The sequence below is a fragment of the Athene cunicularia genome (genome assembly GCF_003259725.1).
Source record: "Athene cunicularia isolate RWA chromosome 8 unlocalized genomic scaffold, athCun1 chr8_part1, whole genome shotgun sequence".
Classification (NCBI taxonomy): domain Eukaryota; kingdom Metazoa; phylum Chordata; class Aves; order Strigiformes; family Strigidae; genus Athene; species Athene cunicularia.
In genome coordinates, this window is record NW_020799109.1 from 10,941,201 (window position 1) to 11,002,762 (window position 61,562).

The 61,562-nt window shown below is 50.4% G+C and overlaps 1 protein-coding gene across 1 annotated transcript; it reads left to right on the forward strand.

Moving 5' to 3' along the window:
• Nucleotides 1-31,643: 31,643 nt before the first annotated feature.
• ZSWIM5 (zinc finger SWIM-type containing 5) lies at nucleotides 31,644-60,679 on the forward strand. Its single transcript, XM_026854056.1, has 13 exons — nucleotides 31,644-31,995; nucleotides 40,328-40,476; nucleotides 41,095-41,245; nucleotides 46,606-46,785; nucleotides 49,051-49,227; nucleotides 51,575-51,721; nucleotides 52,693-52,830; nucleotides 53,345-53,605; nucleotides 54,058-54,193; nucleotides 55,903-56,060; nucleotides 58,325-58,488; nucleotides 58,792-58,873; nucleotides 59,196-60,679. Exons 1-13 carry the CDS (start codon nucleotides 31,692-31,694, stop codon nucleotides 60,056-60,058), a joined length of 2,910 nt encoding a protein of 969 aa, XP_026709857.1. The 5' UTR covers nucleotides 31,644-31,691; the 3' UTR covers nucleotides 60,059-60,679.
• The last annotated feature ends 883 nt before the right edge of the window (nucleotides 60,680-61,562 follow it).

Consider the following 61,562-nt stretch of genomic DNA (forward strand, 5'->3'; position numbering starts at 1 on the left):
ACACTCTCTCTGCCCTGATTCAGCACAGCCTTGTCTACAAGTAAGTAATCCTTCAAGGCTTTGCTGTGGGAGGCAGCGTGTGCTTTTCGGGGTTGTCAGGCCATGTGGTTTCTGGCTTAGCACTCTTGCTGGGGGACCCTGTCCCATTGGGTGTTCAGAGGCATCCTCAGCTTCCTGCAGGCCTGATGTAGAGCAGTTCATTTGTTTTTTATTCAGGGTTTTCCTGTTCTGGCAACATTTTGCCTTTGAAACACAGCCCAAACCCCCATGGGGAGCCTCCCAATTGAACTGCGAGGTACTGGGGGTTGTGCTCAGGGAGGTGGTTAGGATTGGAGACTCAGCGTTGAGGGCAAAGAGGAAGAGTGGCTCGTAGCTTTAAGACATGGGATGAAATGTTTTCCTGTTTATTGTTGTCCTTGTTGCTTGGACTGGTGCCTGTGTGCTGGCCAGACCCTGCAGACCCTAAAGCCCAGATGAACTGGAGCCAGTGCTCTCTCCTGTGTGATGGGGTCCCCAGGTCCTGTGCGTCGGTGTGAAGCTGAGGTTCTTGTAAGCGGGAAGAACATAAAGTCCAATCCCATAGGCAGCCAGGCAGCAGCAGCATTTCTGCTTTTAGATCTTGTTCTCTTTGGTTTGTGTGTTGCCTGGCTCCTCTTGGACTTTTCCACCACAAGTAATTTTGCCAGCCAAACTGGGTCTCATTTGCAGCCATGGACCCTAAAACTTCTGAAGTGTGTTTGAGCTTCTAGAGACTACAAGGAACCTTTTCTGGCTGCTGGGATGTATCAGTGAGGAAACTTCAGCCTAGAGCTGTAGGATCTAGGTTGCTTTAGGGTCATCTGAGTTGGAGACGTACAAAGACATATTGAGTTGGGGTAGAGGAGAAGAGGCTGTTCATTAGGTCTGTGCTGGGAAGTCTTTTTCCATCTCCACATAGGGAAACAGAAGTGTTAGTTCCGCGCTCAGCACTTGTTTGTCATCGTCCTAGTTTTTGAGCAAAGCTAAGAAGAAAAGTTCTCAAATGGTTCAATATTTTGTTATGATACAGGAATGAGGAGTCTTTCCAACAGAAAAGATTATCCCTTGTCTCATTAAGTTTATGACTTTATAACTCCTTCTGGCCATTTTCTGTGGGGACCATTTTCCAAGGCAGTTGCTTGGGTTTTGAATGGTTTCATTCCTCAGCGCTTCTTTTGAGTGGAAAGTTTAAAGATGCGTCATCTTGCTTGAGCAGGGCGATAAACTGTAAAGCAAATCTGAAGAGCCTTAGAAAAGGGCTGTACAAAATGCAGATGCAGGGGATTAGAAAACAGAACTGCACTACATCCAGTGATAAGTAAGGTCGAACTCAGCAATTTCTGAGCAGTTGCACCAGGGAGGAGCAGGGAATGATTGCTTTCTGTCTCCCAGCGGCAGGAGCAGAGATGGAGAATTATCTGGCATTGGTTTGTGCCTTGGGTGCTGCACGCTGCAGTGGTGGTCAGCAGCAGAACCTGTAAGGACTGGAAGCGGAAGGCAGGTGAAGTACATGGCAGTGTGCTGTTGGGGGCTGTAATCTCATCACTTGTTAACCAGACAGGGCAGAGTGATAAAAACATCCCACAGGTTTTCATGTTTATCAAGTGTTGCACGCTCCAAAATGGTGGGCATTTCTATGGATGAAATATGGTTGCTGGCAGCTGTCTGTTGCTGCTGTTCGGGTGATACAAAGGGACAGGAGGGACTTCCAATCAGTAATGATGCTTTCAGGTGAGGAAAAACCAACACATGACTATTAGGGAGCATACCCAAGCTGTCAGTCCTGGAGGTCAGAGAGCCCCAAACCAAAACTCAGAATTACAGCTTTGGCGGCTAAGAGAAAATCAACTCCTGCCTGGACACATGACCTCCGGGAGCAGGGGCGGCAGGGAGAGAAGCCCTGAACCATGAGTATCAGTGCTCTGATTTACTCTCTCGCATCTCTCTTGGCCCAATCAAGGCTCAGAGTTTTGCAGTTTCCCCAGGGCTTAAATTGCTCTCTCATGGCTGGGGACATCACACACCTGTTTGTTCCTGGAGGGCCTGCCATGCTTTTGCAGTGCTGCTTATCACCTGTCTGAGCAGCTTTGCAAGGTTTTTGTTTTGCTTAGAAAGCAAGCACGCAAAAGCTGCTGTTGAATATTCAGCCCCTGCCTCTAGCTTCAGGTTTCTTGCACATCCCTCTCCCAGCGAGATGACTTTTGTGCCTTCTCCTTTGGCTTGCTCGTCTTACTGGAGAATGCAAAGCTGTTAGTCCCTTGTGTGTTGGGGTAAGATCTGTTGACGTATCCTGAGGCTAGAGTTACTTTCTGTTTCTGAGTAGTTCCCAGGGCACAGATTACAAGTGCTATGATAAAAACGTTGAGTTGGATATCTTTATTTTTTTCTCCTGTGATCAGGTCTTTCATCCCTTGCCTCTCACTAACCAGGGAGTTCTGAGTTGGGAGGATTTCAGAATTTCCCTCTACCCCAAAAGCTGCGCAAACTTGGTCCAGTGCAGTGTTTGCCAGTCTCGTGAGGCTAAAAGTTTTTGACCTGGGGAGTAGCTGTGCAGGCTCACTGTCTTGCTGGAGCTTGTTGGTGGATCAGAGCAGCTTCCAGATCTGCTTTGTTTGTGATCAGCCTGTAGATACATTGATTTCAGGCAAGATGAGAGTTGAAGCACTCTGGTTCACTTGATGCTTTTCGCCTCCTAGCACTTCTCACCACTCATTGCTGCCATAACACATGATAAGAACATGTCTTGAGTGTACAAAAGAATGTGAACAAGCCCCAGGGGCAACACAGCATTGTGAAATACTCCTTGTAGGTGTAAAGCTGAGGAAAGGGAATGATCTGCTCTCTCTTAAGAAGCTGCTGTATCTTCTTTATTAATGAAGGTGTCTTCCAGGAGGTCTGGGGGAGTGGAGACTAGTCTCTTGAGTGGTACATGGTATATCCTCTTGCTTGGGATGCCTAGGGTACAAAGACCCCTGTATGCCCCATCCTATTCCAGCCAGGTGCACCCCGCCAAGATGGGAAGCCATGGATATGTGTCTCCTTTCCATTTCCAGCTTCTTTTGGTAAGACATGTAAGACTGTTCTGCTGGATCTCTTTTGCTATTTCTTTCTCCTGGTTTCCTTTCTGAAGACTACTCAAAGACATGAACATTTTTGTGATGGACTGTGAAGGACTTGTGCATTTTACAGCTTTCAATCTCATCAACCACTCCATAAATGTCGGAGATGCTGTGCAGAAGCATGGCTACTTGAGTTTAGCCAGCTCTGTATATCAAGTGATCCCTGCAGATTTATTAGATGTTTCAAAATGGATTTGAAATAACTGGATTTAGTGTTTCTGGCGATTCCTTGAACCATCTTGTTTTTCAGCCAACTTGCATAAATGTGCCAGTCATGGGCTGCGGTGTATCAGCCAACTTAGCAAATGGTTTTATTTATAGCTGAAAGAGTGAAGCCAAGGAGTATAAATCCTGGAAAAAGTATAAACTGTATCGTGGAAATAATAAACTTCAAATTCATGGAAATTCTAATGTTCCACTGATGGCTAAAAAATCTGTTTAATGGCCGCTGAGTGATATTTGGCTGCAAAGCAGAAACCCCAAAGTTGTCTTAACTCAACAGTGATATTTTTTAGTGTTTCTTTATGTGCTGGCGCTGAATCTCTTTGCTGGATGATGGAAAGTTGACCTTCTCCGCCGCATTTCTGCAGCGACCAGATAAGATTTCAGATCACAGCTTTGCTTTTTCTGTTGATGATCTATGGCTGTAGCCCAAGACTCGTTGTTAGATGTCGGGCTGTTTATCGAGAGGATCTGTTGTGGGCCTGGCTAACTTTGGGAGTGTGAAAGATGTTCAGTACTGAAAGCAAGTGCAGGGGAAGGAACTGACGTTTGGAGCGTGAATCCTGTGCTTTCAGGGCACGGCTGGCCAGCCAAAGGAGGTCCAGCCACATCTTCAGAGATACCAGTATATGTTGGACCTTGAGAGGTAAGGAGATCTGGACTGTTGAAGAAGCATCCATGTGCTTCATCTCTCCTATCCACTGAAATTGCTAATAATAGTGTATTTTAAAACTGTTGACGGATTTTTATTTTTTTTTTTGAGGTGATACATTAAAGTTTGCCTGCACATCCTTTCCTCCTAGGTCACTGTCAGGGTAAATGTGTTGCAGGGGCCTCCTTGCTACATGGATTATTTATGTAGGAATGTGTAGGACCTATGTGTGCATTTAACAGCTGCTGGCTGGCAAATTTGTGTGTAGGTGCATTGTCTTGGGCAACGTTGGTCAGGGATTGTTTGCAACTGCCTGAGCTTGGGATACCCTTCATGGGTGGGATGTATGGAGGGAATGGTGACAGCAGAAACTATTGAGGCTTCATGGTCCCCAAGGCAGGGGGTTGCAGTGGGATGTTTTGAGCATGTGAGTGCTGCTTTGTGAGTGCCGTGAGCTTGGGGTGATTGTGTGGCCATTCCTCCAGCCTGGCTGACCAGTACTGACATACTCCATGGCAACTATGGTGTGTTTGTGCCTGTTGTATCTGCAGATGGTGAGCAAATCGCCTGCCTGATCATGGGGTCCCTCATGGTTGGGTGCCTCTGGCCCCAGACCAGAGATCTCCCAATGTGCCAGGTCGTTAATCGTGGTCACTCGTCTATTCTTGTGTTTGCCAGCCTGGACCAGCCTGGCATTTCATGCACGTGGCTGCTACTTCCCATTCAAAAGATGGTCTCTAAAAACCTAGTTCTGTTTTATTTATTTAATTTTATTTAATTTATTTTAGGCCTGAGTTCAGCTAAGCAAGTTTGCAGTTTCTCTGGATTCTGGTGATTGACACTGTGTTTGAACACCACATTCAAAGCTAATACTTCTTGCAGATGCTGAGATAAGTATCTGTAAATCTTTGCATTTACCATTATCCCCAATTTTCTTGTGCAGTGCCTGCTGTCACCGTATAAGGGTATTTATCCTTCACATAATCTGATTGGAAAATAAGGCTTTGAAACAGAAAGGAAAAATACATATTTCAGGTGGTGTTAGAAATGTCAGTTGTGGATGCTTAAACAGTCCTGATTGCCTCCAGGCTTTGGGGCATTTGGGTTTTCAGCCCCCTATTGTTAGATCTAAAGCTGCTTATTGCAGTCCGAACAGGTTAGAAAGACATCTTGTTCTTCAGATCCTCAGAAGTCTGCCTCTCCCCCACCAAGGGGGATGGCCTTCTTACATCCCAGCCAGTCAAGTTTTAACCCTTGGCTTAGACAGCGCAGGGCTGAACAAAGAACTGCTGCTTTCAGATGGAGCAGAATAAAAAGCTATTATTTCATAATAATACTCTGCTCTTCCATTCCAAGGATTTCCTAAGGACTTTACAAATATTAAGGCCTGGGCAGTCACCCCCATGACTGAGAGCTGGAGAAGTGGCTGTGTGTGGGCATCTGCAGGGTTGAACATGAGGCGTAACCTCTCCGCTGGGGTGGTTTCAAGCCTAGAGGTCCCCTGTGCAGTTCATACCTATAAGAGGCCAAATTGTGGCAGGACAATAAGGATATTCGGGGCCAGGAGAGCCTCCTGATTTGCATTGCTTTGTACCCATTTCTTAGCCTTGTTCCACCTCCTTGGCCCTTGCCTCTCCTTGGTGGGTTTTATGTTGGGCTGGTGGCTGTGGGATCAAGGATGCTCTCTGCACAGTCCAGGTGAACTCCTTCATGCCATCCCTCAAGCAGGGAAGAGGGAAAGATTTCACTGTTCACTTAGACACCACTATGGGGGTGATGGAAATCCAGCTGATGTTTCCTGGGCTGGTTATACCCAACCTGCTGCCTCTGCTACCATCACAGCATCAAGTGGGTGAGGGGGTGGGATTGAGCTGTCTTTGTACAGAGGCAGGTGCTTGCAGCCCCATGTCCCAGTGGTGAGAGGGGAGATGGGGGAGAGGTCTTCCCTGTAATATCTGGTCCTGTCACTGAGCAGGTTAGACCCCACCTCAAGTTAATGATGGGAACTCCTCTTGCCAGTGAGATCAAGAGTCCTTGTTCTTTCATCCATCCTTTCCTGCCTTTGTGCTCCTCTAGGGCACAAACAGGAGCTGGTTTAGGTTGTGGGTTTTTTGTTCCCCTACCTCCTCTTCAATTGCTCCTTAAAATTGGCACTTCCAGGGATGTTGTGGACTCTCAGTGCAGTGTCGTGCTTTGTGCCTGGCCTGGGGCTGGCTGTTGCTGGCAGTGAGCAGCATCAGGTGAGTGATGCTGAGGATCTGCTGTTCCCATGGGTGTGGGTACCACTGCAGAAGGAGCACGTGGCACTGCCCTCTTTGCCCACACATTGTCCCTCTGAAAGAGCTGCCCCTGGCCAGCATCACAAACGGGTGGATGGATCAGATGCGATTTTCTCCCTCAAACAGTGACAGTGACAATAAGTCTCTTTCCTTTGTGGGGACAATTAGTTTCTTTCCTTTGCGAGAAGTTTGGTTGGAATGGGCTGACCTCTCTTCATGGAAGGAGGGCTCTTGTCCCTTGTGTCCCTGGGAGAAGCCACAGCATGGACCGTTTATGGTTTTTCCTTTTAACACAGTGACGGCGGCTTTGTTTTCTACATTTAGTTTGCATCTAAGACTGGGACATGGCTCATGCTGTGTCCCTGATCCAGTGTTTAAAGCTTTGCTGTGATTTAAGTTTGGCCTGGGCCCTGCAGGGTTTAGCTTAATTTTTAAAGCTCTCAATGTGAATAATTCCTCACTGAATGCAGATCGCAAGAGGGGATATTGATTTAAAGCTTTAAAGCTGGTGGTTATGGATTAAAAAAAAAAAAAAAAAGGAAAGAAGGAGATTTACTGTAGTCAGAGCTGGTTGCCTAAATGTTAGTCTCTTACAGACAGTCTTTTACTGAGCTAGGTGTGGGAGTGGAAAGACAGCCCTATGAATTTTAGCTTTAAATTGTTGGCTGCTGAGAATCAGCCCTGGGATACGCTTGGCTTCAGTTCCTTGTGCCAGAGGAGCATTTGCCATAACAATTTGTTCCAGACTTTGTGCAGGTACAGATGTTGCTGTGGGTTTGCAGCAGCTGACCCAAACCCTTCCCCAGGTGTGGAGGATGCGCTGGGTCGGGGTGATGCTGCTGTACATCTGCACACAGGGGTGTAGCTGGGGTGGCAGGTGGGGAGCAGTCAGCAGAACAGTGGTGTAGGGACTCGAAAAGAAAATAATGGGAAAGGAAGCTTTGGTGGAGAAGATGCTACAGAAGACAGAATTAAAGGCAGGGAGTATGTTCAGTTAGCAGGCAGGGTTCTGAGGCCACTAATGCTGGTTATTTGGATTTCAAAGAGGATCCTATTAGCTAGTGTGACAGAGAACCATTAGTCAGTGTGGTGGGAGTCAGGAGCTCAGGCTGGTCGGAGAAATCAGTTTCCAATGTCCTTGATGTCCTGCTGGCCTGGCGCTGCAGAGCATCCTGCACAATGGTGGGTTTGTCTCAGACGCTTCCAGCCAGAGACACTGGGCTGGATGGGGAACACTGAGCCCCTCTGCCTGTGATCAGTGGAGGGATACAAAGACGCTGTGTCCATGCAGACCCCTTTGCAAAATCCCGTCTTGCTGCTGCTATCCCAGGAGGTTTTGCTGAGCTGCTCTTCTGAACAAGTACAAAAACTAAGTCACTTATGTTTGGCAAGTGCCCCATTAAAAGTTTCTTGTCACTATCCCACAAGCACTAAATAGGTTTTGGAAGAGTATTTGGGGAAATAAAACAATGTTTCCAGGTGTGACTGTTTGTGATCCCTTGGAAATATAATCTCTGGCCTGCCTTTTTGTTCTGATCAGCAGTTTCCACATGTGCCCAGGAGCCATTTCCAAAGGAGCTTTAAGCACAGGACCTGAAATCACACTGAAAGTTTGTGAGCTGGACTTGTACAGCAGCCTTGTTCTCCAAGCCTGGTGCTAGAAGCTAGAAACCTCTGAAAGAAGCCTCTGATTGTTTGGAAGAGCCATTTGCTGAAGAAATATGCCATAAATACCGCAGGAATAGACTTGTGATTTGTCAGAGAGGCGGTCAAAGAAGAGTGGCTTAGGTAAAATTAAGATGTGGACATGGTAGCTGAATCTGGAACAAAGTTGGTTTGGCAGTTTTTCACCAAGAAAAGTGGCCAAAACCTCCTTGCTCACAATATTTAAATTTTCACCAAAAACTGTTTATCTGGTATTTGATCTAACACTTCCTTTTCATTAAATCTTCCAAATGCCATTAGGAGGAAGATATAACCAGCAATTGTTATATCCAAACTCCAGAAATCACAGTACTTTCTTCTTTTACATGCAGATTTAATCCCCTTGTCTGACCCATTCAGGCTGCATAGGGACTGATAAGGAGGGCTTTAAAAAAAGGGCAATAAAAATGGTCTTGTGTACAAATAGTGGCCATTGCTCCAAGAAACTTGATTAAGATCAGCAAGATCACGTCTCTGGCTGGACTGAGTATGCTCAAAATCCCTAATTGTCTGGTTTTTTTGTCTGCAGCGTGAATTTATAAGAAAAAGGAGAACCCAAGCCTACTATTTCAACATCCCTGGAATTCATGAGTAGAGCTTGGTTTCAGAAACTCCCCTGCCTTGTTTTGGCTAAGTCCTTAAAATGGAAAGCTGGAGATTAACACGGTAGGCCTGGGGTCATCTTGTTGCAGAATATATAGTCTCAGAAACACAAGATCTTTTTCTTCAGACATCCCTTCTGGTTGTGATGTTTCAGTCTTTGCTTTGCTTCCTGGCTAAGAGCAACGTTAATCATAGGACTGGAATTTGTGACCTAACTGAAGAGGCGTTTTAATGCTTTTCCTGTAATCGATCAGTAGGCTGGAAGCCACTGTCTTGGTAGTGTTGTCACATTGACCTCTGTGATGGTGCTTGATGGGTTCCCATCCTCCTGGGTGCCTCCCAGTCCAGGAATGCCTTCCAGTGTGCCTGTCTTTCTCCTTTCAGAAGGGGTGCTCTGAACTTGAACCCCCCCCAAAGATAGAAAAGGCTTTTTGTTCAGGCCCTGCAAAGGGCTCTTCTGTCTGCATCAGGGCACAGTGAAGAGACCTTCCTTCTGAATCTGTACTGCTAGAACAAAAAAAACCCCTTGCATCAGAACTTGCTATTTATATTTCTAGCTTCGAGACTCCTCAGCTGCATTATTAATGAAGCATTTACCAATTAAGATAGATGAGTCTGCTCTTGAGGGTGTTTGTTAAGGTAAGGTACCTTATTAGCATATCTGATAGATACAGTGCCAGGTGCTGATTAAAACCTCTTTGACTCCCCAGGGACAGAAATCTTGAGGAAATAAGGTAGAGAAAGTTGTCCTGTTTCCTGGCTTTGGCCATGCAGGGAGCAGGAAGAGGAGCTCAGCATCCCTCCCCAAAGGCACATCCCAGACCTTGTGAGCAGCTTGAAATGGGCACGAGAGGAAATTAATCAGCCCAGATCAGAAATTCCAATAGCTGGGGCGATGCAAGTGTGATTAATGCCTTCTGAACGCAAGAGGTGGAAAGAGGCTGGTTCTGCTGCTCTTGCAAGACTAGCAGTCTGTCAGGCGAGGAATTCGTTTCCGACGTTGACCCTACGGATTTCAAAGGTCTGGAATTGATGCTTGCCTATGCTACAGTGTTTCAGCAGCTCACTAAATTAGGTTTGCAGGCAAAATGATGCTTTGAGGTGCAGTCAGCCCACATATGAAACCAATTTCCCTTTGAAACAGCACTAAGGAGGACGACCAGAAGAGAAACGAGATCATCTTTAGGTCTCTTGTGACCTACAAGAGTTGAGAAGTGTGTATTCGCTTTCCATATTTATTATAATATGGCAAAGGAACTATATTGTAGGCTTTAATGATCCGCATGTGAAGAGCATCTTAAAATAGACTTCAGATCTTGGAACATACATATGTGTTTATAATTTTATGGCTATAAAAATATATATTTACTGAATACATGTACTTTGTTTCTCCATCTGCTAAATATAGTCACGTATGAAAGTTATATAGAAAATGTAATTTTCTCCTAAATTATCCTGCTGTCAGTCTGCTTCAGTTTCAGCGTCAGCAGAGGCAAGGAGCAAGTTGAGATGGGCACTGTTGTGCTGCTGAGCGGGTGTCTGGAAGCAGTTTGCCTGAGGATGGGGATTACTGGAGGCGGGGTTGGTGGCACCAGCTATTATTAAGATTTGCCCAAGAGTTCATGAGATAAGACCCTGTTTTCAGTTTTGCTTGTAATTTTGTCAGAGTTTTATAACCATCCATGCTTTCAATTTCCATGCTGGATGTTGGCCTCAAACCGTTTCATTTTAGGGAGGGGAAAAAAAGGGAGTGTAAAATGGTCCTGCCATTTTGGAGTGGAAACTTGGAGAAAAATGTTGGTTTTGCCCTGATGAAGAAGTCTGAAGAGCTTTTCTTGGAGCTTGCTGTGAAGCTCAGTCAAGAGAAAGGGGAAGGAGGTACCCGTTTTGTGAGATGTCTGCCATCCTTCTGCAAATGTGGCCAAACCGACAAAAAGTTGGAATTTGCATGTGCTCAGCAGAAACTTCTTTGATTCCAGTGGCTGGTAATTACCCGAGTCCCTTCACAATGGACAAGGCTCCTTCCCACATGGCTCCCCAGGGAGGCAGGGTTGGATGCCAGCCATGCCCAGCCAGTGACTCCCTGCATGCTAGCCTGGGGCAAGCTGCACCAGGGTAGGCTTTTCCTCTAAAAGCTGCTTTGGGGACCAGACACATAGCAGGGAGCTTGTCCCTAATCACGGTTGGGCAGGCAGGTGGGGACTGGGTCTGGCAGGGAACATGGGAAAATAGAGATGCTCTGGACAAAGGGAGCAACTGGAGGAGGGAGACCTTCCAGGACTGGGGAAAAGCATGGGATGGTGTTGTGCAACAGGAAGACACCAGGTCAGTTTGTCTCACTCTGATATTTCCTAATTGTGCAGCTTGAGTAATGGCCCTTCACTGGGCGCTGTGTCTCCAGCCCGTGGTCCTTGCAGAGGTCTGCAGAGATGCTTGCACCACATTTGCAAGATCAGCAGATGGTTTCCTTAAAGAGAACCTGAAATGTAACTCTTGCTAAAATCAGTTTTTATAATAACCACAAGCACTTTAAAAAAAGGATCATTCTCTTGCAAACTCCAGCTCAAATAGTCACTTTAAAATAAATACACTTCCGTAGCGCCTGCAGTTGGGCCTGGCTGGAGAGCCTGGAGTCTGCCTCATGAAAAGTTTCATGACGCTGGAGTTTGTTTTTGTTCGTTTTTGGATTATTTTGCTGAGAAGGAAGGAGCCAGGCAGCCAGCAGAGCCGTACTTGAGTAGGATCTGGGCTGGAGGACTCTACCGTTCCTGTTTTCACTCTGCTGGGCTTGGAGCAGGAATTTGGAGAGCCCTGAGAAACCAGTCACCAGCAACGTATCTCCGGACAAGAGGCTGTTGAAGAACATGCTGTCTCTTTGTTGTTTATTCCTGTCTGCTCATCCAGGACCCTGTCAGTGATGGATGTGAGTGCTCCTGGTTTGCTTCTGCAGCAGAGTGAGTGGATCAGTTGAGCTCTCTTTGGACCTTCTGCTTCCCAGCTCGCTGGTGTCCTACAGCAGCAGCGTGGCAGGACATGCCGCTGTCTGCGACGATGTGGGAGGACACCAGTGCAGATGTGCTGAAGGTTCAGAAATGACCATGATCAGTCCAGCACACAAAGGGAAGTTTCATGTTTGCACCCCTAAATGCCAAGGAGGAATCCATTTCTTGGATTTGAACTGATGCTGCATCCAGCTGCCAGGGCAGAAATTTATAGCCCTGGGGAGTGCAAAGGTAGCAATGTGTCAAGTTTAAACAGTGTCAGTGGGTTTTCCTTTCAGAACCATGGTTTGCTATCAAAGGAGCATCCTGACACAGCGCTGCTTGTACACCCTTTCGTCCATCTTCCCCTGCCACATGTGTGCCTTGGTGGGGTTGGATGCCTCAGGGAGCAGGTGGGTCCTGTGTTTGAGACAAGTTTCTTTCCTCAAGGATGTGATTTACTGAGAGGCTGCAGGAAGGAGACTTTGTGGGGGAAAACCCACATGAAATGGGACCGCATTGTGGTCTCCCAGCTTTCCCTGTAGGGAGTTGCATGGCTGGTGTGCTGCTGATGTTTTCAAGAGGGATTCCTTGTAAGCGTTTGAGGAACATTTGCTCTAAATTCACAATCAAATTCTTTCTTCTGTCGTACAAAAATGCTACCAATGAAAATAGACAAGCTCTCTGGGTCATTTCCAGATGCCCTCAGTGAGGCAGAAGTGTTTATTTTTTATGGGCCAATTTTTGTAGTCTACCAGAACGTCTTGTACTGTCTAATGCTGCATGGAGCAATAGCTCTGCAGAGTGTGTTTAATAAGAGCAATGTGCTCTCAGGGATATTCAAATCAGAGTTAGTTTCCTTGCATGTACACGCTTGATAGAATGTGTTGTAAAACATCTGGGTCCAAAATTGCATTAAAGTAATCAAACGGCCAAGTCAACCTGAAAGTTGTACCAGGGCTCTGCCTGGAGAATCACTGTGTGCAGCCCTCTCCTCTGCTGCAGGGACCTTGAGCAGATGGCCTGACTGTTTTTTATGCCTTTTCTTCCTCCTCCTCCTCAGGATCTGCAAGTCAGGAGTAAAAATCAGCTTTGAATTTTCTGTCAGCATGAGGAACCGCAAGTCAAAAAGGGGCTCTCTGGCCGTGGTTCCATGGCTGTGTGGGAGGTGAAGAGCCCTTGGCTCTCCTGTCTCTGCATCCGCTCTTCTTCTGCTGCGGTTCTTGGCTTTACCTCCCGGGCCTGGACTGCCTGTTGCGGTGGTGCTGGAGCAGTGGGTGGCTGGTGTAGGAGGACGGTGGTGGCAGCAGCTCCACCACAGCATCCTGGCTGTTTTGCGTGCCTCCTGTGTCTTGGAGGTGTGTGGTGTGATTCTGCCGACTCTGCCCTGCTTTGGGGCTTCTTGTGCCATCCACCTGGTCTGTGACCTGCTGGGCAGGGAGCTGAGTGTTGTGCTTCCAGGCAAGTGATGGTAGGTGTCTAGGGGAGAGCATACATGCAAGGAGAGCTTGCATAGATGCTTCCCCAGCACCCTTGCTGTGAGGTCTCTTGCCTTTGGACATACTCCTGACAGGGCTTTTCCATCAGCCCCACGAGGTATGGAGTTGTTCCTCCTCAGAAGGACCCCTGTCTGCCCTCTGCTTTTTCTGGGTTCTCTGTGCATTTACTGGGGGAAAGGAGAGCAATGGGATAGGCAGTGGCTGGAGGACTGTGCTGCTCCAGTGGGTTTGGCAGTCATGGCATCGCAGGCTGGGACACCATCGTTTGGGTGAATTTGCTTCTTTTGTTTCACCTTAAAACCAACCTTTCCCTTTGGGATGAGCGTGTAGGGGAATGATCCTCAAGATTTAACCTTTCCAAATAGGAAATCTGTTCAACAGTGACTTTTATCAATGGCTGCTGTCCTTCAGAAATGTCCCTGGCATCTTCATGTGCCTGTCTGGTGTGACTTGGTTAGACTTTGCTGCAGAGATGGAAGAGGGCTGTAAGCAGCTCTATCTCACTGAAGGAGCTGGCAGTAAAAGCAGTTGTCAGGGAGCCATGGTGCTTTCTCTGTCTTTGCTATGTCAAGGAAAGCAAGACCAAGAGCTTGACTTTAACAGTTTCTGAAGTTACTCTTTGCAGACTGGGAGAATGTCTCCCCCTTGGCTTGGAAAGGCAGTGGGTTGTGTTTTAGATGAAGCCTGTTCAGTGCGGCTGGCGTTGCACCATGTACAACAGAGAAACCAGCTATCTCCTGTTTTAAATAAGGATGGGAGATGCAGTGGGAATCGGCCCTGGAGCAGGCTGCTTGTTCTCAGCGTGGGCAGTTTGCCTGTGAAGCATGTCAGCGTGGGTGAGGGAGCCAGGAGGGACTGAGAGGCTCGTGTCCAACACTCACATGGGGTCGTTCCTTTGGTGCTGCACCAGTAATTTGAATGACATCTAAATTACTTGCTGTAACCTGCTTGCAGATGCTGTAAAGCAGTGCTAAGCCCTTCCCGATGTGGCTTTCTGAAGAGATCAAGTCCCAAAGATCTGGGGCCCTTCTCCTGTTCGTGTTTGCTCTGCATGCTCTCAAGCTATGTCTGCACATGGGATGGGCTGTGTCTGCAAAGAGATGGGGCTTAAGCCTGAGCTACTCCAGTCAGTGCTGGTAGGTTGGGGACCCCTGAAGGGTTGTCTCCTGCTCTTGTACATGCTGTACTTCATGGGGGTGCTGAGAGGAGCAAACTGAAAGTGGTGGGCTGACCACAAAAAGCATTTCCCCAGGATGCAGCACTTGGGTTTGCCCACCCCACGGCTCATGCACTAGAAGCCACGAGCCCTTCTCTGTGCTTTTACATCCCAACTGTGCTCTCCCCATTCAGCAGGAGGAGATAAATTGGGGTCCTTATGGGGAAATCAGAGGAACTTGCTGCTGAAACAGGTTTCTGTTACCAGCACAGTACAACTCCAGACTGCACTGCTTTGGTCTAATTACCTGTGTACAGGTGGCATGATGGACCGTACACAGCACCACTCAACCATGCAGCTGGGTGTGCAGTGGTGGAGATAGGTCTTTTCTTGCCCATGCAGCTGACAGGGAGGAGTCCTGCTAACTCCTGTGAAGATCCAGTCTCAGTGTGACTGCCCTGCTTGAGTGGTGAGCCCATCCCTCAGTCTGATCCACTTGCCCTCAGGTCTCTGTGCACTGTCTGCAGGAGCAGAGGTGGTGCAGAGTGTGGGGTGGGGCTGGTGTGCCAACAAGTTTTCCAGAAGACTTTGTGCCCTGTCCAGAGGGACTTCATGCTCACTGTAGCAAGAAACTGGGCAACACATCCCCTGTTTGACCTCAGATCATTTTCTGTACAGCTCGGATGCTGTGTGCTGAAGCTAAACTTATCAGTGTGGACAGAAATCACAGAAATCATATGGGTCATGGTGAGTCCATGCTTTACCTTGCAACGTAGGTACAGTCAAGGGCTTTCTTCAGGAGCTGGATGGTTGAATAACACTTGAAGGAGAAAATGTTTGTGCTGAGCCCTGGTGCTGGATCCCCTGTTCTGAACAAGCCTTACAATTGTCTTTATTTTTTGTATGTCTGTCTGCAGAGCAAGAGCGATAATTAATGCAGAATTGCTCTCCTGGGCTCTGGCAAAGCCAATACTAATTTTCCGAAGTCAGCTCAGAAGTACTGAAAGAACAGTTTTAGGAAGGCCTGTGGGTCGAACGTTTCTCCATTTGGCTCCTGCCACTTTGATTGTCAAACATCACTTGAAGCTTTTCAGTCAGCATTAATGTGAGAGCATCAATTTAAACCGGGGAAGTCCTGGGCATCAGATGATTACATAGTCCAAAAAATTACCTTAGCTTGACCTTGGAAGAGGGGGATGGTCAGCATCAGATTTACATATTTTTGAGGCAGCTTTTCATTTTTAACTTCCTTCAAACGGGCTGTTTTCCTTTATTGAACTTTCTATCCACAGCATTTTGCAAATGCAACAGCCATTTTCTAACAAGCCAAACAACTTCAGTCTGCTCCTTAAAATACCCCAGTGAGGCCCAGAAGGGACATTATCCCAGCTTTGCAATCAGAGAAACCAAAGCCCAAGGAGGGTCAGAGCTTCATTTCAGAGGTGCCAGGCAGTCGCAGTCATGATCCTCATTACAAGCAATGGAAACCGGGGTTGTTTTCAGCAGCACTGAGTCTCTGGCCCCTGTGAGCTGGGTGGAAGACCACAGGCGTTTGGAGAGCTGGAGCTCCCGTCTCACCCAAGTGCTGTTCGCCAGAAAAATGCTCATCTTGGAGAAGGACTGGGAGGGTTTGGTGGAAAGGTCTGTGTATGGGATGATGCGGGCTGGGTGGGTTGCTGCCACATCACCTTCCCAGTGGTGTGGAGCGAAGGCGAGAGGGATGCTTGGAGGCTGCCAGCTGTCGGGACCAGGGGGAGGTGGGTGTTTTAGGAGGGGACGTGGGTTGTTTGACGGAGCTGAGACCACACAATGGCTGGTGGTTTTCGCGTGTGTCTCTGGAGCAGAGGGGGGTGATGAGATACATACCGTTTGCATGCCTGTGCTCTGGCTTGATGTGGTCTCGCCGAGCGAATCAAAGCTTTTGCTTTGAAGGCAGCAGAGGGGGAAGGGACCGTCTTTGTTCTGCTCTTTGGAGAGCGCTGAAAATCCTTCAGCCCAGAAGACTACACCCTTCATTACCCTCTGGGTTATTGGCCCCAGATTGGAAGTATGGCTCTGTCATGTGAAGTATTTGATTATTTATACAGTTAATGTTTAACAGAGTTGGAGTATTAGAATTAAACAGGGGACGGGCTTCCAACTTTGCATGGTTAAGGGCTAATAAAACTTCTCTGATCCAGTGTTGTCCTTTCACCAGAGGGGATTTTTTTCATTACCTTTGGAGTGTTAAAAAGAGATCTCGTGTATTTGAGGCAGATTGATCTGTTGGCGTCAGACAAAGCGAATGTGCAAAAGTGTCAGCTTAAATATCCAGTCAGTGCAGATGCAGTTGGCCAGAAATTTCAAGGAGAGTTTAATTGGCATTTTCAATGGCAGTAGCTGGATTCAGTAGCATCTGCTTCGGTGACTGGGTGATGTCTGCAGCCCACTCTGGGTCTGAGGGAGGAGAACGCAGGCTGGGCAAACAATAGACTTGGAAGGTGGAGGGCAGTAAGAGGGCTGGACCACCAGCTGCTGCTTATGCCAGCTTCCACCACACTGTGTTTGCTGTTGATTCACTGGAGGAGAGCCTGGAAATGTCAACTGGTGACCCTTTTGGTCATCGCGTCTTCCAGGGGTGTTGAGCTGGGATAGTGTTTCCCAAGTGTTTGGCATGGGGATTGCAAAGGTGAGCCTAGGGCAGGCCTTGGGACTGGCGTGGGACAGGAGAAGGGTACAATGGTTGAGGCTGGCTGAGCTTAACAGAGCCTGCGGTGGGATTGGTGTAGCAATGGGTTTGGTTTTCATTTCTTTTTAGTTTAGTTTAGTCAGACTTAACAGGTCTCATGGTGTCTCCCGCAGCACACTTCACACACGTTGTCTAAATCCAGCAACATTTCTTGGTGACACAGACCTCTCAAATCTGCACTTCTTAACAGTTAGTGATCGAGATGGTGAAGATGCTAATGAGGGTTTTCATGCCTTTGTGAAAAGGAAAGCTGAGGAATAATGGCTTTGTGTCATTCTACAGATCAGGCAGGATGGATGGTTGCAGTTGCCCCAGGGGTTTACTCAGTGCCGTTGCTTAGTGTTGCTCACTTAAAAATCAGGTTGATTTTTAGTAAACCACCAGGACTGGACAGCCATGACTGCAAACTCGCTGCTTGTATTTTAGGTGTCCTGATTATCTGCTGTGCGTTTTGTTTCCCTCTTATCTCCCACGCACTCCTGCCTGCACAAATGCTGAGTATACTGTGAATGTAATTTGCTTCTACTTTGGCCCAGTGTACCGATGCAATTGATAACTCACATTGTGCTGGTAACAACCATTTTTAATCTTTTCCTTATGACTGGAGAAACAAGGGGGGATGTATGAAAGCAAGGCTGTTGGAACGGCTGTTGCATGGGTGGAAGATCCACAGATGACGTTTTGCCTTTGAAAATGTATGTCATGAGCATGATGGGAACTCTACTCCTCACTGTCCTTCCAACCATTTCTCTTCTCTGTAGATGGTGCAGGAAACAGTACTGAAGAGTTTTGTGCCTCCAGTTCCACCTGCGAGCATCACCTGCTTGTTGGCTGGATGGAGTGAGACTCTGCTTTCAGTTCTCCTGAGAAGTGTTGGTCTATCCATGATGAGATTGTCTCTAGGTTCATTGGAGTGGTTCCTCTAAACAAGGAAATGAATTTATTTTAAAAGAATACACCTCCTCTGCAAGATGTCAAGATCATGATCCATGACAGCAGCCTGTATACAGATGTGTTCATCACTAAGATGCACTTAAGCTTTTATTTCAAATTTTCTATTTTCATTTACATTTCACCTGCTAAGTCCGAAATTTGGTACTTCCTTGCCTCGAAGATGGCTGAGCCCTTGACATGCCATAGAAGCCTGTGGGGTTTTCATCTCCTGTGGAGGAAACGAACAGTGTAAAAATTGGCTCCTAGGGGAAACGGCAAGTGGAAAGTCTAATCCACTGTAGAAGTATTTATTTTTTAAAGACAGGTGGCAACCTCCTGTCCCTCTGCTGCCCCATGCACTCCTCACCTGTTTCAGATTTTAATATATTTCTAGTTTATCTTGAAGAAGCAAATTAATAAGTAATGGCAATTGCTCTTTAGAGAGAGAGGCTGCTGAAGGTTGCAATCGTTTTAATTTGCAGTGAGTGTTGTTGCAGGGACTGTTCACTGTTGAGGTGGGCACATCGGTGTCAGCTAGTAAAATATTTCACACCCAACACTTGTGCATACAGGGAAGTCTTGATAGCAGTTCTTCAAGCAAGGGCTCAGGGGGGAATTAAGCTGGTCTTGGTGGGAGCTTTGGGGCTCCCATCTCCTTTAGCTTTGTGTAAGTTTGAAACTCAGCATGACTGGACAGACACGTCTTCCCTGTGCATCAACAGGCAGTCCCAGTGTTGCTTTTCTGGGTGAGCTTTATCATCTGACATGTGGTGCCAGTCAGGTCTCAGCCCTCTTTGTACACTAGAAACCCACAGCTGCTTCCTTCAGACACCCCACCCAAGGTGATGCTGTGTTCAGTTTGGAGGTGGCCTGGCCCTGGGTGTTGTACATACCCCTTCTGTGGGAATGTGGAGATGATGGTGGAGCCTGGCTCTGTGTGCATCAGAGTGATGTTAACATCACCAAACAACTAAACCTAAGTGCTCAGAAGCTGTGAACCATGGCAAGAATGGTCAGATTTTCTTAAAATGATAGGAGCTTTGGAAAGAAAACTGTTTTATTTCTGCATCTTTCTGTGTGGTTTCAAACTCATGCTTGCATCTTCTCAACGTGCCTGTGATAGCCATGCTTCTCCTGTGACTCTACAGGTTGGGGCTTTTTCACCCCAAATGGTTTGATGGTTGTTGTTTGTCGGCATGCACTGCGGGTTGGCATCCTGGTGGAGGCTTGCAGGAGTCCACCTGATGCTGAGATGGCCCTCCTGGAGGAGAAAATGTCCTCTGTTTTATCCCCTGGCTGTTTCTCATTTGCAAAGCCCGAGTGGATAGGTAACACCTGACACGCAGTCAGTGCAACAAACTGTGGGAGTTGCTAAGCAGCTGCAGGAACCGGGGTTAGCAGCATCCAGCATTGAGGCAGGATGGAATCCACCTGCACTGATCCATTTTCAGGTGTCATCTTGGTGAGGGCAACTTTCCCAGCATCAGTCTTGACCTCTCTCATTAACAGCAATTTAGTTTGCAGTTATGCACCATATTCAGCCGAGCAGCTGGAAATCCCCACTGCAGGAATTTACCCAAAACCTTGCAATATTCCAGGTTGAACCCAAGGAGACCACCTTGGGGGAAAGCAGGGCTGGAGGTTTCCTCCCTTGGGAGGCAGTGATGGAGTGTGGGCTCCTTGCATCCCTTGCTCAGTGCTTCCCAGCCGGCTGTCCCCTGGCGCTTGGCTTTGCTGCCTCAGTTTCCCAGACAGGTGAAGAGGGGCCCTACTCCTGGCTCAGCACAAGGTGGGGAAGGTCACAGGTGCTCCTCTCAGGGCAGATCCCCAGTGGGATGCAGCTCCCTGGGTGCACTTTGCCGTCCACCATATGACTGGGAGAGAGACCCCCTCAAGCTGGGATGTGTCACCCAGGGTGTGGCTGCTTCCCCTTTCCCAGGACTGTCTGTGGACCCTCTTTCAAGGATCAGGGGAAGATTTGCCGCCAGTGTTTTGCAGTCTCTAAGTGGGAGTACCATGTAATACTTGGGCTATGTGCTAATTAGGGCAATTCCTAAACCCCTTTGCTGAGATTGTGGGTAAAAACCGCCTTCTCTCAAATTACCAGCTTCCTTTTCAAAGGGAAGAGAGGAGTCAACTCCCCAGGCGCTCATCTGGTTTTGCTTTTTACTTTGTTTCTATCCCATTATGCTGAGCTTGCTGTGTTTTTGGTTGCTTCCAATTCCAAATTGAGGTAAGTGCTGATAACCCTCTGGCACCTGTGGTGCCCACTGCCAGGGAGCCCTGCCTGGCTCACCCCACGGAGGATCAGGGCAAACCAGGAGCTGCAGGAAGCTGCTGGGGTGGGGTTTCACTCCAGTGAGGCTTTCAGGTTGTACTTCAGCTAGCCAGCAGATGGTTGGCTGGGATATTGCAGAGCCTCCCTCTCCTCCCTCTCCTCCCTCTCCTCCCTCTCCTCCCTCTCCTCCCTCTCCTCCCTCTCCTCCCTCTCCTCCCTCTCCTCCCCCTCTCCTCCCTCTCCTCCCTCTCCTCCCTCTCCTCCCTCTCCTCCCTCTCCTCCCTCTCCTCCCTCTCTTTCCCCTTTCATAAAGAGACTTAATTACTCAAATAGATCAGTGGTTAGAGGAGCTAGAGACTCTCCATCCACCACCAGAAGGACCTCGTGCCACATAATGGGAGAAAACTGCTACTAAATGTCTCACGTCACACTTTCCCCTTTCCTTTCGGACCTGAGTATTAGCATTAACTGCACAATATAGGTTTTCTTTTAATTGTGATGAATTCCAGAGAGAAGGAACGGATTGCTCCCTCGTTTTTCTTTCTACTGTAGCCCCAGCCATCCCGATGACAGATCTTGTCATTACGCGGTGTCATTTTAGATGTTTGCACTGCACCAAAAGCAAACGGAGGAGCCTGCAGTCTAGGCTGTGGATTGAATAACAATGTTTTTCCAGAAAAAAAAAAATAAAATCTGTGAAGGTTTTAATCAGAAACACGAATTTTTCAGAGGCAGCCCATATACCACTCTCAACCCAGCAAAGCGATAGCTTGCATCTCCCTGGGTATCAGCTTTTGTGGCCGTTTGTGTATCTGAAGGCTGCGAGGCTGTGGAGTCATCTTGAACTTGAAAAGCGGGAGGGTTCATGTTTTCCCATGTGTGGTGGCTTCTGGGCCAGCTTTTCACTTGCAGGCTCCTTGCTAAAGCAGAGGTTAGTGATGTGTGGCTGGGAGATGCTGGGGACAATGCATGTCCAGAAGGAGAAAGGGCAGCACAGAGGGGCTTAAAATCACTGCACAGGAATCTGCTTCTCATGAAATGCCTGCGTGCTAAAGATGGTGAAAACTGCTGATGCTGGAGAGCACAGCATCTTTGTCAGGCATCTGTCTCCCAACTGCCTTCCTTTCAAGCAAGGAGGGCTGCTGGGGAAGTCTCTGCTCTGCAGACCTCCCACTGCCTTCCTGACTTCTCAGAAGGGTCATGTGAAAACTGAAGTGATCAAAAGGGGGGTTTAAGTGTTATTTAAAGCGTGATGACTGTTCTGCAGAGGGTTTTCATTGTGCAGACTTAGACAACTTGACTGCTCGTCAGCCGTGACCCCAAACTTCGCTGCGGGGTCTAACCAGCGAGGAGATACTGGCAACTGAGAACTTGTATGTGGTTGCCTTGGTTGGCTTGGTCTTGTCTCTCTTTGATTTTTCTTACAGTGCCTGAACCCGCTGCCTTGCTGTTGCCCTCTGAAGCATGTTGAGCTTTGTGGGCAGTGGTGGACAGTGTATAAGGCATCTCTTTTGTCATACCATTTGTGTGGCTTAGGGAAATGACCGTCCCCAGGAGATGGCAAGGAGTCTGGCTGCTCTGGCACGGCCTTCGGGCTCCATGGAGCTGACTTTGTAGTTGTATGAGTAATTTGGGGCATATGTATAGTTTGGTAGGACTGGAGGATACCAAGCAAAAGCCTTGTCCTTGTGGAAGAGGCAGAAAACTGATCCACCAGCAGGTTGAGTTGAGCTTGACAGCTGCCACATCACACTTGGATGCTCTGCTGGTCTCTCCACTGTCAGAGTCGGTGCTTCTCAGATAACCTCAATGCACTTTGTGCACATGATGGATGAAAGCCTTGTGACTCCTTGGGGATGTGTTTAAGCACTGGCATCCCTCCTGTGTGGGACCCTGGTGTGTGGGCAGGACTCTTGGGAGAAGAGCACTGAGCCAAGATGGAGATGTGGGAAGCATGACATGACAGCATGTGTTCCCCGCTCCGAGGTGTGGTCCTGCTGGAGATCCCAGGGACAGGAGTCATTCGCGGCACTGTGGGCAGATGTTCCACCTCATGATGCAGAATCCTCCAGCCTCTCACTAGACTGTTCCTCTCACTTCACAGCTTATGGGTTGAAAGAAAGCTTTTTTCCACATGAAATCAATGTGTTTGCCTTTCCTTCACCTCAATTTTTACTGGATGTTGTAATTCAGTTTCAACCTTCCCAAGCTGGACATAACAAACCCCTCACCACCTCTTCTGGGATTGCTCTGGTCTGGGTTGTCACCAAGGGCTGGTGACCAGCCCAGTCACTGGTGTGCGGCAGTTATTTGAAAGACTCCCTGTCCTGGAATTAAAGGCCCTTCCTTCAGGAATAATTAATACATTCACAAAGTTTCTCTGAGTTATTCTGGAATAAAATGTCCACAGAGGAGGCTCATCTGGAATAGCGATTGCTGAATAATTTATTCTGCAATGAGTAGTTAATTTACCTATATGGAGCACTACTAATAAGCTCCAAAATTTAAGCTTTATTGGTTTGGGGGTCGAGGGGGAAGGAAACCACTAAGTTTTTGTGAAGCTACTGAAGTGAGCTTTAAGTATAATAATATTTCTACAATATAAAAAAATGTTTGCTGTGATCTCCTTAGTGAAATTCAATAGCAAAAAAAAAAAAAAAAAAAGGTGGGTTTATTATAAATGGGGGCTGTAAAAGTTGGCAGGAGAAGGTTGGTAATCCTGGTGCCTCCTGGAGTCTGTGCCCAACTTCCAAATGGGGGATGGAGAGCAGAAATGGCAAAACAGGTCATCTTGAAGATTTTTCCACTTTGGGGGAGCAGTTTCAATGCAGAGCCTTTTCCTGTGCTTAAAAGCGAGGTTTTTGGAAGGAAGTTAATTGACCTTTTCAGCAAATCTGCTGCTGAGGCTGTTACCACAAATGCTATTGAAACGCTTTGTAAATACAATGTTTGTTTAACAACATTGCCAATAACATAGAAAGTCAGACCTTATCCTCCCTTTGAAAAAAAAAAAAAAAAAAGCGCTATTCTTAGTGGAAAAAATGTCTTTTTTAGGAAGAATTTGGAGCAGATTTTCGTACTGAATCTAGGCTGCCTCATTCCCTCAGAAGGCTTCTGAGGGCCAGGAAAATTATAACTAATAACTTCCCTATAAATTGTAGAGCTGCTATTTTAAGGTCTGGTGTCTCAGGGAGGATCGGGGTGGTGTCCTGTTTCCCTCCATTGCTGTGCGATGCCCTGGTTTGATTTTGGTCCTTGTTAAGCTGGCTGCTGGTCCTGCCCCTTGCAAAACCAAAATGTGGTCAGAAAACAAGACAGGAGGCTCTCAAGCTTGATTTTGCTTTTGATTTTCCATACTGGTGGATTGAGTTTGGGCTTTGGGTTGGAGGTGGCCCGCTCAAGAGGCAGCTTTAAGTTGCAAAATATGCATTGAGTGCAATTTATCTTTGTGTATTTGGGTGCAAAATCCAAAGCTGCTCCCCAGCCTGAGGCTAAGACCTGGAAAATCTGCCAATGCTGAGGGGAGGCTGCATCTTGGAAAAGCGGGTCAGCAGGGGGAGCGGACACCTAGAGGAAAGAGGATGCTCATGGCTCTGGAGCAACTTCTTCCCTGACCATAAGGTACCCAGGATGAGCCCTTAAGCCAGGAGCAGTGGGTTCAGGGCTCTGGCATGGGAGGCAGACTTTGCTTTTAGGGGTTGGGATTATGTTTTTGTGGGGCTAAGAGTTATGTGAATTGCCCCATAAAAAAGATGACAGAGGGAAGAGCGCTGGTCCACTTGCTTTCAACTGCGGTGAAGATCAGTGATCCCATCGTGGTGACACTTGCATGGAGGAATAAGAGGCATTTCCTAATTAAAACCCTTTTATGTACTAGAAGCCAGCTCCTCAGCTGCTGGAAATCTGGGTGCCTCCATTGATGTTGGGAGATGACCCCAGCTCAGCCTCGCGTGTGAGTTTTGGCATCTCCCATCGGATTCCTTGAGGTAGCCAGGGTGGTGACAGCACAGAGCTGGGTCTGCTCTGTGGCAGCCTTCACTGATGGGTTGCACGAGCCTGGAAACTCCAGCAAAAGTGAATTTCCTCCCCATGAATATTTTCTTTCATGCTCAGAAACAATCCTCCATCTGTTAAAAAGACACCCAAGGTATAAAAAGGAACCGTGTTGCTCCTTCTTCAGATACAACTGCTCATGAGCACAGAGAGAGGAGGGATGCTTTTAGGCTGGTCACAGAGATGTGTTGCTTTTTATCCCTTGATGTAGAGATGGTCCATTCACCAATTCTACCGAAAATGAACTGTACGTCCTCATCTTTCTGATTTATCATGGTTTTAAGAAAGCTTTTTATATTCAAGCTTACCTTAAGATACACTGTAGCAGTGAAGAGCACACTTGACACCATTTTTGCTACCAGTTATTGCATGGGCAGCACATGTTAGCGAAGATGCAGTGAACTCATCCTCTTTTCAAGCCCTTTCTGTTGCTTATGCTGCTGCAAAAATGGCATTTGGGTTGGTTTGTGTTAAATCTGAACTACGAGCAGAGGAGTTCAGCTTGCAGGGCTGCACCTGAGCAGAGGAAGTCAGTCCGAACTTTAAAACTGGTTGTATTTTTAACTTCTGCCCCCAGACCATATGTCTTCAGAGCAAGGGTTGCGCATCTGGGTAAATTAAAAACCCATTTGCTGGTGGGCGGTGAAAGGATGTGGAAAGTGATGCTGGAAAGAGTGGTCTTGTCTTTGGGGCTAGCAACAAAGACCCCAAAAACCTGTGTCTTCAGGTTTGGATGGGCAACAAAGAGCACTCCGGAATAGGGAGAAAATGGGGGAAGAATTTTGAATATTTTTGGGAAATGTCACAGATTTGGACCAGTGATCCGGAGCACGCCCTTGGTCTAGCCACCCCCTGAGCTGGGTAGGGGGAGGTAAAAAAAACTCCATTTCAGGCTTCTAGATAAACAAACACCAGAAATCTCGTAAGGGTAATAATGGAAATCACTGGGAAATTGAGTTAATACAAGGGCATCTGTGTAAGTGAATGCTTGGGATGGGAGCAGGGCTTTGTCCTTTAACTCTAGTAATGCTGGAGCAGATGGGAAGCGTGGTGTGCACGCATTAGCTGGCTCAGATAAAGAGCAAGGCAGAGGCCGGTCCTCTTGGCTGATTAGAGGTTAACAGGGATAGAAACCAGTGGATTGACTCTTCATTTGCAGGAGGTGGTGTGGGATCAGAGCAGATGGCAGAGAGAGTGTCCCTCCAGCTTACTCAGCTGCTCAGAGGAGTACTGAGCTTACGGCTCAGGAGCTTACGGCTCCCTCCAGCACAAACAGCCCCACTTGCATTTCCTCTGTTTACAGCTGCAGCTCATGTTTCTTCCCTGGCCTACCTGGAGATGCAGTATTTCTCCTAAACCTGTGGTGGTTGGTGTCTGAGGCCGTAGGTGCATGTGAGCGCACTTGCAGGCATGGGGTCCTCTCCCCCTTGGCCATATCCCTTTGTTACGGCTCAGCCGTGGGCACAGCTCCTTACCAGGGGCTTTTAATGGCCTTCCTTAGCTCTGTAAAGGCCAGAGGTGCTTTTCCAGGGTGGTAATGACTGGGCAGGGTCAGGAGTGTGATGGGGACCAGGAAGGAGAGCTGCAAGGGGAAAATGTACAGGAGAAGCAGCATGGCTGCATTCTGCTGGGGCAGCATCCTCCTGGCCAGCCGTCGCCTGCTTCCTTCATCCCTGCCAAGGTCTCGCGCAACGGCAACACCTTTGCCTGTGATCACAAAAAGAAATTGCTTTGGGGAGGAGGGAGGATGTGAACTTGTACCAGCTCTGCTCATTGACTCGTTGGAAGCCTGGTTTCCCTATTTTGCAAGGGAGAAATGGCAATTGATTCAGCCTTACCCTCTTTCTTTTTGTCTGCCAGCGCTCTGAAAAGGCACATTTTATCTGTGTGTGACAACACCTGCCTAGGGTGCCTCTCATTGAGCCGTGCTGAATCAAAAGAGCAACAAGAAAAGTGGGTTTAATTGCACACATCTTCAGCAGAGTCTTTCTTGCACTGGCAGCACAAAAGGCCAGCCCCGTGCTGGTTGAATGGAGCCCGGGAGGGCTGGGGCGCGCCGTACTCTCCGTTACTATCGGAGGCAGATGATTCACTTTGCTGGAGCATTGTCATGTGCAAATGAGTTCATGAGCCCATCTCCTTTCCAACTGCAAGGTCAGGGACTGAGCAATTGTCAGCATCAGCCGGCTGGAGGAATTGATCTAGAAGCTGGAAAGCTTTGGGAGATTTTACTAACCTCCGCTTCCCACCGCATGAGTGCACTGACACCTTCCTCCCACGGGTGTTGTCTACATTACAAATATTGACCGATTTTAAGTTCACATTTAGAAAGCTGCTGTTTCGAGGTACGGAAATGTGACCGAGAATGGCTTATAAATAACACTTGCTGCAGCAATTATTATTCATTGCTAGTTATGGCTTTCACACAGTGGAAAAACAAATGGTTTTTCCACTAGGAGCTGGAGCTGCAGTCCGTTTAATCACTAAAGAGCTTGGAATCGCTTTAGTTTAAAATACCTTTCCGCTGTGGTTTGGAAATTTAAAAAAAAATATTTGGGTCATGTTAACCTAGTGTATACGACTTGCGCTGAGAATTTCAGTTTACCTCCTCTACATCTGCTGAGCCCCATAAATATCCATGTATTTGTTCCCGTACTATTTTGCAGAGCTCCTGCCTGCCTGAAGGCAGAGCTGCCCAAACACAGAAGTGAAATGGGATTAGACTGACTAGAAGTGGGGTCCTGGGAGCTGAGCACGGGGCACAAGAGCAGCGAGGAGACAAGGCGCTGTCTGCTGCAGCTGCCCCTCTCTGGCTGCGGCTGGTGCCTCCAGGCAGCTGTGTGGATGGACTTTCCATCATGTTACTCCTAGCAGAGGCTGCCTGAGATACCAGGCTCAGTTACTAGGAAGTCACTAGAGGTTTTGACAGCCAGATGTGGGGGTGAGTTCTTTATGTACAGTGTCCTGCTGCATCCCACCAGCGGTCGTTGCTCAGGGTGGTGGGTGTGGTTGGACATTTCCCTCTGCAGAGTTGTCCTTTTCCCGCTTTGAGGTTTCCACAGAGACCAAGAAAAGCCTGCAGAGGCGTCAGAGGAGCCACAGTGATGTGAAGAAATGCTCCCCGCATTACGCATGTGTTACTGATCCCCGTCCTCTTACGCAGCAACCTCAGCTGGTCTCTGCTGATCCAGGGTTGGGTCCTAGAGATGGCTGCTCTTGCGTGAAGGCTTCCTCCTCTGCAGGATTGCACTAACGCTCCGTGAAAGGCGAGTGCTGCGCCTGGGAAGAGCGAGCTAATTTTTCCAAATGGCACAACTTTGTGAATGACAACTGTGAGTTGTGCCTGGGCTGCGGTGTGAAATCTGGGGGATGGCTGTGAGCAGCAACTGCCAGAGGGAGCAGAGCTGAGCTCTCGAGTTCCCGGCTAGTGTTGTAGCTGTGGGGTCCTCCCCTTCCTTCTCCTTGCAGGTGTTGGAGGGCTCTTGATGACACAGTTATGAGAAGGGAAGGGGTTACACCCTGGGTTTTGATTGTTTCTGGAGTTTAAATTTCTACCTGTGGTCTGCCTGTCTCCAAACTTCAGGCATTTTGATGTAACCAGCTTGAATGTTGCCTTTACATTCAGTGGTTTGCTGGAGGACCCAAGACAAGGGGTCTCCACACCCAGCCTGGTGTGGAGACACAGACAGGCTAGTAGTTTCTCCTGACTGGTGGCTTGTGGACATTTGGGTTAAAAATGCCCAGCTGAAAGATGCTGGCTCTCTTGAACTGAAAGAGTTTGCAAAGCTCCTTTTGGTTGAGCAGGTTTAGAGATGGAAGAATTCTCCATCTTGGTTAAAAATACTTTTGTTGAGGCCTTAATGGTCTCAATAGCAAAGTCTCCTGCACTGAAGCTCCTGCTAAAGGCTTGATCCTTTGTAGCTGTTTCAGAACCCCGAGATGTTTTGTGGATCCATGCTCCTCTCAGCCTGCAGAGTTTACCAGGTCCAAAGGGGAAGTGTTGCCCAGCTGATGAGTTTGGAAGTGCCACCAGTATGGAACTCACAAACTCCCAGACGACATTTCTAGGATCTGTTTTAATCTAATTCAGAGGCACAGTGTCCTGTGACACTAATGCAAGGTCCTTCCTCTGGTGTTTTGTCCCTGTTTGATGGGTAAGTGGGATTAGGAAGAAAGTGTGCTCATCGTGCCCTGTGTGCCTGTGAACATTCATGGCACCTTTCTGTGCTCTTTCTGGGGCAGGTATGAACACTCAGTGCCTTTTGCAACCTGGATCAGAGAGATACCCACTGGGAAGCATCCGTGGTAAAAGTAGGGGAGACTGTTCTGGGGCAGGGAGGAGGCGACGACGTTCTGGGGACAAAGCTAGGCTCCGATGGGGCGTAATGAGTCTGTGGTTACAAAGATGGTATTTAATTATTTCTTTTCCATGGTTTTCAAGCTCTGGCACTGTCACTTTGCTGGCAGCAAATCAAACACTAAGTTAGCGTATGTTAAGGAACAGAAGATGAAGTCCTAGATAAGCACTCGGCTGTAGGAATGTCTTAAATTGAAACGTGCAGGGGGGGGACACGGAGGAGAGTATGCTTTTGCTCTCAGCAGTATCCAGACCCTTTATCTACAGCCAGAGCTGCGTTTCTCTTTGCTGGAGTGCTGGTATCACCTACCCCATGTGCTTCTAGAATGTGAGATGAATGGAGAGGAGGGTATGGTGTCAGCTGTCCTTCTCCAGGGTGACCTGTAGCCTCTTGGTGACTGTAGCATCAGACTACAGTGTGGAGTGGGAGTAAGTGGTTCAAAGGTTGATGGAGTAACCACACCATAACCTACCTTTTAGCCACCACTCTCCTCTGGGACACCCATCACTGCTGAGCTGGTGTGCTCAGCACCTGTGGGTGCTGGAATGCAGACCTGGCCACAGAGCAGGGAGCAGCGTGGTAACTGCAGGCTGACCTCCTGTTAATGTAAATATTCCCAAATATTGCCTCTGCTCCTGCCAGCTCCTCTGTCTCCCCCTCTCACCATGTTTAATTTCTGACTAAGCTTTTGATAAATGTTTTGTATAGAGTTCCTAGTTTATATTAAATAGACCTGCTGCCACCATGCCTAAAATCTAAACTAACACTTGACTTAGGGCTCCAGTGCCAGATGAAATTGGCAGTTGCTGACATGCTTGAACTGTCCTGGTCGATGTGCAGACCTTGGCTACGAGTTGTGAGGACCAGCTCTTGCAGTGGATGGGGGAGCACAGCTTTTAGGATGCCTGAGAGCAGCCTGGGAAGTATCTGGACAAATTTCCTCTCTTGAGGGGTCGGATTCAGACCACAGTTGATGTATTTTCAGTCTTACACCTGTCCAAAACAGGTCATTTGGTTAAATGAGTTCCTCCAGTCTTACACCAGTTAGCCCCAAGTTGGGTCTGGCCCATGATCCTGCTAAAGTAAGCATTTCAAGGCAGTGTTTATGGCTAATAATTTGTCTTAAGAGGGTTTTATATATGTGTGCCTATGGGTGTACATACGCATATATACATACATTCTTGCTCAGGAACGTGGTTTCCAATCCTTCTAACTTGTTCAAAAAGTAAACTAAGGAGAAACTGGCAGTGAGTTGAAGCCGCCTGCCAAGCATCACAGACCAGAGAAGTGGTAAAACATAAACACTTTGGAGTTTATCCTCAGGATTTATATAGTTTGGCTGCTGGGGGATGGACTCGTGTGAAGCAGGGGGGCTCGTCGGCCCGTGGCCGTGCTGCTCCCATGGCACTGAGCCTGGCACCTCCATGGCCACGCTTCCACTCCTGGCAGCGTGCGAGCGAGAGGGTAGTGTGGGGTTGTCTGTCCCTCCCCTTTTGCTCTGCTGGCCATGTGGGGTGGGTTTTGGGTGATGGCAGCAGAACAGGTCTGCTTTCCCCCTCCCCTGTGCTAAAGTAAAAGCAGACCTCCTTGACGCTTAATCAGATTTGAATGTGGTTTTTGGCGTGTCTATAAAGAGACTGGCAGTGAATAGCTGGTTTTGATGCCATTTATTAAAAACCTCTGGTAGAATTTGTCTCGGAAAGCCTTTGTGAGAGCTGGCAAACGCACAAGGGTTTGATGCAGTTAATGTATTTTAATCTTCACCCCCCACCCCTTCTCCTTTTCTGTCGCTAATTGTAGGGCTCTCAGCTGTCTGCCGCCTTCTCTGGAGGGACGGCAGGCTCCGCAGGGACCTCTGTACAAACACAGGCTTAATAAGGTTGCAGTGGCATGGAGAAAAGTGAGCATCCTCTTTGGGGAGGAGGGCTGCAACAGGCGAGGTCCCAGCTACCATGCCAGGCTCTGACACAGGGGCACTGGGTGGCCGTGGCCACATTAATTAACATGGAGGAGCGAGGCAGATGATTGAGGGAAACAAAGATGTCCCTTTTCCAGGTGGCTGGGGAAATGCAAAGTGTTGATGTTTTTGCTCCTCTGCAGCTGGCTTCTGGGAAGGGCTCCCTGGGCTTTCAGATGGAGGTTGATGGGCATCCAGTCTTTTCTCACTGGTTTTATCCCTTGCTTGCTCATTCTGTCCACCTTCCTTGGACCCATTTTGCTGTCCAGATCCACGTTTGGGACTTGTTGGGACTTAATTTTTCATGGTTCGTGCCTGAAGGCACTACAGCCTCTTGCAGCACAGTGGGGCTGTCAGGAGCACCGTAACGTTGGTGTGATCCATTTGGCCTGTCCCTACAGCCCAACACATGGATGTGCCAACAAGCAGCTGGCTCCCTGGCAGTAGTATTTTGGGAAAAGCTCAAGAGCTTGTGGGGAGTAGCAAATACTGTGGAGCTCAAGGAACAAACAGTTTCCCCTCAGACCATGGCTTGGGTTGTGCATTGCTCCTGTCCCTGCTCCTTTTTTTTGCTGTGTGCAAGAGTTCAGAGATGTGGCAATGCCCTGGAGCACTCTACCTAGTTGAGAGGCTGAAGTTGGAGTTGTGTTGCATTTAATTTGTGGGGTTTTGTTGTCTGCCTCATCAAAGAAAATAAGACCTGGCCTTTTTTTCTGCCAGCCCTCACTCATGTGAGTTGCAAATTCAGCAAGAGGGAGGCGTGGATGAAGTTGACTCCCAGGAGAGAAACATTCTGAGAGACTCTTAAACAAATGGGAACTGAACAGCTTTGCTCTTCCCCTGGGGGTTTAGCTGTTAAATAAACTCGCCGATGAGTCTGGCTGCACGTGTGTGTTGGTGCAGAAGTGTGTTTGTACGTGGGCTGGGTGCTGCTGGGTGTAAGCCACCAGGATGGCGTGTGTTGGGTGCTGCACTCCTTGACATAGCGATGCATGAGCAGCCTTGGCTGGCCTTATCTTCCTTCCAGAGTTTGCATGGGTAGTTGTGGAAAAGAGAGAAGCTAACATGGCCTTTTCCTCTTCTCCTCTCCCTCTCCAGGGTTCCACCTCAGCGGGACGGTAACGGAGCCAGCGACTGCGACAGAACCAGAGATGACCTACAAGGTGGCCATCAGCTTCGACCGCTGCAAAATCACCTCAGTGACATGCGGCTGTGGGAACAAGGACATTTTTTACTGCGCCCACGTCGTGGCGCTTTCACTGTACAGGATCCGCAAGCCGGACCAGGTCAAACTCCGTCTTCCCATCTCAGAGACCCTTTTCCAGATGAACAGGGACCAACTCCAGAAGTTTGTTCAGTATTTGATCACAGCACACCACACCGAGGTGCTGCCCACTGCCCAGAAGCTGGCTGATGAGATCCTGTCATCCAACTCAGAGATCAACCAAGTGCATGGTAATTCCTTCCTCCTCTCTGGGTGGCTGGGCACGAATTCACTCGGTGTTTGAGGATGGGTGGTCTCACACTGATGGTGTGACCTTTGTTTTGCCATGTTTGTCGCTGCACACAGAGAGAAATGGCAGTGTCAAACTGACATTACTGCATGTGTGTTGGGACCACATTGGTGTTGGCCACACTTGCCTGTTCTGCCCCCTGTTGTTCTTTATGTGTTTATCTGTCAAACACTGGCTTCAACAGGCAAGAAAAGGCAGAGCAGACGGGCTGGTGGTGCACAAGACGCAGCTCAGAGTCAAGGGTGGAGAAAGGGAGCGCGTTTAGTCCCCAACACAGAAGGACATGGTGCTGGGGCCCTGAGGAGTGGGAGGTGCGATGGGGATGTGGCTCCTCCAGCGTGTGGGGACACGGTGTCAGCCCAGCCCTGCACGTTGCTAAGTCAGATGCGGCTGAGCCTGCGGGAGATAAAGCTTTAATCTCCATGGGTGTTAATTTGCCCATAATAAATGAGTGCTGCTGTCCTGACCTACTGCACAAAGGCAGCAGAGATGTGTTCTCAGGCTTTGTGTTTGGAAGATGCTTTTGACTTCCTCCCCTGGAAAGCACTGGCTGGGGGATGGTGCCCATCCCAGCCCTGCTTCAGTTGCCTGGTAGCCCAGGCTCCCTGGGGAGTTGCCCTGAGGCTCCCTTCATCAGCCCAGGCTGGGTGCTCCTGCTGTGACTTTCCAAGGAGCCCATGAGCTGAGGTTGCCCAGGGTCTGCAACACAATAAGTCACTCCCCGCTGTGCTGTGCCTGTCCCACCAGCTGTAGAGCTGAGATAATAAACACTTACCTGCCACGAAAGGGTGTTGCAGGGATTAACATATGTCTGTTAAGTGCTCTGAAGATGAAAAGCCCCATATGCAGCCTAAAATAGGATCTGAACTGGTTGCATCCACATGTAGAGGTGAGGCCAGGGGTCCACCTCCACCATAGGAGTGATGGCAGCTCTGATCTTAGATATTTTCCCCTCCCTCTGTCTGGTCGTTCCTGCTCTGACACTGGGAGAGGTTTTTATCTCCTCCACTGAGGCACATCTGCTGCATGTGTGGTTGTGCTCTCAATTACTGGCTTTTTTGGGCGGGTTCCTCATTTTTTGGTATTAAAAAAGAATGAGGAGCTGTGGTACTGCAGGAATCTGGTGAGGTCCATTCCATCCCTGAGCTGATGATCCACTGAGCTGAGGTTGGGCAAGATCCCTTCTTGGCCATTGTTTGAGCCTGCTTTCTCCTAAGCAGATTGAAGAAAAGCTTTTAAGGCTCTGAATATTTATTGCTCTGGAGTCAGCAAAATGCTGGTGATTGAGAGTCTTACAAAGATACAGATGTTGGCTCTGGTTCAATATCTGCTTCTTGTTTTTACAAGTGGTTTTAAAAAACAAAGCAAAAATTCTCTGTCCCTTCAGACTCATGCAAATTCACTCACTCCAGCATGTGATTTTGAACTGACAGAGACATGTTGACTTACCCAGCAGAATGTGGCACCTATCTGATACCCACGTGGCTGCCTAGCCAGGGTCACAAGCGAGTAAATGCTTCTGCAAGCAGGAGTACAGTCTCTTCTCATCCTGGGGGAGGATGCAGATCGGCCTTAGGATGACGATATGATCTAAAGATGATCTAAGATGATCTTGAGATGATCTAAAACTCATAGATGTTGCACCCTGTGAAAAGGAAGGCTCAAAACCCCTTACGTTCCAGTCCAGAGTGATGTTGTCTAGGGCTTCGGCTCTGAATCCTGGACAGTGTGTAAGCTTTGCCCTCCTTGTCCTGCTAGTGAAGCACAGCTGCTGTGCAACTGCACCGCAGAGCTACTTGAGCAACGAGTCCAGGGTGAGGAAGGGGTGCAGGCATGTGGGACTGTGTATGCAAGAGCAATTTTGGGGACTCCAGTTCAAGGAGATCCAAATTTTTCCTCCATCTTGCCCTTTTCAGCTGTAGTTCATACATTCATAGAGGGTCGACAATCGTAGGATTTGAAATTCTTCAAGGTACGCTTTACATAGAGCTTTATGGGCTTACGTGCACATTTCCTGGCCATGTCTAATTCAGACTTTTGGGGTCACACTTCCATTCACCTTGGGGTTGAGACCATGATGGTTTTTGGCAAGCCAGACTCTGCAGTGCAAACAGTAACCCACTGTGTGCGTTGGACACCTGAGGTTATTACACCTTGGAGGAACAGCTGCTCCAAAAATCCTATTTCCCCCCACCCCCACCCCCATTTCTTCTGAGAGGTCTGTTGAGCTTCAGATCAGTTCTGGTCACCCAAAGGGCTGCTCCTTTCATGTCGATGGTGAGCACGTGGGATGGAGGAGCTGATTCTGCACCTTGGGAGCACTCTGGGCTGGCTGGGGAATGCCCCTTGTGCAAGGGGATCATCTGGTTTTGTAAAATGAGGCTTTCAGGGCTGCTCCTTCTCCCCCTGCAGAGCCTGAATGGCAAAGAAAATTACAGGCCATTGTCTGGCGTGCTTGTCTTGGGGCATCAGAGCTTTGTTCCTTGCAGGAGTCTGTAGCCGCGGGCTGTACCGCATGCCGATCTTCCCGGCTGCCTTCCTAGAAGGAAATGCAAACTATCCAGTAATGATGGAGTCTCGGAGCGCAGCCAAGGCGCTCGCTCGTGTGTTCGCGAAGGATTCAATCCGAGCAGAGAGCCTAGGTGTGCCTGCCGCTCTGCTCCCCACTTGACCTCTGCCTGCTTAAGTGGGTCACGTTTCTGCTCTCATAGCTGGCCGAAAAGGGCAGCGTGCTGACAGTGAGAGCGTCTCGTGTCTCTGACACCTCCACTCTTGGCATCTGAAGTGGCAGCTGGAGGGAGGAGACTGGGGTGGGTTTCAGTGCTGCTGTTTCCCTTCCCTGAGTGTGTTCCTGTTTGGGGACAAAGTCGGTGGCGTGACTGTCCAGCACAGAGCAAGGCTGCAAGGTTGCAAATTTGCTGTCATTGCACCAGCAAATGTGACTTGTGCTTGGCCTTTCCTAGTGGGGTGGCTGCTGGGGGCAGCCAGGACCTGCAGCTGGAGAGCTTGGATCCAACAGCCAGGCCTCTGACGGAGTGAGGAGCATCTGGTGGTGGCCACCTTGGCATCCTGCTCCCTCTGCTCGTCCGAGAGCATCAGCCCAGGGCTCACGTTGGTTTGCTGTGGGGCCAGCCTGGCTTGGGGGAAGTGCAAGCTGAGAAAGTGGCTCAGTGCAAGTTGAGGAAGCCACCAGCCATTGTGGGATGTGCTGGGGTTCAGCTTTGCCACTGGGGAAATCCGTGGTCTACCACTGTGAAACATGGGAAGAGTGTGTCCTTCTGAGGTGCAAATGAGGAACATCAAGCGATGGCTTTGGCGCAGTGAAGCATTGCAGAGAGGTGTCAGAGAGGGCAAGACTGTGAAAAAAAGCTTGAAATGGAAATTGTAGGATGAGAGGAAGATTTCAGGGTCAAAAGCAAGCAATATGGAGGAGGGGGAACTTAGAAGCACTGATGAGTCTCGACAGCAGTGCTGAGTTTCCTGCTCTCACAGTGTGGATCCAACACCCAGCAGCAGCAAGTGCACAGGATCCAAGCCATCCAGCAGACTTGGGAGATGGCATTCATCTCCTCTTGTGTTTTGGTTCATGCTTGTAGGGAATGATTCGAATTTATTTTAAGAGGAAGACAGGATCAGCGTGAGGTGTACAGAAGGAAAACTGCTATCTCAGACACATCCTTTGAGCCCGATTGGGATGTCTGGGCTTTGGAGGCAAACACTGGATTCTTCCTGAGGGCAAAAGCAGTGTGTGCCCAAGGAAGGAGAGGAGGCTGATGAAAACTACTGCAAGGGCAGCTCCCTCCAAGGACAAGCCAGCAGAGGGTCAGTGTGAATCACCAAGGGGCCTCTGTGGTCCTTCAGGGTCTCAGGAGCTTCCTTGAAGGAGAGGACCTTCAGAAAACTGAGTGGGAATGGTCCCTCAGGCTTTAGCGTGGGAAAACCCAGATCTGCTTATGCAAAAGCCATAGGGAGCTCTCTGCCTTATCTTTTCACTTCTGTCCCAGATGTATTATTGCCCAGCTTGAGCCATTCTTTCAGCTCCTGGGCTAATACTGCCCTTCACCCGTGGCCCGTCTTGCTCCTTGTGCATGGCAAGTCACCTGCCAGGTCGGCCGTGCAGGAAGTCCCTGCCTGCCCGTCCTGTCGCACTGAGCCAGGGCTAATATTTGAGGAGTCCTCAGGCAGACTTTAACTTTGAGGTCATCCCATGACAGCATCTGCAGGGCAGCACTGCTAAATCTATTAGAAATTCTGCCTTCCTGCTGGGGAGGAGGAGAAGGTCAAGTCTCCAGGGGATTCATGTCCCTGGTTGCTGAGCTGATGTGAATTTAAAGGAAAACACACCTGAGTGGTGGATGTAAAGTCTCTGCCCGCAGCTCTTACCCCTTGTCTTGTAGAGCTGCTGGAGTTGCCGAATGACCCCAGAGCACATGTGGTGCTGGAGAAGCAGCTTCCAAAGATGGCTGGGCCCGATGCTGGTACCAGCTGGACCAGAGAGCTCCCAGCCACCATGCCGGGAGCCAGTCCAGCTTCACTTGCCCCATTGCTGTTAGAGGGATGTGAATTTTCAGGCCTCCCTGGAGGCTCCATCCAAGCTGCCTCCCCTTGAAAACGAGCCGGGAGCCTTGGCAGAGCTTGACTCCTTGCTTTGCTGCTATTTTTAATCCCTTGTTAGAGTTAATTTCCTTTCTGGTGCCTGGTTATTTTCTCTCCGAGGTTTTCTGCTGTTTGTTTATTTGTCCATGTCCTACCCACCCCCTGCCCCAAGCTGTTTCTCTCTGGAGGAGAGGCAGCCTGGAGGCGTTCAGCAACACCACCATGTGCAGTCATGAGATGGCCCTTGTGAACTGCTGCCACGACGGCCAGCCCTGCTCCGGGTGGCTGCGGCTCGGCTGGCTGGCAGAGCTCTCCTCAGCACTGTCGACCCCGGGGCCAGCACGGCCAGACCCTGAGCCATCCGCGGGTGCTGGGCACAGTCAGCCGAGATGACCACGAGGGAGATGCCAGGGTGGCCACCTGCATTCCTGGGTTGCTTTTACATTAGTTTATCAGCTCCAGGCACTGGTTTAAAAAAAAAAATTATCCCTTTTTCTTTGTGTCACTGCTCCTGCGCCGGGTGAGATGCTCTGAGAGTGCTTCCCACACCACCTGGCAGATGTATCTCCCCTTCTTGGGTTCAGGAGCTTGGGTTTGGGATGCACCAATTCCTTGGCATGATCCATGAGGTCCCACCACCTCCTCAGCCCTGGAAACTTGCTGCTTTCCACTCCAGGAACACCTTTAATTTTCTTCATATTGAGCAGCTAATTTCTGAGCAAGGTGTTGAATTTTTTTGTGCCTGGCTTCGCTATGTTTTCTAATTTTTGTAGATTTTTCCAGTCCTTACTTCTCAGTCTTTGTATCCACATGGAGAAGTCTTGCTTGGCTGTCAAACAGTTAAACCCTGAGCCTGCAGCAAGGCGGGGGGGTTTCTGCTTGGAGTGTGATGGATTACATTTTTATCTGTTTCTATAGCCAGGGTAAACGGGCTGATGAAACACTCTTTCCACTCAGGATGTGCAATGATGTTTCCTTAAATCTGAATCCGGCAGGACCAAGATCCAGCACATCTGAAACAGGGCTCTTTGGAGCAGGAATGCTGCTATATGAGAAATGTGTTATGCAGGCGCTGGGCTGTTTTACATGCCGTTCCCCGCTCCTTTGGAGCTGAGACATGGAATCACTCATCGGCTGCGTCACAGCATGCTGCTGCCGAAGCCCCCACGGTGTGAATGTTGGCAAGGGGAAGTGGACAAATCCTGCCATTAATATTTAAACCCGGCACAAATCCCATTGTTTGCTCTTAAATGTTTATCCAGCTCCCCAGCGTAATTGGGCAGCCCGTTATCTGCCGGGTTGCGTTGCACATGTGGGAATCTGCTATTACAACCCTGTCTCCGAATCTTTTATAGGAGAGCAAAATACATTTACAAGCAAATTTGGGTTTTATTTGGAGGCGCGGGAGGCGCGTTACTAATTTGGCTGTGGCCCGAACCCCAACGTGCGAAGTGCTCAATGTGTTGCGTGGGAGGAGGAGGTTTTATTTAGCTGCACGCTTCTTTCCTTACTGCTTGGGCTTTCCATCGCTAACGCTATGTGTGTGCAGCGAACGCTGAGGGTAGCCCCGGGAACCCCAGAGAAATGCAACCACTTTTTGCATCTTGCCATCTTATTCACCTTTATCTGTCGCAGCAGTCTTGGTGAGGGACCAAGGATGAGCTGAGCTTAGAGAGGATGGGTCATCCCAGGCATCCACACCTTCTTGGTGCCTATAGATGCATCTAGGTGACCCTGTAGAGGCAGCTGAGATGACGTGGCTGGTCTGGATAGCTGCAGCTGCAAGCAGAGGGCGGGATGGTGGGGAGAAGGATATTAGGAGCACAAGCTTCTGTGCTACCTTGGCAATGGGGCTGGATAAGCGCTTGTGGTAGACAGATTAGTCATCGGTTCCTGATAGGGGATAATCGCTGGCTTGTCTGCTCTTTATCTGTGAGATAAGGATGGGGTTGGGGGAGGGAAGGAAAAGGCACAGAAAAGCTGAGATGGCTAGGATGGACTGTCCCTGGTATGGTAGTGGTGGGTCCTCATGGCTTACAGCAAGGCTTAGCCACTAGCATCAAGGGAGCAGGATCAGGGCACGCATGGGGCTGTAGGCAAAAGCCCTCGTGCTCATCCAGGGGCCGTGATTACCTTTCTGCTGCTTCAGCTCCCATCCCAATTACGTGGTTGTGTTGACTGTATATTATTCTGCAGAGGGAGCAGCAGCATCCTGTCCCTTCAGCATGGTGCAGGCTGTACCTAGAGCTTGCTGGAGTCACTCTTGGGCAGTAACTGTTAGCAGAAATTAAAGGAATTTCGTAAAGGACATTAAATACAAATATCTTACCAGGTCAGGAGCATTCTCAGCCTTTGCTGGAGGAGCAAAACCCCTCAGGTTGATGTCCTCTCGCTTGCAAGCCAAGAAGAGACAGTTGCTCTGCTGGGCAGCATCCCAGAGCTTGGTTTTCATGAATTGCATTTGAGCTCCTGGTTCAGAAATGTGTAGGGCTGGGGTGTACACAGCATCCCAAGCTGTCTCTGCATGAAAGTGATGTCTGCTCCCCAACCAGGTCCCAGTTGAGTGGGGAAGACATCATTAAGATTTAATTTGGAATGTGCTGGCTACAGCATCCCTTGGCTGTCCATGCAGCACCTCCCTCTTCCCGCCCTGACCCCCTTCCTTGCTCAAGAGGGAGAAGAGATGGGAGAAACAGATTAAAGTGGAGCAGAGCATCTTACAGCCATGCCCGTCCCTCTTTGGCACTGGTTTTCCCTGAGGAGTTTCTGCAGAGCAGGACTTAAGTGGGAAGCCGAAAAGCTGAGTTTCTGTTCCCTTTTGCGCTCCTGGCTGCTCACTGCAGCCATGCTGTCCTGTGCCCTGGGAGCCCAGGAAGCTGGGGCATTGGTGGGAGGTAGGGTAGCACCCGGGGGAAAAATGGGAATTGAAAGGGGTAAAACAAGGAGAGGTGAATCTGAGCTGCTGTTTAAAGCCCTTGTGGTTTTGGGGGTTTTTTTGTTCACTGAAAGATGAAATACAGTCTGTGAAAACAGTCTGTGAAAACATGTGTGTGCCTGCCATAGGCACTACTCTGGTCACAGTTTGGTCTTTAAAGGATTATTGATCCTTTGCTCTTTCTAGCTGAGGATCTCTCCCAGACAGGTGCACTGATGTACTGGAACTTGTCCTAAAGCAAATGAAGGACAGGACCAGGTGTTTAACGTGGGGCTCTGGAGCCCCCATACAGTGGTACCTTTGTTAGACTAATGTGGGGAAGGGCTTGCAGGAATTGGAGATTTACCGATGCTTAAACAAACGGGTGATGTTGAGCAGGAGGAGGAGCACCCTGGGTGATCCCTGGAGCTGGGGAGCACTCTGGGCTCTGCAGCTGCTCTGCGTGCACCCCCAGGGCTTTGGAGGAAGGCGGGTCCCTGCTCTTCCTCAGCCTCTCTTCATGTGGGGCACAGAGGGAGTGGGGCTGGGCATTAGCCCTGTGGTCAGGATCCCACCTGATGGCTGCTGCCACCACTGTGGAAGGAGAGCATGCCAGCCTGGGGCTCACTGCCTGGGAACCTGCTTGGTTTTCCCTTGTCTGAGCTGATAACATAGAGGTGTGTCTGCTTCTTGCTGGTGGGACTGCTGACCCTGCTGCTATAAACACAGTTGTCTCTCTTCTCCTCCTTTCCCATTCCCCCAGGCGCTCCCGACCCCACTGCTGGGGCCAGCATCGATGACGAGAACTGCTGGCACTTGGACGAGGAACAGGTCCGAGAGCAGGTGAAGCTGTTCCTATCTCAGGGAGGGTACTACGGCTCGGGAAAGCAGCTCAACTCCATGTTTGCCAAGGTGAGGAGGAGCCGACTGCTCTCTCCCCTCTCTGTTCGGCGTGTCACGTAGCCGGCAGCTCACTGGCTGCCCTGGCAGGGTGCCCATCACAGCTGGGAATCTCTGCTCCAGTGCCTTCTCTCCTGGTCGCAGAGCAGGCGGTTGTAATCCAGGCTCTGGGTCAGGCCTGGGTTGTCTCGCCTGCTCTCCTGGCTGGTCCCTTCCTCCCACATGATGGGCTTGCTGTGGTCCCTGCACGAGGGAGGGATTTCCACCATCTCCCCATCAGCATGGTGTGGGGAAGGCCAACCCTGCAGAGCTTACCGAGACCATGGAGAGGTGGCACCTATGGGCTCTTCCTTTGCAGAAGGACCTTGTTTTCATGTTCTGACTGCTTGGTCCTCGTCACAGCCTAGGCTATAGCTGCTACTCAGTTGGATTCCAAGCAGCCATGTCACAGTCATTGCATGAGTGTTATAATGTAGGACTATACCTTATACACACATATATATGTATATATTTACAGTCTGGACCCCCAGACTGAGGGAGCTGTGGGTTGCCAGCCAGGTGACTGTGTCCTAAACACCCCCAAGGGACCATGGTTTGTCTCACCAAAGACCTTCTCTCTGTCCTTCCCAGGTCCGGGAGATGCTGCGCATGAGGGACTCCAACGGGGCCAGGATGCTGACATTGATAACGGAGCAGTTCATGGCCGATCCTCGGCTCTCCCTCTGGAGGCAGCAGGGGACAGGCATAACGGAGAAGTGCCGGCAGCTCTGGGATGAGCTGGGTAAGGGTCACTGCCTTGCAAAGAGCAGCAGCAGCAGGCTTGCCTGGGCTGCCAAGCCGGCTGACCTTGTTTCAGGGGCTTTTGGGGCTTTTTTGAGGGCAGAGGCCCTGAGAGATGCCAGGATTTACTCTGATCTCCTGCTGGGAAATACTGGCGGGACAGCTCAGGATCAGGCCCAAACTACACAGTTCAACACCTTAAACCAGCCCCTCTTCTGCAAAGAAGGTCGAGGATGATTGGTGTGCAGAGTGTGGCTGGTCTCACACTTGCAGCAGCCTGGTGTTTGGTGCGTTGCCCTGAAGCCTTTGCGAGGGAGGACAGAGGGAGGGGCTGGTGAGCCCCAGGGGCTGGACATAGCCTGGATGTGGAAATGCTCTTGCTCCAGAGCAGGAAAGTCAGATTCTCAAGTCTCATCCCACCTAACAGATTTCTGCCTGCTCCGGTGCATGTTTTCAGGGTCAGGAGGGCCAGGGTGGCCAGCATGGAGCCTGGCTTTAAGGGAAATGCAGTTCTGGGTAATTCTAGCTAAGCACCTTAGACAGTGGCTCAGCTGGCTGACACCATAATATCATTAGAATAAAAACATTTAGATGACGTGGGCCCAGAGAGGTTGGTTGTGTGGTGGAGTTAACCCAGCAGTTCTGGGCTCTCCTGGACATCTGGGATCTTGGGTAAATAGTTTGACTTGTGCCATAGTTTTATGAGTGAGTTTGAGCTTCTCTGCAGCCTGCTGGTAGGAGATGCTGTGTAAGGGCAAGGGCTCATGGGCTGGGACCAAAGAGATGTTGTAGAGCTGGAAGAAGGATGAAGGTGGTCCAGGGTCTGGAGCACCTGAAACTGCAGCTGGGATCACAGACCCTTCTACCAAGTCCCCAACAAATGCAAACATAGCCATGAGACTGGAGAGCCTGGCCAAACTGAGCAGACAGAGGCTGGGCAGGGGTGGGATGTCTTGCTTCTGTGTGAAGGTCCCTGGATGGAAATAATGACATCGGCTCTGGAGAGCTCATCTGTGCTTGCTTGCCAAGAAGCTATTTCTAGGATTTTGGGAAGCTGCAGCTAGATGATTGGGTATGCAAGGATCCTGGAGAGGTGGCCAAATCCATCAAGCCAGAATTTCCACATGGAAGAAAGCAAACACATCAGTGAAACATGGATGGGTGGGTGTCTGGGCAGGCCTGGTCACAGGAAGCAATTTGCCCAGAATTACAGATTATTTGGCCAGATTTCAAACCTGCTATCCAAGCCAAGAACTCTCCCTCCCTTCCTACACACACGACAGGGGTGTTTGGATTTCAGTCCTGGCTTAACCATGCAAAGACCAGGTTGGTATGTGTAGTTTGGGTCGACAGAGTGGGAGGAGACGACAGCATGTCCCATCAGCAGATGGCAAGGTGGCTGGGGGAACGTCAGGGCCCTGGATCAGTGTGACAGCAGGTGAAGCATGGTGCCAGCCAACACGTGTCACGGGGGAGGGTCTAGGCCTCTCCATGCTGGGGAGAAGCCCCTGTGGAGGACACAGTGATGGTCCAAGAAGTGGCTTCAGGGCAGGATGGGCATGGACTGTACTCAGAGCAGGGATTATTCCCCCCATTTTACAGAAGCCTTTTTTTATTTGGTCTTGGGCAGCTTTTGCTGTAGGAACATAGCATCCCTCTGAAGGAGGGGGGGAGGCACAGAGGGACCAGAGCTGCAGTGCTGTTCCAGAACATCAGCAACACAAAGACATGTCCGAAACCATCACTGGGGGGGTAATGGTAGCCGGGGTGTGTGGGGTGGTGAAGACACGTTGTCCGACTGTCTGTGGGCTGCAGATGCCAAAGCTGCCCAGTGTTACTGCTGCTGCCAAAGCGAGGGATGAGGGGCATGTTGCCAGCTGCTGCAGGAAGCCCCAGCACAGACCGCATTCCCTTGCCACGTGGAAGAGACAAATGGGCCTCACAGAAATTATTTTGGGCACGTGCTTAATAATTAATCATTGATTTTAGCAAAGACTGCATCACAGACTTGCATGGGATTGGAAGAAGATCAGCCTTAAAGAAGATTGTGGATTTATGCTGGGGAAAATGTAAAGGATTTTGCAGGATTTCAGAGTTTTAAAAAAAAATATAATAAAAAGGGCATCATTTGCTTGATCGTGTGCTGCCAACTGAACATCTATTGCCCCGTCTGCTGGGGAGCCAAAGGAAAGACCTGCTGGATGGAGAGCTCTGCGGCGTGGGAGTATTTGCCCTGGCGCATTAGTACTTACGATTAAAGCCTAATTACAAAAAATAGACGAAAAACCAGCTGAAGTGCAGCCTGACCTTAATCTGCCTGGAGACGGGTTTATTTATCTCGGCCACTTGTTTACAGTGGGGAATTTCAACAGATTAAGCCGGGGAGCGACCCTGTGGGAAAGAGGAGAATTTCTTTGATGGTTTGGAAACTCGGGCGCGGGATTGGAGCGCCTGTCCTCTCCGGGGCCGGGACCGCTGGGCTGGGAAGACTCCAAACCCCCCACCCCCTGCACCCAGCTCCGTCATCAAAAAGCATTTTTGTTTAGAGGCTTAGCTTAATCGTGATCTGCCGCTTTGTTCCCTGGTTAACCTCCAGCTATCAGAAAGTTCACATGAAGGTTTCTGCAGCATGTGAACAGACACAGAGTCTGACCCAGCATGGCGTTTTGGCTCAGGACAAGAGTCACTTGTGCTGTCAGCTGATGTTACTTGACCATAGGGCTCAGAAAAACCCTCTTTTCCATCTCCCAGATAACTATCACGACTGAGACGGACATGAATCCCTCTTCCCTCCTTTTCCCCACCTCCCCACCACATCTTCCCTTCTGCAGGGGAGCCCGGGGCACAGCGTTTTGGCAGGCAAAGGATACCTCGGAGGGCTCCCAAAAATAGGCTGCAAAGTCGTGAGGCTTCCGAGGATCACATCTTAGCTGAGCTGTGGGAGCCAAAAATCCAGCGGGCACATCCCATTCCTGGGGGCGGTGGAGCTGGAACACCAAGCCTCATTACCGCCTGTAGCCGAGCCACTCTGTGCACCATCAGAGGCCTGAGCTGAAATTGCTGGAGGCTGCTTTTTGCCTAAGCAGCCCCAAAGCAGGTGAAGAGGGGCAGTGACAACAGGCAGGATTGCTGGTGGGAAGGGGATGTCGGAAACCAGTCAGAGCCCTGGGATTTCCAACACCAGGAGCCAAGTGCAGGATTTAGCTCATGGCTGCCCGAAGAGGTGGGGAGTTTTATGCCCTTGAGGTGGCAGCAGGCAGGTGAGCCACCACTCAGATGAGGGGCATTAACCACAGCCTTAAGGAAGACTCATTTTCTGGAGCTGAGACCTGATTTTTTTCAAAGGCACCGTGTCCATGCAGCCCCATGGAGTCTGCAGGAGCCTGGGAGCAGGAAGCACAGACCTGCTTTGGGAGGGATGGGTCCCAAAAGCCCCTAAAGAGATGGCTCTTCTCTTGCACATGCATTAATCACTGATGTTGCATCTCAGAAGTCTTACTGCCCCCTGTTCATCAGAAAGGAGTGAAGTTTTGGTGTGGCTTCCTGGGAGCAGTGGAGCTGAGACATGGGTGGAGCTGGACCAGGCAGTGGCTACTTTGAATATTTGCTGATCTTCAGTGTTTAGGGTTGCTTTTCCCATGCCCTTTCCTTGATGTAATGCTGCTGCCATCTGCGTTGTGATGCCGAGATGTCTCTCCTGCCAAGCTAAGCCACTCCAAGAAGCTGGACGTGCATAGCCTCCATGCCTTATTAATTAATATATTGGTTTGAACCAAACATGTTCACAAGTCCCAACTGGTAGAGGACGGGTCCTGGGAGACGCACACCAAAAGCACCACCAAAGCTCAGCTATAAGCCAGAGGAGTGGGGAGATGCCAGAGTCAGGACATTCCTGCTCAGCCTGGTTTTGGCTCATGCTGCCTGGAAAAGGGACCAGCTTCTCCAGCTGCCTCTGTCAGAGGTGCAGCCTTGCTTGGGGCTGTTTGGCTCGATGGCGTGGCTGTGCAGCTGGGAGCTGCCACACAAAACACACTGAGCGAGGGAGGTGGTTTGGGCATGTGGAGGAGTCCCCTGTACCGCGGAGCTGTGTTCGGTGATGTTGTCCTGTTGCTGGCTGTCACTTTGGGATGGGAATTTTGGTGCTGGGAGTGATGGAGACGTAGGGGAGAGCAGCTGGCTGGGCGGGGAGAAGGAAGGTGCTTCAGGTCTCTGCTGGACCCATGGAGGAGGGGCAGGGGACGGTGTTTCTGTGGGAGCCCGCAGGCATGGCAGGATCTGACACGGGCAGAGAAAGGAGCAGCACTGGGCTGCTCAGCCTCGGGGGATCCCCAGGGATGGTGCCACCGCAGCTGTGCCAGCATGCAGCCATCCCACCCCACGGGGCAGGGACAAGGGAGGGGACAGGCTGTATCCTGGCAGCCTTGCAGGGAAATTTGGGCAGAAATGCAATTAGCTAAAGGAGAATTCATGGGTTTGCACTTATTTGGGTTGCTGCAGTCCTTTTCAGAACAGTGGGTGACCCAGGAGAGTGGCAAGGCTCAGTTGGCAGCACCAGTATCAGCCATGTCTTACAAAAGTATGAATTGCTTCTTAATGACAACAGATGTCCTTGGGACTGGTTTTGCCTCTCACTCACACAGCAGACAATATCGTCAGACCTGTGAGGTCCTGTGGTTGACCATGGGGGATGTCAGCATCAGTGTCCTACTGATGGGCACCTCTGCTTGTGAGGTTGGAGAGCTCGCACCTTGGAGGGCTCTTGCCTGTGAGACATCAAGCCAAGCTCCAGGTTCCTCTGCTGGTTCCTGTGCAGGCTGGGGGCTACTGGGGATTTACAAAGAAAAAAGGGGAAAAAAAAAAAAAAAAAAGAAGAAAATACACCAAATCTCCTTTTTAAATAGTTGAATGCAAATGGCCTGAAGAACAATGGCAGATGAAATAGCATTTGGAGCAGGCTTTAAAGCGCTTGGAACGTGGGTAGGATCAAAATCAGGTTAGTCTTTGGAGATACAGACACTGCAGCTTGCCAGGGTGTTTTTAAGCATGCTTTTGATGTGTAGTTCAAACACTAGATTTGTCCTGGCAGACAGAAGCACTCACAAATTCATACACAGCCACGCTCTCCTTCCCTCCTCCCCACTGTCCCCCATCTCATGAGATTATAATTTAGCTTCATTACAGAGGAGTTTTACTTTTATTTAAAAGCTGTCTAAATCCCCCTCCTGGGTCCGTGCATTATGCTGAAATGAGTTTACGAACGCTGATGAAACATTGCAGGCTCTCAGGACGAGCACGGCAGCGGAAGAGCTTTTCCCCACGGGTATGGTGGTGGCACCTCCTTGATTTCTTGGCTTTGTTTAGGGGCGCTGTGGGTGTGCGTGGTGTTAAACCCACACTGCAAGCTCGAAGAGAAATCCTGCTGGCTCCGGCAGCTGCGCAAGTGGGGCGAGATGGACGTCTGTCCCCTGGAAGATGGCAATTACGGTAACGAGCTTCCCAACATCACCAATGCGCTTACGCAGAGCTCTGGTCACAGCCAAGGTGAGTTGGGACAGGGAGTGGAAATCCAGCCAGTGGCTACAGGGGTAAGGTCCAGGTCAGAACTCACCTCAGAGTTGAGAGACTTCCGTTGACCTGCTGGTGATGTCTCAGGGAGTCATGGGAATACAAAACATTTCTCTTTAAAGCCTCTGGTTTTAGATATGCTTGGAAATGTTTAGCTCTTTGCTACTTCTCAGGTGAATTAATCTGTATTTTGAGCATCAAATTAGAGGCCATTTTAAAGCAATTTGACCTTGGAGGAGTTTAGACCCCTACGGTCTGTGCAGGTTTGGGTATGGAGTTTTACAGAAAACGGGCACTGCTTGGAGCAAAGCAGAGCTGAACTCAGAAGCCCTGGCTATAATGAAAGAGTGAGGAGTTTGAGATGATGCAGAGCCTCTTTCCCAGCCCTTGAGCGTCACTTATGGGCTTTGATTCAGGTGGTAGGTAAGTCATTAGCCAGGAATGTTGAATGCAGTTCAAGTGTGGAGCACAAACAGAGCAAGGTAGCTATGGGGTTGTTCCTTCGTGCTAAATATTTTCTCAACCCCTGACAAAGCATTTGATCCCTTTAAATTTAAGCACTTTCCCCCTTTCTTTTGCCCGAAGTAGACATTAATTGAAAGTTACTGCTCTTACTATGCCTCCATCTGCTGTACTGGAATTGGTCTTTGTTGTGTTATGTGTGGCCGAAGTGGGGAGAGGGGGACGCCACCCGTGCCTCAAAGAAAAACTTCACTCTTCTGGGTGGGATTAGTCCCTCAGCAGTGGTTTGGGAGCGTGGCCATCTTGCCAACCCACCCCAGCCACAGCCAGCATCGCACACCCCGGCTGCTTGCTGCACCTCCCCATGCAGCTTAATTTAAACCTGGCCTTGCTCCATGTCCTGCGTGAGCCCCGGGACTCCCCCCTGGTGTTCCCAGCTCTGCTGAGGATTCACTCTGGCATTCAGGGCAGGCTGCCGGAGCTGAGCAGGTCACTTTTTTTAGGCATGTGGGGAGTTTCCAAAGCACATGCTGGGGACGTCCCCTTGTCCCTGTGGTCCTGCCTCTCCAAGCAGGGGCTCCCAGGGTTAATGTTTGTGCATATGCAAATACTGCTGCGGATTGTTGCCAGCTTCTTTTATTACTGAAAGGAGAACAGCTGATTCCTGAAATCATTCCTGGTAAAGTGAGCGGGCTTGGTTCTGTACGTAGAAACACCTGTTTAATTTCTCTCCACCTCGGGGTGCCTGCAGCGTTCAGGCTAATTGCTTGTTGCCATCGTTTCCGGAGCATGTTTATCCAGCCTCCCTGGATCAGCTCTGAGCAGTGCCTTTTGTTTTCCTCCCTTGAATGCATTTAACTTGGCCCATCTTGCAGATTGAAGGACCTAACATTCACCATTGCATCCCCTTTGGGGCTTCCTGTTTTGCAGCCCACTGGCTCTGTTTGGCCCTCGTGATCTGGCGTGGCTGGAGTGATAGCAGGATTGCTCCAGACAGGCCTTTTCCTCCTGACAAACCACTTGTCTGAACTGTCTGGACAGAGTGAAACTCTCATCCAGCATTCGATAGCTTCAGACATGTCAGTGAAGTTACAGAGCAGCACTGAAGAGCTTAGACAACTGCTGTAGAGCAGCAGTGGGGTTTCAGACAATGCCGTATCCTCCCTTCCAGCCCTCTCACACAGACAGAGGAGGCTGCTGGAAGACAGTGGTTTCACCCATCACCTGGAGGCAGATGACGCACGGCTTGTGTGGTTCCCTTCGTGGCTTCAGGTGCTGCTGATCTAAGCAGCTGTGGTTCAGTGAAGCTGGGAGAAGAGCTCGTGGTGCTTGTGGGGCAGTAAGGCTGAGGTAGCTCAGTCCTGACCCTGGCAGCTGCCTGCACGCTAGGTGTCACAGGGGTGGGAATGCACTGCCACGTTTCAAGGCATCAGCCTCCTATGTGGCTGAATTATCATCAAAAGCAAACAGACAGGCAGTCCCTGCCTCTTTTCTCACCTCTCTGGCCAAGGCAGCTATTCTAGCAAGTTACTTAGCCATGCCATCTAAGGAGACGGCAGTCTCCATCAGAGATGGGGCAGGCAGCAGAGGTATCTAAAGGCAATCTGCCGCAGCACAGGAGCCAGAGCCCCGGTGCTGAGCTCGGAAGTGGCTGGGGTGGGACCAAGTGGGGCTTTGCTCTCTTTGTAAATACATTACTCTGCCCAGGGAGGTCATGTCTGGGGACAGGAACAGGCTGCCCCTACCCCACCAAGGCACTGACAGTTCTTCTCTTTGCAGACTCGCTGGCCAGACCCAGACGAACCGTGTTCACCCGAGCGATTGAGGGCTGTGACCTCCACTGGCAGGACAGCCACCTCCAGCGCATCATTAGCAGTGACTTCTACGTGTCTCCCTCCTACCAGCGGGAGGGTGAGAGCCTCCTCTTCAACTCCCAGGGGCAGCCACTGTGGCTTGGTGAGCATCCAAACCAGCAGCCCCTTGCATGGCCTGGGTGGGTAGGGTTGCTAGTGGAGAAGAGCCACCCAAGGCATCAGAGAAGCTTTGCTACCCGGGGTTCTTGCATGCTTCTGCATCCTAGATTGAAAGTGCCTCCCCAGCCCTTAGCCTGAGGAGTAGGACAAGCAGAACTTGATGCCCTCCCACACCCCAGACACAGCCCTTATAGCAAGCCCCACATCTTTACAGTCTAGGTTCCCCTTGGGCAGCTTGGACCAGGCTCGTTGTGTCCTCTTTCATCCTGCCAGTGTTTGGCTGTCCCCAGGGCAAGCTCTCACTGTTCCCAGTACAGGGGCACTGAACACTTAAAGTCACTTCAGAGTTGGCTGGGGAGCACAGCTATATCCTCTGGATTTTTTTCTTCCCTGCACTCACCCTCTCTTTAGTCTTCCCTTGAAGGCAATTAGCAGACAGTACAATTAAGCCTTGTATGAGGTTAAGGCATACTGGAGCAGTCAAACCCAGTACCCTCCTGTGTTGTAGACCTTTAGTACATGTACTTCAAGACACACAACTTCTGTACTGTGAAATCTTGACCCTGGGTGGATCTGCAGACCCTTGACAGCTACATGTCAGGGATGAGAATAAGTGAGACGAAGGGCTTGGTGTACCTGGCTGTTAGCCCTCAGACTGACCCCAAAATGGGAGAGACAAGGCCCCCACACCTCCAGGAGGGTGGATGCCTCACCCCTACAGCTCAAGATCTGAATGTATGGACGTGGAACAGGTCAAAACCCACCACTGCACTGTTGTCTGCTCCCAGAACCAGAGCCTGACAAAGGGGAAGAGAATATTTAAACCCATCCAGAGATGTGGTTTCTGGAGCAGCAGGCACTAAATGGCTATTAAGGCCAGGTGATAAGTTAAGAGAGCCCATGTGAAGGTTGCTGGTACACCTCTGCTATGTTAGCTGGGGCAGGAGAGGATGTTACTACTCTGGGAAGAGTTTTGTGCAGCTGCAGGCAGCAGGTCTCCTCCCTGTAGAGCCATAGGCAGCGGTGGTGGGTTAGTGCTTCCATGGACTCCATCTAGCAGGGACCTGATGGCCACAGCTTCCCTGACCCTAACATAATCTGGGTCTGGTGAGACCTTTGGCCCAGCTGGTTGGTGCATGTTATTTTTCTGATGTATTTGCCATGATTTTTGAATTTTGCACTTTTGCTTTCTTGGCACCCCTTCAGGGACTCAGTGCTGGGAGAGGAGTGTGATTTGTCAGCAACTTGCAGTGATGAATTCAGTGAGAAGCTGAATATTTCATCCGTTTAGCAAATGAATAGAGAGAGCAACAAGCAGCTCTTTTACAGATGTGTTTGTTCTGAAACCTCTTCTTTGCGTATTCCTTGCGGGTGACCTTTGGGACGTGGAAACCCCATTTGTGGAGGTGGTTGTCTGCATTTCCAAAGCTTTCTGAGCTCTTCCAGGAATAGAAATTATCCCTCTACCATAATTTTAGATCTTCTGTGTTTGCCTTTTTTTTTTCCCCTTGGTAGGACATTTTGCAAGAAAATGGGATTTTTGCTGCTTGTTATGCGGCATGTCATGTCATCTGCTCCTGCTAATTTCTCACTCAGTCATAATCCTCTCCACAGTTGCTTGTGATTTCAGGTGAGCAATGAGCAGCAGGAGCAGATGAATTCCTAAGCAACTGTGAGTCTTGGGGGGGGTTTCACGCAACTGTTCCTAATAATAAAACACCAGGCAGGAGAGCTGCAGAGAGACAGGGTGTCTGCAGAGCTCACTTCATAGAGGCGTTAAGGAAGCAGTTCAAAACATCACTCCAAATCTGCCAGGGCCCCCAGTGCAGTGCTGGATGCACAGCCTCACCCCACATATTGCCACCTGTGTCATGACAGCAGGGAGAGATGTTGGACGAGATACCAAGAAGTGTTTGGGTGCACAGCAATGAGAGAAATCACCATAAGCCGTGAAGATTTTAGGAGAAATGAGTGTCAGGGTTGTGACAGCTTGTGTTTGGAGCCATTGTATTGCATCAGTGGTGTGTTGGAAATTCTTCCATTAGGTAAGGTTTATGACGGTTGGGATTTAGGTACTGACATGACTGCTGTGGATTGAACGTGGTATGAGTCCTGTTAGTATTCCTGGTAGGCATCCCTGCCAGGAGCAGAGAGAAAGGGATGAATTCAAGACAGGGAGCAGGAGTTTGGCTGGAATGTGGGGAAGATGAGTCAAAGAAAATGTCCTGAAGCCTGGTATTGTCAGGTTGTCTCCCTGTATCAGTAGCATCCTGTGAGTTTCTGTGCTCCTCTGGTTCAGCCATGCCCCCGTGTTTGTCCTTGCCTTGCAGAGCACGTCCCAACAGCCTGTGCTCGTGTGGATGCCCTGCGCTCTCACGGCTACCCCAGAGAAGCTCTCCGACTAACTGTTGCCATAATCAACACCCTGCGACTGCAGCAGCAAAGACAGCTGGAAATATATAAGCATCAAAAGAAAGGTATGAGTAGAGCTGTGGAGGAAGTGTCACACGAGGTCTGGCTGGGGTGTCCCAGCTGGTTGAGGAAGTTTTCTCCACCTCAAAGAGTAGTGCTGCCCCATCCAGAGCAGCAGAGGTTGATGGTGGGCGGCACTGTATGGGATTATTTCACACTAGAAAAACTGATGCATCTGAGTGCTTGAGCCAGACTCTGTTGGTATCCACACACTAAGGCCAGAGGTGCCCACGTGCTGTCTTTAGACTGCTGGAGTAGGGATTCTCTTGTTCCCGCTGTCACCATGTCTGGTTGCCTGTGAGGATTTCACAGGCGAGTGGTGCCTGCATTGAAGAGGAGCTGCTTGTCTGCAGAGCTGCAGTAACAGGCTGTTTGTGCTACTTCCACCTTGCATTTGCTGAGTAAATTGTACCAGGAGGCGAGCCCAGTGTGTCTCCTTCTGCAGTTGCAGTTGGCAGGGAGCAGGGGTCAGTTATTGCAGTGCTGCTGGAGGTCAGTGGCTCCTGAACCTTGCTAGATCAGCCAGCTTGAGATCCTCAAAAGATGCAGCTTTTAAGATTCACTGGAAGTCTTTGTCATCCCTGAAGAGTTCTGCTTGTGTTTCAAAAACCAGGCTACCATTGCAAATGAGTCCATAAGCTACAGGTCTGACTTTATTATAGACTCCATCTTGGGACTCTGCAGTTCCTTGTGTCCTCCTGGAACAGAGAACAAGCTGCTGCATTTTGTTTGGCCTTAGGGGCAGCTTTTTTTTTTATTGGGTGCCTGTTCCCTCTGATATCTATGTCAGTGTGCATGGTGGCTGCTCTGAGCTGCTCCTTTCCCTCATGAACTATCACGCCAGAGTTGGCTCTGAAGGTCCCTGTGACCCGGGCTGTGGGGTGAGAAAAGGCTTCTGGTCTCAGAGACCCTTCTGGGTGCACAAACTGTCTTTAAATTCCTTACTTTTACTGTCTTTCTGTTCCATTTTTTGCAGAGCTGCTGCAGCGAGGAGCAACAACCATCACCAACTTGGAGGGCTGGGTAGGCCACCCTCTGAACCCCATCGGCTGCCTCTTTCTCACCCTGACTGAAGCTTGTAGATTAGAAGAGGAAAATTGCCTTGAAATTTCAGGTACCGAGTGCCTCTCCTGGCTCCCTTCCTAGTGGCTGCAGGTGAACCAAGTCCAGCAGGCAGACCCTGGGTGCAGGTCTGAGGCTCGGGACTCCTGGGCTCTGAATCTCCCCCCTCTCTGCCTTCACAGAGCAGCCAGGGCAGAGCTGCAGTGCAGAGAGAGGGAGTTAGTGGCCTTGAGTTGTTTCAGCCAGAGCAGGAGAGCAGCTTAGCAGAGCTGAGCCAAGGTGTGCCGGCCCATGGGAAGGCTCTGGTGTTAGCTGTGCGCCCTGTTGCACGTCTTGGGTCTCCTGCATCTCCTAGCGAGAGCAGGAAGGAGGGTGAGGAAGTGAGCAGGAAGGAAGACCCATATGTCCCGCAGGGAGCTTTTATCCATCATCTCTGGGTGACTGAAGGCAGGCAGCAAGGGAAGTGTGGTTCTCGCTTCTGAAGTTGAGAGGCTTTTCTCTCTGCTGTGGTTTTGCCGCTTAGGAAGGCTCTTCTAACCCTGCTGCATCTCTCCCCCTTCTTCCAGACACCGGTGACTCCAAACCCCCAGTGTATCAACATGTGCCCGTTGCGACTGGCAGCCAAGACAGTGGCGAGTCCTACCTGTCCCTGGCCTTAGAGGTGGCTCTGATGGGGATGGGTCAGCAGAGAGTGATGCCTGAAGGTCTCTATGCCCAGGACAAGGTGTGTCGCAACGAGGAGCAGATCATCGCCCGGCTGCAGGACCTGGAGCTGGACCCGGTGCTGGTGCAGACCCTGCGGAAGCAGTGCATCTTGCTGCTGGAAGGTGGGGGCTTGGTCCATCTAGCTGGCTTCTCTGTCTCAGCTAAGTGCCGATAATGTCTCTGGGGTGCCCTTTCCAAGGTTTACACCTGGCTGACCCCATCCTGGCTTCTTCCTCTGTGTGTGTGGTGCTGAGTCTGTAGGATGGCTGCTCTGCCCCATCATCTGGCAAAGCAAGGATCTGCTGACATCCCTGGAGCCAGACTGCCTCAGAGGCTTTACAGAGAAGGGTGCTTCAGTTTCTGAGGGATTTTGACCTGAAAGGGTTTTTAGAAAAGGGAAGAGCAGCCCTTTGCCCTGGATCCAACATGAGTAATGCACCAGGGAGCTGCTAAGCAGATCTTCAAAGCTTTGAGATAGTCTAAACCCCAGCCACAGATCCTGCTGTACTAGTCTAAACCCCAGCCACAGATCCTGCTGTACTAATTATGGCTGATGGGCTCTGCTTCTGCCTAGGTGGTCCCTTCAGCGGCTTGGGAGAAGTCATCCACCGTGAGAGCGTCCCCATGCACACCTTTGCCAAATACCTGTTCTCTGCCCTTCTGCCCCACGATGCAGACCTGGCATACAAGCTGGCTTTGCGGGCCATGAGGTTGGTGCATGTTTTATTCTATCTCTACCCCCCATTTTACGCCTCTCCTGTGCTCGGCTGGGAAGCTGGGATGCTTTGCAACCCTAGAACAGGGATGGGAGTGGAAGCAGTCTTGGAGCTTTCCATCCCTGGGACCATCCTGTGCAGCATGTAGGCCTGCCTGGGCACCAAGCAGCAGTGCTAGAGACTTATGCTCTCTGTTTGGGCAATTCCTGGTTTTCAAGCCCTGTCCATAGGGATTTGCATGGGCATGATAATGTCTGCTGGTCCAGCCGTCTGCCCAGCTCTCGGCCCAGGCTGGACTGCCACCTGCCTGTCCTGGTGACAGGCATCCTCCACTGGAGCAGGTCCCAGGCAGGCATGGTGCTGTCATCTGCCTTCTGTCTGCCAGGCCTTGGGCACCCTGCAGCCCTCCCTGCCCATAGGAAGGGCTGTTATCCTGGCACAGATGGATACATGATTTGTCCCAGGCTCCAGGATGTCACAGCACCAGGCAGAGTACAGTCGCACTCTAATTCTCCATTAAAGCCCAGCTCTATCTCTGGCACTGGGGACAGAGCCGATGCTGAGAGCTGCCCCATTTCCCTCCACAGTACGTGACACACCTCAGACATCAGCCTGTGTACTGCACTTTTTTGGCAGGGTCTGGATGGGTCTTGAAAAGGCTCAAATTTCCCAAATGAGTCAATGCTTGAAGGACCTTCAATCCCAGAGCATCCCAGTGCCTTCTCCCTCTGACACCATGTTTTTTGCAGCATTTCCTCGGTGAAATGGGCCATCTCTCCCCAACACTGAGGGAAATTTTGAAATCCCCCTGACCTGGGAAGAACTGCTCAGGAGGACATCCAGACCTAAATATAGCCAAGGGCCTCTGCCCTCCATGGGGATCCCTGCATGGGATCACTCACCATCTGGTAGTGCCTGTCCCCTGGTCCCACCTGGTACCACCTGTGTTGGGTTGTCTCTGACTTGGGCTGGGAAGGTTTGGTGTCTGATGCCCCGTGGGTACCGCAAGCCTTCAAGCGAGGAAAGCAGAGGTGGTTGGATGCTCTCCGTGTCTGGGGGTACAGTTCCCCTGCTACATCCTACTTCCCCTGCTTCCTCTCAGCTGCCCAGCAAGTTAGTGACACCAGCACCAACTCAGGACTGTAAAAGCCAATGTGTTTTTGTCACCGTGGCTGGTGACATGAGACTTCTGCTCCCTTTCGTAGGCTTCCTTTTCCCCTGTGTTTTCCAGGCTTTTAGATAGCCCCACAAAAGCAGGTAACCCAAACCAGCTGTGGAGGCCCTGGGGAAATGTGCTGCTGTTTCTGATCACAACCGGGCGTTTTAAAAAGAAACAGATGATAAAGCAAGGAATTCTGCTGGGCACTCTGACATGAAAGGAGCAGGGAGGGAGGAGGGATTTTGCCTTTTTTTTTTTTTTTTTCCCCCTGAGTCTTGTGCTTTTCCTTACAAGTTTATAAATCACTTCATGGATCATTCTCCTCCTTTCAAGTTGGTCTCGGATTGATCCTTGTGCCCATGTGTTGAGCACGCTGCCTCGGGAGCCCCCACACGTGCACAGCAGCAGGATGCTTTCAAAGGCAGTGCTGCGGGCAACTGCCTGCAGGCAGCCGCTGCCTCGCCTCACCAGCACCTTGGGGAGAAGGGGGCAAAGCTGGGACTGGGCTGGGGTCTGATGTTGCCTCCCCCCATTTGCCCTTCAGGTTGCCCGTCCTGGAGACCACAGCACCGTCTGGCGATGTGACTCACCCCCACCACCTGGTCTCGGTGGTCCCCAGCAGATACCCACGCTGGTTCACCCTGGGGCACCTGGAGTCGCAGCAGTGTGAGCTGGCCTCCACCATGCTCACAGCAGCCAAAGGTTGGTGAGGTGGCAGCTCTGGGACAGGGAGAAAGGGACAATGCTGCACAAGAGAATCAAAGGGATTTTCCTGGAGAAAGGAGGGAGCCCCTGCTTCTGCTCCCTCAAGCACTGTCAGAGACCAGTTGGGTACCCCACGGGCAGCCTGCCATGGACAGGACATGATGAGCTGGCCTTGGAGCAGCCCACTGGGGTCCAGGATCTCTGGGGCTCTTGTCCCAAAGGGTCTTAAGGCTTCTGGTCCAACAGGGTGGGACAGGAGGTTCCCACGAGGTGCAGGCAACCATGCAGGGGTGCCAACCACAGTGCTACAGATCCCAGGTAGTACCTCTGGGTGATGCTGGACCATGCTTGCCCTGCAGCAAGGGCAGCTGCCAGGTCAGCTAGATGTGTCATGGCTTCACGTCATGGGTTCATGCCATGGTTCAGTTTGAAGCTTCTTATCCTTTTACCTCTGCTTTCTCTCTTCCTGCCCTGTGGTAATGATCTTGCACAGGCTGTAGGAGGAAGATGACGTCCCTGGACACCAAACCATGTGTGGCTTTCAGCAGGGCTGGAGATGGGGGCAGCTGTGCTGAGTGGGACACCAGGGTCCCAGCTGCAGAGGGCTCTTAAAACACCCCCTTCCTGGTCCCTCAGGCCTCTTTGGTTCCTGCCCAGACACAATAATGAAGGAGAGCACAGGCTTTTCATTTAACATCCCTCTGTTCAGAAACCAACCCCACCGGGACTGCAAGCGCCTTGTGCCCCGCAAGGGCCGGTGAGCTGAGCAGTTAGTGCTGCCTGCTGCAGCAGCCTCAGCCCCCAGTGCTGCCAGCCTGACAGGGAAGGTGCCGCTTACCTGGTGAAGTGGAAGGTAAATGAGCTGTCAGAAAGCTCCGGCCTCGCTGCCTCGGCAGCCTCGTCTCTCCTTCCAGCCCTCCTCCTCTTGGATGCTTTTCCAAGGCTGATGATGTCCTGCCCCTACCTTGCAGTGCCCTGATGGAGAGCTGGTACCTGGCTTATCCTTAGTTTCCTTTCCCCTCCAGCCCGTAATTGAGATGAGGCTTTTATGCCGGGGGTTTAGGGCTGTTGGGTTATGCATGTTTTTCCCACCATCATCTTTCCTGGGTGTTCCACCGCCGCAGCATGTCCTGATGAGATCCTGCATCCTCACAGCCTCTCGCCCACATCCCTGCGAGCCGTTTTAGGGCGGCTTGGGTTTTGCTGGCAGTGCAAGTGGCTTCTGTGGGTGGCAGGCGATATCTTTAGCTGTTAGTCACCCGAGATGTCTGTGTGCCCAGGTGCTGCACTAGGTTTTTCACGCTGCTGTGCATTATTTGGTTTTCTTTGCTTGAGGTTCATCTGCTCAGTTTATGACTATGGGAGCAGAAACATGAACCTGAAACAAAGCAGAGGAATCTGATGTGGCACGTTGGCATCTCTGGTCTGCACCCACGCCAGAGGTCCCTCTCTCTACCTTGTGTCTCACAGAGGCTGACAGGGGGATTTCCCAAGCCAAATACAGGATCATGATACTAATATTCCTTGATGGATCCTTCTTCCAAGATCCTGCCCCATCTCCCAGTGCCATCCTGTATCCTTCTAGCACCCATGGCTTCCTGTGGCAGGAGACCTACAGCATCACTGGATGTTGTGCCAGGAGCACCCTTCTTTGGGGTATCTCAGCCTGTCTCGGTTGTGAGAGCTGCATGCCTGACCTGGGATGTCCAGGACCAAGCTTCAGCAAGTCTGGGTGACCCTGGCCCAGCCTTTGCTAGCCTTGCAGAGGGAAGGGACTTACTGGGCAAGACAGCATGTGTGCAGCAAACAGATTTTCTTCTTCTTTTTAATGTTCCTAAATGAAGACTGACCTTTCTGCAGCTGTTCAGTACTGGGCATCTCCCCAAACCCCTCCTTTGTTGAGAAGAGTCTGCTTTGTAGCTGTCAAACTTGAGCCCAGAGTAGAACATCCAGGTGTCTGGAGACGTCTGCTAATACTCCAGGACGTGTCTGGGATCACTCAGGCTTGTTTGTCCTCTCCCATGAGAGGATAATCCTGAGCGATGATGGGTGCTGTAGGATGTGTCACCTCCTGGGAGGACGCCCCATTTTGCTATTGGACTGCAGGGCCTGATCCAGTATCCCTGAGTGTCTCTCCATGTGTGTCCAGAGGGGCTGACCGTGCAGAAGGGGCTGTTCACCACGCAGCGCAGGCAGGAGATGGGGCTCGAGGGCAAGGTGGGGGGAGGCCGAGCCATCTGACCATTCTTGCCTGCACTCAGGGGACATGCTGCGCCTACGCACGGTGCTGGAGGCCATCCAGAAGAACATCCACTCCTCCTCCTTGATCTTCAAGCTGGCCCAGGACGCATTCAAGATCGCCACACCGGCTGACAGCAACTCAGACACAACACTGCTCAATGTGGCGCTGGAGCTGGGGCTCCAGGTACGGGATGGTGCTGGGGATGCTGGTGGCTCTTCTGCCCCACGTGCTGCAGCAGTGGCACTGGTGACGGTCCACCAAGCAGATGATCTGTCACAAGAGGAGTAAATTGATCCCTACATGGCCCTGAGCAGGGAAGCTCAGCCCTGGGAGGCCTCTGTGCCTGCTGTGGTTTGGGTGGAGGTGAGGCAGTACCAGGGAGCCAGTAGCCAGCTGGGCCAGAGGGATTTTTGGGGAGCACCACTGTGTTGGGTGGCCTCATTGGAGCCCTGTGGGGCAGCTGATCACCCCAAGTTTGTCTCACAGGTGATGCGCATGACCCTGTCTACCCTCAACTGGCGGCGGCGGGAGATGGTGAGGTGGCTGGTGACGTGTGCTACCGAAGTGGGTGAGTACCTCACTGTGCCAGGGGGATCTGGCTCATGTGCGGTGGGAGCGGGATGGGCACAGAGATCCTGGGTAACTGGGTGCAGCTCAGAGCACTGGCTGGCAGAGCTGAAGCCACAGCAGTGGCCAGGTTTGGGACTGGGACAGCGCAGGGTAGCCTCTGCCTGTCCCCCTTTGCCCTGTCCCTGTTGGGGCAGAGGCAGCGGCTCAGCACTGCCGTGGGCTGCCTTTGCCTTGATTCTGGGCACCTGGGGACTTGGAGGAGCCCCATGATCCAAGCCAGGCTCCCAGGGCTGTGCTGTGACCCCAGTGTTTTCTTGCAGGGGTGAGGGCCCTGGTGAGCATCCTGCAGAGCTGGTACTCGCTGTTCACTCCCACGGAAGCCACCAGTATTGTGGCAGCCACAGTGATGTCCCACAATACCATCCTGCGCCTGAGCCTGGACTACCCACAGCGGGAAGAGCTGGCCAGTTGCGCCCGCACCCTGGCCCTGCAGTGCGCCATGAAGGACCCGCAAAACTGCGCCCTGTCTGCCCTGACCCTCTGTGAGAAGGACCACATCGCCTTCGAGACCGCCTACCAGATTGTCATCGACGCTGCCTCCACTGGCATGACCTACACCCAGCTCTTCACCATTGCCCGCTACATGGAGCACCGGGGCTACCCACTCCGGGCATTCAAACTGGCCTCGTTGGCCATGACACACCTCAACCTGGCCTACAACCAGGACACGCACCCAGCCATCAATGACGTGCTCTGGGCCTGCGCCTTGAGCCACTCTCTGGGCAAAAACGAGCTGGCAGCCATCATCCCGCTGGTGGTGAAGAGTGTGCACTGTGCCACGGTGCTCTCGGACATCCTTCGCCGCTGCACCATGACGGCCCCAGGGCTGGCTGGCATCCCCGGCCGCAGGAACTCGGGGAAGCTGATGTCCACCGACAAAGCACCCCTGAGGCAGCTGCTGGACGCGACAATAAGCGCCTACATCAACACCACGCACTCCCGGCTCACCCACATCAGCCCGCGGCACTATGGGGAATTTATCGAGTTCCTCAGCAAGGCCAGGGAGACCTTCCTCCTGGCGCAGGACGGGCACATACAGTTCGCCCAGTTCATTGACAATCTCAAACAAATCTACAAAGGCAAGAAAAAACTGATGCTGCTGGTGCGGGAACGGTTTGGGTGAGTCCCGGTCCCTGCCACGCTCATTGGCAGGGTCTGGCCAGCACGGGGACTCGGGAGAGAAGAAGGAAGGAAAGTGGAGATCACCTTCCCCCCATCAGCAGAGGCTGCTCTGTTCTGGTCTTCTGTTTCTTTTTTTCTTTTCTTTTTTTTTTTTAAGTTTTATTTTTTTCTTTCTTGGATTTAACCATTTTACATGCTGAGAGGATCCAGAGATTCCTTGGGCACAAACCAAAAGGCAACCATGGGGAAAAAGGATGGTTCGCTCAGCCCCCTGCCCTCCCTTGCCAATACCAAAAGCTAACCTGGAAATCTAATACCTCTTTCCTGAAGGAAGCGGTCGCTGGAGGGATCCGAAGGTTGCAAAGTGCAAAAATCTTTAAAATTACGTGGGGAACTAAAAAAAAAAGAAAAAAAAGAAGAGCGAGCAAAGAAACCCGCGACACTAGAACCTCACGCGTCACCAAAAGCGATGGCTTTGCAGAGCGCTTCTCCCGCCCGCCCGAGACATGCAAACTCCTCTATTTGTGAAGATACTTCAATAAAAACAAGTTAAAGTAACTGTTCTCAGGGATTGCTTACTAAAAGTAACACAAAAAAAAAAGCATTTATGATACTGTAAATACTATAGTATATGTGTCAATTATTAAATTGTAAAGTTATAATTATTTATAATTCTGTCTTTTATTTGGGGGATACTTGAAATTGTCGTGGGCTGGGGCGATTATTTTTATTATTGCTATTATTATTATTGTTATTATTATTATTATTATTATAACTATTATTTAAAAAAAAAAACAAACACAACACAGAAAACAAAACCACAGACAAAAAGAGGAGGAGGCACGCGAACATTTCTCAGGTTCCCACAGCATTGTCAGCAGCGAGAAGGGTGTGGGGGGAGGCAAACGTCCGCTCGACTTGCAGCCCTGGGATGGACAGATGGAGGAATGGACAGAGCGGCAGCCCAGCGCTTGAGGACAGCGAAGGAGGGGACTCGGGACAACACTCGCTCGGACACAGATGGATGCTGGCGATGGAGGACACAGGCCCATCGCCATCTCCCGGCGGGCACAGGGGTGCGAGGTGCCTGGGCGGGCGGGCACCGGGGCTGCCCAGCTCCTGGGGAGGGAGTGGGGGCCAGCGCAGCCGCGCTGCTGCCCAGCTCCTTTCTGCTTCCCAGCCCTGTGGTGTGGCCAGCGCTCAGCCCTTCCTGGCTTTGCCCTGGGCCAGGGGCAAACTCTACAGCCTCAAGCTCATGGCTCTTCGGTTTTGGTTCATTTCTTCGCCAGCGGGTCGGGAGGGCTGGGGGCGGGGGGGCCAGGGCTGGTCTGAATGGTGACTTGTAGTTAGAGAACGTGGGCTAGTTATCTGCTGTCTGGTTTGACTTTTAATTTTGGCAAGTGACTTGTGTCCGCGCTCCGGCCAGGAAACCAATTGTACTCAGTCTGTCGCCACCAAAATAGTGGTGTTTAACGAGTCTGTTTCTATTTTTCCTTTTTTTTTTT

Bases quoted from the DNA above. Each gene is read 5' to 3' on its own strand.
- ZSWIM5 (XM_026854056.1), top strand. From the start codon at position 31,692: ATGACCTACAAGGTGGCCATCAGCTTCGACCGCTGCAAAATCACCTCA. The intron at 53,606-54,057 runs GTGGGGGCTTGG...GCTTCTGCCTAG, and splicing joins GTGCATCTTGCTGCTGGAAG to GTGGTCCCTTCAGCGGCTTG. The intron at 58,874-59,195 runs GTGAGTACCTCA...GTTTTCTTGCAG, and splicing joins GACGTGTGCTACCGAAGTGG to GGGTGAGGGCCCTGGTGAGC.